The following is a 60,948-nucleotide window of genomic DNA, read 5'->3' as shown; positions in this document are numbered from 1 at the left end:
CACTACAGGAAGGAAAATAATAAGTTGGTCATAGCATCACCATCTGAGTTCGATGAAAATATCTTTGCATCTTTCACTGACCTCAGAATAGAATGAGTATTTTGTCTTTCAAAATTGCAGTTTCATTTATTTAAGTAATATGCTAAATGAATACTAATTTACTCAGATTCAATTTTCAAACTTGCACACACTAATTTATAACAGAAAGTTTGGTAACTATTAATTACAAAACATCATAAACATTTAATTCACATAATTACATTTACCAAGTAACTACAGCAATTGTAAAACATCACTTAATTTAAAAAATTTAACGTATAGATGTGTCAAAACAAGTTGAGACCCTCCTTGCTTTAATCATTGTATTATGATCTTCATAGCAATCAAACAAGTATCATATTTGAGCATCCATATGATATTGCAAACTTATGATAGAATACTGGCACAAAGAAGTTATAGACCATGCTAAAAAAGTAGTACATTATAATGCCAAACTTTAAAAAAAAATTAAACATTTTTTGGGGCTAAATAATAAATTTTTCAATGTTTCAGTTTTTCTTGTTTTCTAGCTCATTCTATGATGGTGAGATTTGGATTTGCCTTAGGTTAGGCCTAATTTTGTTTTTGCTACTTGCTTATTTGGCATTTTCCAAAATATAAATTCAGCATATCCTTTGTACAGGATCAAAAACATTGGAAATCTGAGCCTGGAGAAACAACAGTGGTGACTTTGAGAAGGTGATAACCTCCCCTTATTCTCACCTATTCCATCACGTCTCACCCTACACTGCCACTGGGAAATGTGAGAAGAGAAGGGTGGCAAAGAAAGTAAGTAAGCCAAGGCACTTATAAACTATATCCTTCTCTCTCTCTCTCTCTCTCTCTCTCTCACACACACACACACACACACACACACACACACACACACGCACACACAGCTTTAACCAGCAAAGAAAATCCACACATCATTACAAACACCTAGATACGTTACTTGGAAGAGGGAAATTTTGTTTTGGACTTAGGGAGATCAGTTCATCTGAGGAAAGACAAGTATAAGTTATGTGAACATGCTAATCGAATATAGTCAAGGGCAATTGGCTCTTTTACACCCCTACCGGTCTATTTCTCTTCATCAGATTTCCGTATACTCTGTTAGTCTTATTTAACCCCAGATCAACACTATATGTGGTCCACTTTTCAATTTAATAAGTAGTAACAACAAAATATATCAATCAATGAGTGTATAGGGTAGTCTGAGCATTACCTTTCTTTAACAGAACGAACTCAAAATATATCTGCTGATATGATTGATGGCAAAACTGAGCCTGTGAGAATACCACTTATTTTTTGTGCTGTGTAAAAGTGTACTGTATGAAAGTAGATCTTAAGTGTAATACACACACACGTTAAGTACACACATACGTACAACTGGTGTGATGGTACTAAAGCTTTCGGCACATTACAGTCATCATAGTTTACATACACGTTCTGTCTCCTGGGTAGGTGCTAGTTAGGCATTTGTCAATCGGGAGGAGGAGAAGGCCTCTGAAAGAAGGAGGGAGATGAAGCGGGAGAGGTAGACACATCAGAATGCGTTGCCGCTGAGTATATGCGCTGTTTCTCACCAAACAATTATCGAAAAGATTTTATGAGCAAAAAGAGTTCTCATTCTTTATTGATCGTCTCTCCATCTTATTTTCCTTATCCCACCTCTCCTTTGACATTTTCTAATGACTTATTCCTTTTTTCCCCAAAATAAAAATTTAATATCAAACTACCAACCAGTACACACTCTAAAACTCACTGTTCAATTCAATATGCTAAGATTTTTTTCAATAGTAAATGCTCAACTACTTTTTGAGCTCTAAGGCTCTAAACATTTTACATGCAGTGTCTACGTACTTAATCCTCATCAAGGTCAACTAAAATATGTTTTCTTTCAAACAACAAAAAACTACTCTTTGCTGAGTTTCTCAATCTTTGTCTTAGTTATGAAACTTGGCAAGCTATTTACAATGTATTGAAATTCTCCATTCAAAAATTTGCAAGAATATCAGAACTAGAATGATAACTCTTGAGGTTGCTATAGAAAATTGTGGAACTTTAGGTTTGGCATTTATTGATCCAAACCTGCTTATTTATAGACAGTAAACTGAGGGTCAGAATGGTTTGCCCAAGGCTGCACCATTAGCTAATTGGATGATCTTGAACTAGAATCCATTTTGTGCTAATTCTATCACTACCACAACCTCTTTAGCAAATGCTGATTAATATCTTCATAAACTTTTCTAAAACATACATTTCTACACATAGGAAAATAATCTATTGATTATTTTTGCCTTTATTTCACCTATCAAAATTGGTTAATAATTGGTTAATAATTGGTTAATAATTGGTTAATAATTGGTTAATAATTGGTTAATAATTATGTGGTCGGGCTTCCCTGGTGGTGCAGTGGTTAAGAATCTGCCTGCCAATGCAGGGGACATGGGTTCGAGCCCTGGTCCGGGAAGATCCCACATGCCGTGGAGTAACTAAGCCCGTGTGCCACAACTACTGAGCCTGTGCTCTAGAGCCCGCGAGCCACAACTACTGAGCCCGTGTGCCACAACTACTGAAGTCCACGCGCCTAGAGCCCATGCTCTGCAACAAGAGAAGCCACCGCCATGAGAAGCCCACGCACCGCAACAAAGAGTAGCCCCCACTCGCTGCAACTAGAGAAAGCCCGCGCGCAGCAATGAAGACCCAACACAGCCATAAATAAATAAAATAATTAAAATAATAATAATTATTGTTATGTGGTCATAACATATATGATTTCTAAAACGAAAATTTATTTTTAAACTACCTTAACTATACAAGATAGTCTTACTCCTCTTTTATTCAGTTTATGCTTTTAGTAAATTCCTCAAATCACTGTCATTTGACACTCCAAAGTTAAGTAGAAATCATCCATATGTGCATAAATATTTTAGGATCATTAGGAGTTCACACAGGAAAGGTACAGTGATGAAAGTTCCAGGTAACTAGATGCAAAGCATAAGTCTGAAATGAATAAAACTATATCATTGACTATACCTTCTTTTACATTAGTAACCAGTTTGAGGAGCTAATTAGAACATCTACAATAGATACAAAAATAAACATTCAATAGGATTAAAGATTATTTTGAAGGAAACCATATTTAGAGATGGAAAATTTTTCTAAAGTAACAGAAGGCAAAATTTTTTTTTAAAAAGCTGCTAATTTAACTTATGCCTAGCGTTACTCCATCTAATTTGTTTGATCTTCCAATACTGTAAGTTATGCATCAACATATGATCCGCAGAGCTATTAGGCTTACTGCTCACCGTGGTCTTCAGTAGGATTAGGCCAAAGGATTTTACAAGAGTCACCTCCGCTTTTATTTACTTATTCATTCATCAAATGTTATGTTGAATGCCCACTATGACTCAGACACTACTGCATATGCTAGAGATAAATGGTGAGTTAAAACAATTTCTCAACAGTTGGTTTAGTTGAGAGACAGATACTATCAAATTAACTCTCAAAGAAATGTAAAATTAGAACTGTGATAAGTGTTGGGAAGCAAGGTTTATGATGCTAAGAAAAATTAAGTACAGGATTCCATGATTCTCTACTGTCCCCTCTCAGAATCTCACGCACAGCAATCATCAGTGCTGTTCAACCAAGGAGGATGAATAGGCTTAAAGCAAGTTTAAGGAATTTCTGAAAAATTGAGCCACTAACATGAGTTTCTAAAAATGGATAAAAATATAAAGAGAAATGGGACACAATTCTAAACATTTGTTAGACTGTTTCTAGTATCTAATTCTCCGCCGCTGCTAATCTCTTCTGAAGGCCTTTTCGGATTGAATTCACAATTTTCCCTCTGTGTTTTTCTTTGTTGATATCTTTATAGAGAGGATTCACATAGCCCACACCTTTAGGTGAAGATAGAAAGCCTGAGCATTTACTTTCATGTAACAGATGGATTCTTAACATCAAAACACTTCAAAAGAGCAAAAATGGTGTTTGCTGGAAAACCCCGAGCCTCAGACCAGCAGTGTGTACCTATTAAACTAGTACTTTTCCTGAAGCAGATTTCAGAGCTAATTGTTTCTTCTTCTGAGAAATATGGTACCTGTGTGGTCTCTTCACTTTTCAGCTTTGTTATGGGCTAAGCTTTAAAAAACAAAGAAAAGTCTGTGAATTGTATGTATGTGCATGTGTTATTGTGTTTGTGTAATTAGACATTTGAAAAATATCCCTCCTTTTAATATCAAAAATTTGTACAGTTGGAGTAAATTAACCTTTGTTCAATGATTTATCAAAGACAACATTTTTGATTTTAAAACTTCAGCTTTGTTAACAAGATTTTCTTCCAAAATCTAATTTATACATTTGTATTATTACTTTCAAAACATTCACTATTTATTATTTGTTCTTAGGTATTTTTCATTTCCATTCAATTTATATCAAATTTATACCATGTGATTGCATTTCAGGCAAAATATCTGTTAAATGAAACTTCATGAAGTAATGGTATGTACAGTGTATTAGGCAGAATCATGACTTGCCTAAATTTTGCCCATAAGAAAGCTTATTTTGTGAACTATTGAAAGAACTGTTTTCTATTCTTGAAAATTTATCCTAGAAGTTATAAATTATCAGTTTATAGCAAAACATATTAGAATACATTTAGAATACATTTACATAGTGTGCTTAATTTATAAACACACACGTAAATAATTTAAAAAGTGTTTTTGTTAGCAATAGTAGCATGGGAAAAGACTTTACAGACTTTTGAATAATTTCTACAAATACTGAAAGTAACCAAAGAGATACTAAGCTTTAACAGTTGAAATTCCTTTGAAAGTATAGTCTGCTAAATTCCAATATGACATTTTTCACCTCACTTATATGCTATCAGCTGACCTAAATATTAATTGCAAGAAAAAAATTACTTTCCAATAAGTTTCAGGTAAGGTTTTTTATTTTACTTCCAGAGCATGTGTTTGTTTTTTAAACAGTAACCCTTTAAATTCTGTATCTCTAGGGAACTATTTTCTAATTATTCAATGTATTCAGGCTCCCCTGCATCCGCCACAGTCTGTATTTCTTCACAGATGAATAAAGAATGTTCTTGCCTTTAGTGCTGTGTAATCTTTTAAGAAGGCCAGAGAGGACAGTATTCTGGGGCATTAAACAGAAGATGTTCTCCCTTCAATCATTTAGTATAAGCACATGATGTCTATCACCTTTTGACCCATAGTACTTGATTAGTACTAAAACTGCATCCGATACATATGTTTTATTTTTAATTTTCATTTTGTTTTGCACAACATTATGCTCAACTTAATTTAGTTTACATCAGCAGCATTTCTAGATGTGGCTCTCTTTGGCTGCCTTTCAGTCTCATGGGCTATATAAAAAAATACATAAATTATTAAGTTTAGCATCATTGAAAACATGTGCATCCATGTAAAAATGTCATACATTCAGTGGCTACCATCTGTGGCTGTGGTAATATAAACCCATAAACGTGCATAATCCTGTATATTGATTCAAATAAACAAAACTTTGTTGGATACGTAACCCTGATATTGTGGTTTGGGTAGGTACCATTTTATTTTGTCAAACATCAAATGGGAAGAGTAATAGAATACACACATTGTTTCGGTTAGTTGGCACTTTCTTCCTCTAACAAACATGATCAGCTCTTTACAGTAAAATCACTGATTTAGCATTGTGGATTGATAGCAACGGGACATTTTTCACATTCCAACATTGGTCATCATTGGAAAATATGCTTTAGTTGTATACATTTTATCATAAAATGTTTGTACTGTTTTGTTAATTGTACCTAGGGTGACTTCTCTAGTATCATTTGTTAGGGATGGGAAGAAACAAATGACAAATAAAGAGAAAGATGTTATTTAATTTTAGTCTGGTGAGAATAAGATGATTGTTCCTTTGTTAAATTCTTTCAATTTAACATGTATTTTTTAATAATCATGATTTAAATAGTTATTTCTGCATATAACCCCAAATACAGCATTCTAAGAACTGGTCAGACAATGCACATATACACATTTTCCTATCATTCTTTTTTTTATATATATTTATTTATTTTGGCTGCACCGGGTCTTAGCTGTGGCACGCGGGCTTCTTAGTTTTGGCATGTGGAGTCTTAGTTGCAGCAGGCTTGCAGGATCTAGTTCCCTGACCAGGGATTGAACCCGGGCCCCCTGCATTATAAGCGTGGAGTCTTACCCACTGGACCACCAGGGAAGTCCCTTCTTATGATTCTTTTTTGGCCTGTTCATATGACAATAATTTTGTAATTTTTTCCATGGAAAGAATTAAAAAAATCAGTCTTTTCTCTATCGAGGTTATTAAAATTTGTATGTTATTGATAATTTAGGAAAGATCCTTTTAGCTTTCTAACTTGTTATAGCCAAGGTCATATAAACATTTCGGATTATTGCAGGAAATTCTACGACATGTTTTTTCATATAAAAGCTGTAAGGTTTTAGGACATTTCAGGTTTTCTTTAACAGTGAATAGTAACTATTCTCAATTGTCCTACACTCATTAACTAGAGCTTGAAATGTACCTGTGCAAATCATAGGCCTTGAAGCATAAGCTTCATTAATTTCATATTACATCTACCTCTGTGAAGATCCCATGAAAGAGATGTTATTGTTATTCACATATTAGAAATAAAGGCACTGAAGTTTAGAAGCATCAAGAAATTCCCTGCTACTGTCACAGATCAAGTAATATGGAGCATCTTGGATTCAGGGCCAATTTGTTTAATCTGATATGTATCTTTTTATTCTCCCCCAGTTATCTATACTCTTTAGCCATAGTGCTGTGTCTTCTAGTTACTTAGAGGCCTTTAAAACTTAGGCCAAACTAGTATTTATTTTTACTCTGTCTAGATACCACTAGGTGATAGTTGCATATGACTGTTATCAAGCCAGACTAATATATTCAGTCATTCGTTCATCAAATATATTTGATACTTACTATATGTTTACATACTCCTAGGCTGTGGAAAGATAAAAATGAGTGAGAGAGATATGGTCCTTGTTCTCACAGATCTTATAACCTAGTGAAAATAATGTTTGGAGATTACAGACAAATAATTAAATGAGAAATTAAGATATGTGTTCTGGGACACTGAGTTCAACAGAGAATTCAGTACACAAGGAAGTCTGATAAGTGGAGAAAAGTTAATATCATAAAGAAGAGTAAGACCGAGCCAGTAAAATAGAGGATGGCTGAATGAGAGTGTTCTGACTCCCAGGAACTAATATGTGAGGACTCTTCTGTTGTGGTGGTACTTTGCCCAGAAATGTCCTTTGCCAAGAGGTGCCTAAGCAAATACCCATTTATTTGCCAAGGACCAGTAAAAATATTATCTCTTACGAAGTCTTTTATAACTCTGCCAAGCAATTAGTTACCTTGATATAGGTGTTTCCTCATTTATACACGGAGGAAATGACTGCCTTTGATGAACTTTTAGCACAATGCTTGCCATAAAGCTGTCATTAATTTTTTTTTTTTTTTTTTTGCGGTACGGGGGCCTCTCACTGCTGTGGCCTCTCCCGTTGCGGAGCACAGGCTCCGGACGCGTAGGCTCAGCGGCCATGGCTCACGGGCCCAGCCGCTCCGCGGCATGCGGGATCCTCCCGGACCAGGGCACGAGCCCGCGTCCCCCACATCGGCAGGCGGACCCTCAACCACTGCGCCACCAGGGAAGCCCTGTCATTAATTATTGTTGTTATCATTTACTACTACTAATCTGTGGTCTCACCATTTTCAGCAGTCAGCGGTATCATTCATAGCATTGTATGCTTTAATAATAATCGTCAGTTAGCTAATTATTTTGCCATTTACAGATTTGTCCACGAAAAAAGAAGCCATTCCTGGGCATGGCTGAGTGCCCAAATAGTGCCACCTGGGTAGGAGTCCCAAAGAAAGACAAATTTTTCACTTACTGTAAAAGGGCATTCAGAGATTCTCCTTTGATTGACTTTCCTGCATGAAAAGTGGAGACTTTGTGAAAAAAAAAAAATCCTTTAATTGGATAAAAGAAGAGGTCTATAGATTTGGTCTCTAGACTTTTCTGACTGCACACTTTTTTTTTTAATTGAAACGTAAGGTATTTAATTTTTATTGGAGTGTAGTTTATTTACAGTGTAGTGTTAGTTTCTGCTGTACAGCAAAGTGAATCAGTTATACATATACATATATCCACTTTTTAAAATTCTTTTCCCATATAGATCATTACAGAGTATTGAGTAGAATTCCCTGTGCTATACAATATGTCCTTATTAGTTATCTATTTTATATATAGTAGTGTGTATATGTCAATCCCAGTCTCCCAATTTATCCCTTCTCCCTTTGTCCCCCCTGATAAACACAAGTTTGCTTTCTACATCTGTGACTCTACTTCTGTTTTCTAAATAAGTACATTGTACCATTTTTTTAGATTCTATAAGTGATATCATATGATATTTGCCTTTCCCTACCTTACTTCACTTCACTTAGTATGATAATCCCTAGGTCCATCCATGTTGCTGCAAATGTCATTATTTCATTTCTTTTTATGGCTGAGTAATATTCCATTGTATTTATGTATGTACCACATCTTCTTTATCCATTCCTCTGTCAATGGACATTTAGGTGGCTTCCATGTCTTGGCTATTGTAAACAGTGCTGCAATGAACATTGGGGTACCTGTATCCTTTTGGATTATGGTTTTTCAGATTATATACCCAGGAGTGAGATTGCTGGATTGTAGTTCTATTTTTAGTTTTTTAAGGACCCTCCATATTGTTCTCCATAGTGGTTGTATCAATTTACATTCCCACCAACAGTATAGAAGTGTTAACTTTTCTCCACACCCTCTCCAGCATTTATTGTTTGCAGACTTTTTGATGATGAGACTGCATACTTCTGAGTAAAAACAATCTGAAAATATCCCAACACATATATATTAATAAATGATATACATTTACTACTGTATTAATACACTAAGAAGTATGAATAAAACATTCATAAAATAGGAATTAGGAATAAAATAATTATTAAACATTTTAATGTACTTTTTACTTTTTCATTGGAAGCATACCAGTAACTCTCTATGATTTGACTCCATATTTCACATAGTCTTGAAAATTTTGGATACTTTTATGATTCCTTGACATATCTGATGAGATCATCATTGGTTTTACTTCATGATTTGCAGTTCAAAGGGTTTACACTTGGTGAAGTTATGTCAGCTCTGCTACCTTTTTTGTATTTCATTTGTGTTTGTAGTAGTGCTATAATCTTCAAAATCAGCTTTAAGGAAATAATTTAATGGTCAATTTACTTTAGATATACATAAAAGTTGGAATACTCTATTTCTGTCATGAACAAGTAGGGTTTAAGGACCCTACTATAAAGACCAATGTCCTATAATTTTATTTACCATCTGCAGTTAGAGACTATATTATGAGATTTTAAAGATTTTATCCCTCAGGAGACTTGTTTAAAATATGGGAATTCCCAGGTCCTCAGTACATAGATTTGATTCAGTAGGTCCTGGGTGGACCCCATGATGTGCATTTTTAAAATACTCATGAAGTGATTCTGAAATACACTTGAAATAGAGAAGTAGAATATATGGATTCTAGAACTGTCTATGCACTTACTTTGGAAATTCTCCTCTATACTTCTTAATCATGATTAATTGTATAACTGTAAGTAGAATAGGGTCCACCTTCACATCTCAAGGGGTATACAGCTTAGAAGGCCACATCCTCTGTAGATCCAGGCTTTCATGGTGAACAGCCCTAGGGGAAAGAGGATGTAGTAATAGCTGCCAGAGGAAAAGAAGGTAGCTTGCTTTATAGAGCCCAGAGAGAAAAAGAAAAGGAGCCCTTTGGGGCATGAAGAGGTTTCTACTACTGAATAGCAGAATGCGTTATGAGGGCTTCTTGGCCAATGACCTCAATGAATTAGAGCTCAGAATGGACACTGGTCATATTTTATTCATGCTTGTATTTCAAGTAGTTTATCCATACCTAGTACACGTTAGTTCATGAATACAGGATGACGGATATTCTTATTTGCTCAGCAATATATTACCAATTCTATAGTTATTCTCTATCATATAATAATTATATGGAAGTTCAGTTAATTTCATAGATCCAGTATATCTAGTAAAAGTAATTAGATAGTTAGATGAAAATATCTATTTTTAAATAAGATTCCTAATAGAAGTATACAGAGTCATAATACATGCATCCACACATAGGTATGCACTTGCAGGAAAGCTATTCCAGATGGTAGAAGTCTTTCAATGATGTGAGTAGGAAAAAAATATATCCTTATCATTGGAGAGATAGTAATACTGGTGGGATATTTGCATAATTCTGTAATTAGGCATGCAAAGTATTTCCTATTATACCTAGCGTGGGGTTTAACCATCTCAAAGGAAATTTGTAAAAGAAAAGTAATTATTGTAAAATACTTTGAATTATAAATTATTAATACAGAAATAAAAAACACACTTAAAGTCTCCCACAACTGGCTCATAGGATTTTTTCATCACTATTATCTCAATTTTGTCAATAGGAAATTTTCAAGTCATCAAAACTTAAATATGTTATCTGCTATGTCATTAGCAAGTTATCAGTAATCTCCCTCTCAAATATATTTGTATCTAAATTTAAAGATAAAAACAGTACTTATAAAAAAAATTACTTAATGTCATCTTATTCTTTCAGGTGCTATATTCTTTACATTAACAACTAGTAATATACCCTAGATGTTCTGAGTCAGATCTGGACACCATGTGTTGTGGCCATGTACCTAAACAATTCACTCTTTTAGTAACACTTTGGTTTCTTGGCTATATCAACAAGTCAGCTTAGAAACATTTCAATAAAAATTACATGTGGGTGGCAGAGTTTCAGGGTCAATTTTTTTTTCTCTCCGGTCAAAGTTCTATTCATAAATTTACATTCAATTTATCATTATGTTATTTCTGGCCACACGTCTCCCAAAGAGAAACAAAAAAAATGTTTATTGGCACCTAGTCTTTCCTCATTTTGATTCACGCTTGTTGAATGGCTCAAGTCAGTCATGTATTATGGGAAGGAAAAAAATGGCTTCTGATTCAAAAAGCCTGAGATTTTATCTCAGCTCTGCACACTGGTTACTGTGTAACTTGGAGCAACTCATTTAACCTCTCTGGGTTTTAGCTTTCTTGTGTGTGAAATTAAGATAACAATAATACCTGCCTTATCTGCATTGTCTTATACTTAGAAGGAATTAAAAAGATAGTAGAGATATATATGGGCTTTGTAACATTTAAAGGAGACTACAAATTTAAAATTAATGTTTTACTCTTGCCTGATAAAGAGACAGTGCTGTTTGAAAGACAACTATTGAGATGGTGTTGACACAGAATGAAAGGAGCTCTTTCCTTCTTTGATCCAAGTAGAGCGATCACTTAAACTCAGGGTACAATCAGTTGGTTCAGGTCAGAGGGGCCAAGACCCGATTATGGAGAATCATGTTGCACAAACTGTAGGACAAAGATTTCAACAGAAAACTGGGTCAGAGTGGTGAATAAGTCAGAGCAGCAAACTACACTTCTTTTTTTAAATAAAGGTCAGGGTCAGGCAGAAAAGTGATGGGAGAGTCCAGAGGGCCTTTGGCCTCAGATCTTTTCAGGAAGACCTACACTTCAATATCATGACCCCAGCAGGGAAACAGTCAAAACTAGCACGGGTCCCATTTAACCATCATTTAGAAGAAATGATGAGTCCTTGTCTAAACTGTCCATTAATTAACCAGGCAGTTTCATCTTGGACAAAAGATGCCCATGTTAGGAAGAGAAGAAAATATTAGTAAAAAGCAACTCAATAAAGAATATGAATAAAATGCAAATTAAATGAAAAAGGAGGTAAAATAGAAATGCAGATAACACTCTGTTGCTTGAAGTAGAAACTGCATCATTTTAATAGTTAAGACTCCAACGTACCCTCACATTACAGCTGAGAAAAACAAGCCTTGAGAGGAATAGATCATATGCTAAAGTCCACATACTGACCAGGATTTGAAAACTTTTATCTGTTGTCAGACCTTGTGTTCTTGAATTCTACATCATACTATCCAAGCTGGTTGTCAAGATGCTCTCATTTGGTGATCACCAATGATAGTTTATGATGTTTGGTGTTCTCAAAATATAAGTAAATATAAAACAGATAGTGCTCACTTCGGCAGCACATATACTAAAATTGGAACGATAACAGAGAAGATTAGCATGGCCCCTGCGCAAGGATGACACGCAAATTCATGAAACGTTCCATGATTTTTTCTCTAATAATTAGTGACAAAAAAAAAACCAGATAGCTAAGTGTGTAACAGCTCAATTCCTCATATTATATCACATGAAACGTATACACAACACATACAAATGTCTCATGTAATATGTCAAATAATGCTATAGGTATCTTCGGAAAAAGCAGGAGGGAAAATCTATATTAAAATAAACTTAGAAATCAGTGTTATGAATAACACACAAAAAAAGTAAAGAAATAATAGCGCTGACTTAAATGTCAAATTCCCTTTTTACAAAAACCATATTCTATAATTATAGAGTTTCAACCTGGATTTTTTTTTATGCCTCTCAAATTCATCGCATGTAGGTTAATAGCCATCAAGCAAGTCTTTCCTGAAGGCATGAAACAGAGGCAAACAAATATAATCATTGCAGATAATAAAACTGCTAAGGTTGCAGTGAGGTTTAGAAATCCCCAATCAAATTTAGCTGTATATTCTCAAGATGTGTACATTTCTAGTCCAATTATCCTAATGTGTGTTCTCATTTATAGACTACACACCCTTAAAACTAAAAAAAACTGAACGTCTTTATCTCTCAAATTTATTTTGCTACCACTTTCACCCACTGAGAAGCTAAACATTTTCTTGTGTTTATCCTTTCTACAGTGAGTTGACCTTTCATTGAAACTAAGCTCTTTTCTAAGTAGCTAGAGATAAAATTGGAATTTTGTATTTAAATTTCAAATTACTTTAATGGAAAAAATTACCTAAGGTGGGTGTTTGGAGATAGGTAGAAATTAACCATTCCAATGCAATGCCTGTATTAATAAATAGTCTCTCCTCGCCCCCCTTTCTCCTTTGCTACACACACACACACACACGCCGACTAATAACTAAAGTTAAATTGACCTGTCATTTCCCTTTTTTTCTTTTCCACTGACTTTTTTTGAAAGATAAATTCAGTTGATTCACTTTTCTGTGTATGGAGCAACTGAGCTGTTGTAAAGACATGGGTAGAATTAATTGATGCTTTCAAGGCTGAATTTGAGAAAATGTTTATTTTCCCACCCTTGACCAGTCATGACATAAGTAGCCCTCCTCTCTGCTTCACAGAAGGGAAGGACTTGCCTTGCATTGCATTTTGGTCTCCAGAGGAGCTCCTGCACTGGGAGAACACCATCGGTGAGGAATGTGACCCTTGCCTAGGGGCCTGGAGCTAACTATAAATTTGTACTTCTGCTGCCTCTGCCATGCTGTTCAGGGAAAATTTCCTAATACTACAGTGATAAGTGAGGAAAGGGCTGGTGCAAATGTCATAGTCTCTTAAAAATTATTTATGGGTCAACAGATTTTGGCCTAACTTCTTGATAGCACTCGATAGGGGAAGCTATGCCTTTTACTTCAGAAGCACACTAATGGCCTGGCTTTTCATTTCCATAAAAACCACACAAATTGGACTGTTTAGAAATTACTGAATATTAGAGCGTAAAGGGATAACTTTACCTTTATTTTTACTTTATAGGTGAAGGAACTGAAGTCCAGAAAATTTAAGTAACTTGTCTAAATACCTGCAGTCATCCAGAGGTAGGGGAAACCCTGGAATCCTGGTAGGTGATTGGTGCCGTGTTCTTTACTCTATAGCACAATTCTTCTTCTCAGAGAAATGCTAGGTCACTTTGTAACAGAGTACACGGCTTCATGTTTTAGTGGAAACATGGAGTGGGAATGTTATAGCTGAAAGAATCTATAAGTATACAGTTCATCTAGTGGAATTTCTTCTTTTGCAGTTAAGAAAACTGAGGCACAGAAAACTTGCATAAAGCAGCAGCAAAGTTGCCTAAAGTGATGGATGTAGAAGGAGAATATGCACATTTTAACTAATCCCCTATTAGCTATATCATTGTTTAGTAGGTTATTTTATTCACACATTAGCAAAAACTCAGCCATACCTATGCTCATCCCTTCTCCTCTTTGTTCCAGTACTCTATCTTCTTCCCTGCCTCAAATCATTATTTGAGTATTATGGAGAACAGTATTTGTTAGTGTAATGATGATTTCTTAAATAACCCCCAAATTCCCATGTCTTAGCACAATTAATTATGCCTCACATATCAGTCAGCTGGATACAGCTGTTCCCAGTCAGTGGGCAATTTCATTCTGTGTGGATATTTGGGGAATCAGCCTTCTTCTCTCTTGTGGCTCCTTCATCCCCTAAAGTGTGGAATCCTGTGCATCCAGCTGGTAGAAAAGAAAGGGAAAGTGGAGAAGACACACCTCTTTTAAATGCTTTGGTCCATAATAAGCACACATCAATTCTTTTGTGTTTCATTAGGACAAACTAACATACATCCCCTTCCATGTGCAAGGAGGACGGGACTGAAATTTTCAGTGATAACTCTGCATGTTTAATGGAAGGACACAGATTTCTATAGACAGCTATCCATTTCTAGCAAAATAGTACATAAGTAAAGTGCTTCAATATTCTTGAGTTTTAGCTTTGCCTACTAATGAGTCATTCCAAATATCACTTCCTAAAGGACACATAGTAGACTTTGGGCTCATATTCAGGCTTTGGACCTTATAATGTAAATTTTCTAAAACAGTTCTGCTTGCTATGGTTTTTGTTTCAGTATAACAGGAACATGTATGAAATGAAATTCATTATTTTATGTTAAAACAATTCACATGATGGGCCTCTCATTATACCACAGACAACTGTTATATTTGACTAGTTTCCATACAGACTCAGTCATGTCTTACTAAATACACAAATTCACATTTTCACTAGAGCATAATAAAAAGGATCCCTCCAACTAATAAATGTAGAACATGAGTTTTTATATTTCCTCAACCTGAAGAGCAAATGACCTTTATGCAAGGCATCTGTCTCCTTTTTAAACATCATAGAAATGATGAAATCGGGCTGATTTTGTTTATTGCCACTTTCATATGTAATGCTGCACCAGGGGTAGGTTGGTCATCATCAGTAGCAGAAGCAGAAATACCTGCATTTGTGTCTGAATCTGCATAAGTCAAACTACTGTCGGTAATAGAGAAGGGAAGTTGAAAAAGCCTCTTGTAACTTCTGCAGATGGGGGTGGGGTAGGTCGTAAAAGCTTGCAGTAGTTGAACTGTAGTATCACAGATAGTGGAGCAATCTCATCCCAACATTACTGTAGGGGTAAGGGTAACACTTCACAAGTAGACCTCATGGCTCTGTGCTAGAGAGCTGCACAGCATCCTACCAGAAAATTTTGTGAGTGTAGTCCATGATATGAAGAAGTGTTTGCAAAACTGACCTTATCATAATCCAAAAGTAGTAATTCAGGAGAATGTTTATTTCCGTAAAAATCCAAAGAGATACAGTATACTTTAGAGAAAATAACTCTTTAAATCGCGGCTGATGTTTATTGACTGTTTTCCAAATGTAGAGCAAAAGAAGAATGTAAACAGTACTAATATTGCCTTCCTCTGTTTAGGCAGCTTAGTACTCTGGATCAACATAAAGAGGATATAGCTTCTTCTCATGAAATCACACTCCTTGGTTTGTAAGCTACCGCAGCATCCTTAACTCTTCTTAATAATATGTTACTGTTTATAACACAAACACCTACACCAGTTTATAGAAATGAAATGGTACAGTAGCTACTAGTCTTGAAATTCTCTGTGCTTACAAGGAACATTAAAGTAAAAGACTATTTTCCTATAATTTGTAATCACCTTCCTACTTAGTAATCATTACATTAATTTTTCAAATTAATCTACTTGATCACACAAAGTAAATTTAGAAATAAATGTAGTTAGTCTAATTCACTGTGTTTCATATTGAACTAGCTAGGTAGAATAACATTTTTCTAGCAATCAGAATTTTTTTATGCTAGAAATCAGGACATAATTTTATTTCCTTGGTTTTAATACAATGGCTAAAGAGAGATACTGATTTTCTAAATCATCCACTGTGTATCTACAGGTCAAGCTAATACACTCCACAGTTTCTGGGGCAGAGAATTTTCATATGTGCTCAGAGATAAAGTTTCTCCCTTTATTAACTGAATTTTCTTATTTTTAAAGGTCAAATTCAAAGAGTTGCTTTGTGCAAAGTTTAATGTTTTCCAAGGCTTAAATCACTCAGGTTATAACTTAAGGTATTCCACGATGTTTTTTCAGGTGCCTTTTGGATAATTATTAATAAGAAGAGATGGGACATATGTACTCAGCTAGCAAGGATATTAAGGTATTGATATACTATCTTTATTTCAAGGGAAGAAATGAAATTAGCTCTTTGAGCCTCGAACAAGATAGAGTTAATAAATATTTGTTGAAGGAATGGAGAAAAAAATGGACAGAAGAATAATTTTGGGGAAAACAATAAAAATAAAACCAGTTTGAAACTCCAGTACATAATGGTATTTTAATCTATAACCAATCAGGCCTTTCTCTATGTGCAAATGCACATAAATATATTAATTTTTTATATAAAAATGAATACTGCTATATACTAGGTTTTCACTCAAAAACATATAAAACAATTATTTCCTAATATCTACTTCAAATTGTTTTAAAAATTATATGATATTCCACTTTATGACTGTAAAATAATTATTCTTCCAATTCTGTATTGTAGGACAACAGGTGGTTTCCATTTTTAAATTCATATATAGCATAGTTACCTTTATTACTATAGTTAAAAATTGTATGTGTTCTGATTTTTTTAGGAAATTTTCCTTAAGGTAAATTCTTGAAATTGATGATTCAGAACACATCTTGTAGCTCTCAAAGGCTTTTTCAATTATTTCTCTTTTTTTTTCCAATTATTTCTTAATTGAAGAAGAACATTATGATGTGGCCCTCTGTTATAGTTTTTCATATGTGGAAATAGCCATGTTCAAGTGGCCCAAAAGGAGGAACGACGTCACTAACTAATATATGGAATTAATCCCCCATCAGGTTACTCCATCAATAATACCCACTTTACTAATGGGGACACTATAGTTTCCCACTCTGTTAATTTCTGATTTGTTTGAATATTTAATATTCATTAAAAAAATAAGGGCTTCCCTGGTGGCACAGTGGTTAAGAATCCTCCTGCCTATGCAGGGGACACAGGTTTGAGCCCTGGTTCGGGAAGATTCCACATGCCTCAGAGCAACTAAGTCCGTGCGCCACAACTACTGAGCCTGTGCTCTAGAGCCTGTGAGCCACAACTACTGAAGCCCGTGTGCCTTGAACCTGTGCTCTGCAACAAGAGAAGCCACAGCAATGAGAAGCACGAGCACCGCAAAGAAGAGTAACCCTTGCTCGCTGCAACTAGAGAAAGCCCGCACACAGCAACGAAGACTCAACGCAGCCAAAAATTTTTAAAAGTAAATAAATTAAAAAAAAAAAAACAGTAATAAGAAAATGATTTTCTAATTAGCAAATCATAGATTTTCATGCAAATGCCCTAATACTACTTCACTGTAAAGGAAGTTTTATAATATTAAACATTCTATATATAATGATATTAACCATTATATATAATGATATTAAACATCATATATAAAGATATTAAATATCATATATAATGATATTAAATATTATATACAACAATATTAAACAGTATATATATTTTTTGAATTAGAATTTAAGGGAATTGAGGATTTCCTGGTGTTGAATTATTTAAGGGTCCTCTAACAGTCTTTCACCCTGCAATGCTAATAAATATTGACTGGAATAAAGCCAGCAAAACCGGTATTTCCTAAACACCAAGATGCCTATCCTCTATGGCAATATTTTTAAACTCATGCTTCATTTTGATAAATATGAAATCTTACTTCCTTTCTCCCTCACCACAAGATCCTATCCTTATCCACAAACGTTTTGTCCAGCTTCATTTTGAGTAGTTCATATCGTGAAACAATACATTTGTTTCCTATTCCAAATAACAAAATTATATATTGGCTATGCATTTCAAACCACAGAATCTGTAGTGTTTCCTTTTTGAGAATCACTGCTCTTGATTTTCCAGTGGAAAAAGAGCAAGTTGTGTTCTTATGATTTGTGACCCTCTTTCCTTTTCTCCTTTCCCTTCCCCTTCCTCTTTCTCTTCCTGAATGGTTCATTCCTATAGCCTTTGGGGAAGAGTGGGGCGGGAGGGTAGTACAGTGAACAAGGTATGAGCTCACCTGGAGGTGCAGCCTGGTGAGGGATGTTGAGAGCCAAAGCAGAATGAGGCAGTCAACCTGCGAAGGGGTACGACATCCCCTGTGTAGGGAAGGCTTGCTGTGGGGTTTCAGAGCCCAAGTAGGCTGAGATGTTTATACATGGGGTGAATTAGTATGGGATATTAAAACCTGAATAAGGTGAAGATAGGATTTATCCTAGTGCAAGAGTTGATAAACAAGGTGTCAACATAGGGGCTGGGTAGCTATGGTAATGAGAGGTTGGTTAGTATGCAGGATGAGTCGAATATGTTAATCAGTTAAGAATAATGAGACTTCAGTTTCCCACTGTCAGAGAAGGAAGTTACAAATACGGAAAGAGAGAAAACTAGAATAAACCCTGTGATGTGATTGTAAGTGGGGAGTGAACTCATGGACCTCAGTAAGTATGGATTTAGAAATGATTTCAAATGTAAATATATAATATGTGTATATATAAATATAGTTATAGATATGGAAATTTATATAAGTGTAAGTATGTCAATATTAATGTAGTCAATATATGGGTACAAGTATTTATCTATATACATAAATTCTCATGGGGAGCGCCTTGGAGAAGTAAGCTGTCCAACATTTTCATATCATTGGAAATTGAAGTCTGATAAGGACTGTTTTAGATTTCTCATTTTCTTGTTTATCTGGGTAATTCTCATGGCTCCTTTAAAAGCAGTCCAAGCATCACCCTTTCTGGAAGACTTCTTTGGTATTCTCCAGACTGTCAGCTGTCTATTACCACGCTCCCTGGGCCTACTTCTATCAGAGCATTTCCTGCCCTACCTACTGCGTCCATGTACTCCTTTGATTCCACACCACTGTGTTCCTCCCTCAGTTACTTGCTCACACTGTGCTAACATAGAACGGACAAGCATTAATGTTTGTTCAACACATATATGAAGGTGTATGGAAGAAAGAATAGAGTGCATTGCAGGGGAAAGAACACAAGCTTAGATACTCATGAAATCTTGGTTCACATCTTTATGCTAATTTCCCTGACCTTGAGTTTCCTCATCTTTAAAGTTTCAATAATAATACTTCTCTCATCTTACTCCCAGTATGTGATTTTTATTGGGGGAAATGATGTGGAAGTGTAGGGATATAATGAATAAGTACATGAAATTTACTTCTAAAATGCTAAGTGTTGTGTGAGTAATGAGCTCTATTCTATATGGATGCTGGAATAATAGCTTTCTTATCAAGAGACAGTCAATGAAATAGTGTTCATTTGACTATAGATATATATTCATTCGAGGATTCTTCCTTTCTCCCATTTCTTAGTTTTTAATAAACACTTTTAAAAACTTTATTTATTTATTTTATTTGTTCTGGCTGCGTTGGGTCTTTGTTGCTACGTGCGGGCTTTCTCTAGTTGCAGTGAGCAGGGGCTACTCTTCGGTGTGGTGTGCGGGCTTCTCACTGCAGTGGCTTCTCTTGTTGCAGAGCATGGGCTCTAGGTGTGCGGGCTTCAGTAGTTGTGGCACGTGGGCTCAGTAGTTGTGGCTCGCGGGCTCTAGAGTGCAGGCTCAGTAGTTGTGGTGCACGGGCTTAGTTGCTTCGCAGCATGTGGGATCTTCCCAGACTAGGGCTCGAACCCGTGTCCCCTGCATTGGCAGGTGGATTCTTAACCACTGCACCACCAGAGAAGCCCTAAACACTTTTGAGTATGAAGATTTTTATAAAAAGACAAACGTCTTCCGAGAAAGAAAATGAAACATATGTAGTGAATTACATGTCCTGAAACATGGATTTGTTTTTCTACAATTTATGTTATCCTTATGTGTGTGTGTGTGTGTATATATATATATGTACATATATATATTATATCTCCTTCTATATATGTATATCATATATATAGTTTTTACTGAATTTGGCTATTAACAAATCATATATAGCCATACTGAAAGGGTTTTTTTTTGTTTTGTTTTGTTTTTTGTGGTACGCGGGCCTCTCACTGTTGTGGCCTCTTCTGTTGCGAAGCACAGGCTCCGGACGTGCAGGCTCAGCAGCTATGGCTCACGGGCCCAGCTGCTCCGCGGCACGTGGGATCCTCCCAGACCGGGGCATGAACCCGTGTCCCCTGCATCGGCGGGCAGATTCTCAACCACTGTGCCACCAGGGAAGCCCCAGACTGAAAGTTTAAAAGTTTTTCTGGATAACCATGAGCAAGTTTGATTTAGGTAATTATTTAATCTAATTGACAGAAAAATTGTGACAACAACTTTAATTGTCTTCATCTCCTTGGGCTGCCATAGCAAAATACCACTTACTGGGTGGCTTAAACAACAGAAGGATATTTTCTCACAGTCCTGGAGGCTAGAAGTCTGAGATCAAGGTGTTAGCTAGTTGGTGTCTGGTGAAGGCACTCTTTCTGACTTGTAGACAGCCACCTTCTTGCTATGTCCTTACGTGCCCTTTCCTTGCTGTGTGCATGAGGAGAGAGAGCAAGTGAGCTCTCTGGTGTCTCTTCTTAAAAGGATGCTAATCCTACTGGAACAGGGCCACACCCTTATGACCTCATTTAACCTTAATTACTTCCTTAGCAGCCCATCTCCAAATGTAGCCACACTGTTATTTGGATCTTTGATATAGAAGTTTTGGTGCGGGACACAAACATTCAGTCCATAATAACAATATTAATAGGAACTCATTTCTTCTTTAGTTGTGTTTATTTTGTTAAGTCTATCAGTTGCATAAATTTGCAGATATTGGATTGAGGAAATCTGATTTGCTGATACCTTTAATGAAATTTATTCTTTACAATCAATATTTATTAACAATTTTCTTTCTAAAAAAATATCTTATATACTCCAATAAGTTGCAATGATATATAAGTTCAAGACTTTTCATTTCATCATTAAAATAATAAGAAAACACTAGAAGCAAGTGAAAGGCCCATTTCAATGTGAATAATTATGTAAATTTTAATGTATGAATATAGTGGAAAAATACATAAGGAATGTAAGAGATCTGCATTACTGATATGGACATATGGTTAATCTATATTTTTATTGCAGACAATATAGTTGAGGAGAGTTATTTGTATAAAGCATAGGATTATGTATATATAGCGGCAATACTAATATATACAAGGAAATGTATGTAAATATAATATATGTCTTAGAAAGAGACTCTAGAATAAAGGAGGAGTTCAGTGGGAGATATTTTGCACTTTAGGCTATACTCTTTTTTAATTTTTAAATTATGTTTACCATGAGTATACATCATCTTTTGAATAATTTTTCAAAATATTTTCTATAACTGGTTAGGATCATTTCGTAGAAGGTGGTGGAAGCCAGTGGGTCCCACAAAGGTTACTGTATTCAGCAGCTTATTTAGCTCTAACACAGAGACCTTGTGTTAAACACATGTTTAATAGCTACAGTTTTTTTCAGGATTTTATGCTGACTTTGTCTGAAAGATATAACTGTGAAGTTATCCTAAGCAATGTGAACTAAAAAATTGTTAAAAAAAAAAAGAGTGCTATTAAAGACAAAGAGAAACATCAGCAATTAATACATTTATGCCACATCAACATTTATTTTGCAGCCAGGTATATCTTGAATTTTACCAGAGGATGGTGCATCTGCATATTTTAAGCTTTTGATACTAGTATGCATTTCTAAACAAGCAAAAGTGGATTTATGATTTTATCTTGAACACATAATTTCTTAAGATATTAACTGTATTGCCTGGAAAGTTTCACTTGCTATACTCTATAAATACAATACAAATACAAAAGTATACAAATAAGACTATAAAACTTCCACATTGTCCTAATCTTGATTTAAAAGCAGTAGAAATTTTTCTTGAATCACACTTATGGTTTTTCTTTCACCAGTTTATCATTAAATTGTCAGAATCTTTGTTTAGCTCCTCCCAATCAAATTTCCATATTTTTCTACAAGTGCATAATTAATACATTTCTCTACAGTATTAAGTCTGTTTAAAATTTCATGGCTTTCATAGGCTTCATTCATTCTCTCTGCTGTAAATATTCTTTACCAGCTTGGATTTATATGACAGTCTATTAAACATAATTTTTTTAAGAGCTGGGATCAAGAGTTCAGTTTCAAAAAATCCTAAGATATAGGCATTCCATCCTTTTTTTTTTTTAGGTTTGACAAATTAAAATGGCAACTTCATATTGCACTTTGAATGATAATCACTTGGAGTTTTTTCAGCTTCAATCCAGAGATAATTCAGTATCCTTATTTTTATAAAACTAGTTCACATTCTTATTAAATGACACACATTTTATACTTGGTGACCTCTTTCTTTACTTAAATATAGAGTTAAACTATAAATGATATCAAATATTCTTTCAGTTTCTGTGGTTGTGGAAGGACCCCAGATAGCATATTTGCAGGTTTTGTGGTAGTTGTGGTAGCAAAAATGATTTTGAACTCCTAGTTTGCTTTGATGAAACGGTTACATGAAGGGAAAGGCAGTTTTCCAGTTTCAACACTGACAGCCTAAGATACTGATTTTTTTCCCTGTTCATATCCAAGAAAAGTCCTTGAATCATAAGCCAAAGATTTGCATCAAAGTAATTGCATTGTTTAAAGTGAAGGTTAAATATGGTCTCCTTTGTGGTATAGAAATTCTATAGATGGCAAGGGCAGATGTTTTCAAAGTACATGCCATGTGGCCTTTTATTGAGTTTATATTGTGGAAATTTATGGTACTGTAAAGATTTATCTAGACATCAGTGGATAAATGATGGCAAATGAAAAAACCTTGTGGTTCCTTATAAGGCATGTGCATTAAGCACAGTGACCTTTGTGCTCTTTCAAATTATAATAAAATACAATCATAAAAACAGTAATTGAGATACTTTGCTACAGCTTAGCTTTTTGAAAAATGATATTGAGTTAATTGACTCTTTTTATCCTTTGTATTTCACTTTTTACTGCAAAGCATTTATCCTCTTGGAAAATATTTTAAAATTGTAAACGTTCTGTCTAGAAAGTATAGGAATTAGGGCTGAAACTGTTTGAACACAGTAAAAATATCCATATCATTATTGTTTGAAACACTGTCAATTTGTATGACATTTAATTTGAAACATATGTAATATATGTAACGAATATATATAATGTAAAGCCTACAGATAAAAACTTGGTATTCTTTTAGTAGAAAACAAATATATGATGAATTTCATAAATTAAGGCTCTGTTTACCACCTTGCTGTGAAGAAGCTTTTAAAGTAAGACCTCATTATTTATAAGTGCAATTTCTCTCAGGTTCTTTGTGCAATAATACAAAAGTCTTTTATTCGCTTGTGATCAACAATATATTTTTCCAAGGCAAATTACATTAGAAACAAATATTAGCATTGGCAATAGATATATGAATCAAATAATTTATAAATTAAGATATTGTTCTTGCCTTCCTTTTCATACTAATCCAGTTGCCACAGAGACATAGGAAAACATGCATTTCTAATATTTGTTATTATAATATATGTAATTGGTCATAGACACAATGTTGTACTATACTTTTTATAAATTCTATACAGGAAAGCAACACGGATTTTCACTTAAAATTGTGACTTATTTCTATGTACCTTTGAGTTTTTCTGGTCAAACATTTGTCATGAAAAGTTAGTATGTATCCTGCATATTACAAATTTGTGTCTAATTAATTTCAGTATGTCCAGGGAAAACGAAGAAATACAATTATCCAGATATTTTTCTACACTAAATGTCAGTTTTCTGAATGATGACTTTATTTTCATTTTTTAATCATATGACTGTCATCAACTAAGCAGTGCGTATATTCAAAAATGGAACAAACCAGAGATATCTATATCCATATCTATATCTATATATACATATACATGTATAGACAGAGAGCAATGGAGAGAGAAGTTGGGGAGAGGGAGAAGAAGGGAGAGAAAGAGAAAAAGAGAGAGCCAGAGACAGACAGACATGTAAGATTTAACAAAAAACTACTGGTATACATCAGTATTTGCTTCCAGTGTAGGATCTGGAAATCTCATCAGATAACTGGTGTTGATGCCTTCCAGGCTGCAGAGTTGAAATTCTGTTCTTTCTTCATGCAATCTTTGGATTCTGTTATTTGCTTTGACCACCCACATGTCTTGGAAAATTGTTTTTCAAAAGGCCCTAGTGATAGTTTATTCTTCTTATCTTTAATTTTACCTCCTCTATTCTCCTTATTAGTTTTTTGGTTTTTTGTTTTTGCCATTTTTGTGATTCCATTGTCTATGAGCATGGAGATGAGAGAATTATGAGAAGCGTGAAGAGAGAGGAAGTCATATACCTACTTTGCAACTCATTGCTCTAGGTTAAGAGGCAAATGACAACAAACTAAACCTAGTAAGTGCCTTGTGCCCTATTTGTTTACATCACTGTTAATCCTAGAGGACAACTGAGTTGTCCACTTTATACAAAGCCTTACCTGGCACAGTGCATTGGCCCCAACATACTCTGTAGTGATTCCATAAAGTAAAAACAAAGGAACCCCAGGAATCCCTGGAGGTTTCAATGTTTTTTCATTCAGTTTACTTCCTAAATCAAATAAAATCGCAATTTATCAACTTTTCTCCAAAAACTGCATTTCCTATTTCCATTGTATTTATTTCTTTTTGAATCCAAGCACTATTCACTATAAGAAAGAGGAAAGTTCAGTCATAAAATTGAGCCCTTCCATGTTTAACAAAAAGAAAATATATGTCACCATAGTTTAGAAATCTTAAAATCACATATAATCGGAAGCCTTCAGAAGATAAACATCTTTTAAAAAATATTGGGTTATGAGATAATCCTTTTGTCTTAGAATGATTTTGCCAACTATTATTTCACTGTCAGAGCACGTGAAATACTTAAAAATATATACCTAAAATGCTGCATTATTAAACAAGTGTCTTGATCCATCGCTAATTTTTAAAATGTCCTCCAGTAACTATTTGACTCAATAAAATCACATAAAAATATTTTCCATATTCAAGAACATTCAGTGGGAGTAGGATTTCTACCCCATTGGACCTTATCCACAGAAAGTTATTTTTAATAAAATAATTATTTTTAATAAAAGCATTATTGCTAATCTCTAAATAGCACATTTATTGTTTGGTAACATGTGTCCAACTTTAATGTGAGTATATCTTTAAGTGCCTTTGATAAAAGATCAAAATAAAGTGAGAAAAATTTTATAGTCCTATTTTATCATGCTAGCATTCCAAATGGAACACTGGAAATGATTAAATATAAAATCTCTTCCAATAACCGATTACATATTTATCATATTTAGAATTTTCCCCTCTCCTTAACCAGCATTTCTGATCTAACCTAATTCTACATCATTTGCTTCCTTTATTCCTGCTGATCATTCTTTTCCAACTACCCACTTTGCCAGCATACTTCTTACTTTCTACCCCATCCTTTGGAACCTGGTTTTAAACATAAGCAAGCTTCAGTGTACATTTGCTTTTCAAGAAAAATCTCATCTTAACTGTTTTAAGTAAAACCTAGTTATCTTGAATGGCAAAACTCAAGACATCTTCTGTTTCTGTGGTATTGACACACAATCAGTATACTTTGCTCTTCCCGCTAGTACTTCCAGATCACTGCACAACAAAACAGCTTTGACTATCCATCTGTATCTCTGCCTGTTAATCAATGGCCTCCTTTTCCTACTCACTGTCTCCAATTCTTCAGTCTGTTTTTTGCCACCATAAGGTTCCTCTGTGTCTCATTCTGCCTTTCTTCACTTAGCTTTTTAGAGCCTTTCCAGAATCACGTGACTCTATGATGATCAGCCATTTCAGCAATGGCATTGCTTGAACCCTAAGAATCTCTTATTTCCTTCACTGACTTTACCAAAATCAGAACCTTGGGCATCTCTGCACTATATTTTCTGTGTTGTTAATTTGGGGCTGCCCTTTGGATTCAGTACATATGCATGGAGTCAATCCTCCACGGATCCTCAATGTTGACAATCGATTGAATGACCAACAGTGTTTCAGATCACTTTTATCTTCTGTCATTATGCCCTACCCTTACTAAAGCAATCAACATATCATTTTTCTACACTGTAGAAACTGAGGTCATCTAATGTGAGATGCTTTAATATCTCTCTTCTTCTCTCGGTATCCATCTTCTAGTTTTTCTTTGAAGATTAAAGCTCCTATTAATGTGCTGAGTCTCTCTGCTGTTTTAATTTGAATTTGAATTTGGCAGGTCTCCTCTCTTCCTTGGCTGTTTGCTCACCAATGCATGCTTAATTCACCTCTACATCAAAATGCCTTCCCTCAAACCTTCTACTTTCTCATGTAGTCGTTAAAGGACTCTCCTTCCTCTCAATGTCAAAGGGCACAAAGGAGTAATCTCTACTCGCCTCTTGAATTTTCTTATCCCAGCTCGGCTTTCCTTTCATGTCCTGTTGCAACAAACTCGACAAGAACAACTTCCTCCTAATAGTGTGCTTTGGTTCCAGCCCTCGAACACTTTGAGCTCAGTTCCTGTGATATTTTACACCTTTTCTTTCCTCTTTGAGGAGTGCTCCTTCCTTGATATATTGGTAGTTGTTCTTATAAATCTTTTTCTAGTTCTCTCACTGTGCCTTTTCTTCATTTGTGGCTTCATAGGTTTTTTTCCCCCTTTCTCTGCCCTAACTGTAGACATTCTCAGAATTCTACTTTTTCTTCTTTTTTCTCCAACTCCTTTATTATGTTGTAATATTTACTCCATTTTCTATATCCATCACTTTTGTGTAGATTTGTTCCAGAAAGATTTCCAGGCCAACGGCCCTCCTAAACTCCAGAAACATATTTCAAAGGGCTGCTAGATTTATCCATCCTGGTATGTTTTGAGCATTCAGAGCTCAACCCCAGCAATTCCAAATTAATCATTAACTTTTATGAAGCGGACACTCCATTTTTGTTTTTAAAAGATACTATAAGCTTCTTACATCCCCTTGTGCAGTCTTCACCCTCACCAACTTTGTTCAGGTATTGATATTGAAGTGTAGAGGGAAGAAGGGAAAGTTTGTCTGTAATCTTTTTGGATGCGACCTGGTGGGGGAGGCTAGTTTTACCAGTGCAGACGGCTGATATAGAGGAAGATATAAAACAACAACAAGAATAAAGATAACAATAAAAGCTCTTACTTCTACAAAACAGCAGGCCGGTACTTCAAAAATATCATGGTTGTGAAAAGACAAGAGACATTGCAGAACTCTTCCAGACTAAAGGAGACTGAAATGACATGCAACCGAAGGCAATGCAAGAGTCTGAACACGATCCAGATCAGGGGAAAATGCTATAAATGACATTATTGGGACATCTGTGAACAAAAAAATGAATGAAGAAAGTATATTAGATAATAGTATTTCATCAGTTTCCTTAATTTGAGAATTGTATATTGGTAAATGTTAGAGAATGTTGTTCTTAGTTATAACGAGCTGAAGTTTCTAGAGGTAAAAAGGAATGCTGTCTACAACTTTTCTCTTAAGTGTTTCAGGAAAAAAGTAAAAGCTTCAGCTGACACTTTTCAGGCTTCTGGAAGTAGAGAGGATGTGGTCCAGAGCCCAGTAGGGCCACCTGCCAAGATGAAGGACTTAGTATCTAACACTTATCTGTTATCTTTGTAATGATCCTGGACATGCCCTGTGGATTGTGATAAAGATGACAAAGCTGGAAGCTTTAGAAAAGTGTTGGAAAAGGGCAAAGAAATATAAACCCAAATCTTCCCTGGGAGGAGCCAGAGTAGATTCATATCATGCTATCACTGGAATATTCTCCTTCATCTCTGCTGAGGAAGCAACTGTGAAGCAGAAACTGGAGGATAAGTAAAAGATTGTGCAGAGATGAGTGGTCCTCTTGCAAATGACCACAGCACTGGAACTGATCACTGGCAAACATTTGAGCTATCTCAAATGACAGTTGCTTGAAGGCTGCATCTATGTGACTTAGGCACAGAAAAACCCAGAAAAAGTCTCGAAAGGCTTATAAAGTTAACACTTCTTCCTCTTAATCATGGATAGAGAGAAATAACTATTGAGCATAAAATTTATTTTCAGAGAAATCGTGTTAAAAGATCACAAAATAGTTTTTTTTTAAAGACTAAAATTATTAGTAGTTTGTAATTAACATATACACACTACTATATATAAAATAGATAACGAACAAGTACCTACCATATAGCACAGGGGGCTATACTCAATATTTTGTAATAACCTATAAGGGAAAAGAATCTGAAAAATAATATATATGTGTGTGTGTATTCATATATATATATGAATCACTGTGCTGTACACCTGAAACTAACACAACACTGTAAATCAATTTTGTCAATTAGAAAATTAATAAATAACTAAAATGATTTTGACAGTTCTAAGAAATAATGAGGTAAATAGCATTTTTACTTTAATTTTTCCTCTAGAATTTGTAGCTTGGCAAAACAAAATAAGGAGTCTGAAAAAGAAGGAGTTGGGGGAGAGTCCCTTTGTATCACTGCCCGGTGGTTCTCTACCATAGATCTGATCTAGCAGAGACACCCTCTGTTCGAGCAGCCCTCAGGGGCTCAGATAAACACTGATGCCTAAGGAATTTCTCAGCTGCTTAGGGAGTGAGCTAAGCTTAATAGGCACTGGCACAGGTGTGTATGTCATTAACTTCAGCAAGGTCTTTAGACAGACCGCCCATAACTGCCCCAGGCCGGCTCAGCAGCACCTTTGGGCATAGTAAGGAAGACGAAAATAATAGTGGTGGTCAGCGGTGTTATTTTCCCTTCTCTAGAAAAATTCCCTGTCTGGGATCACTGCAATTCTCTTACTATTGGGATAAAATATATATATATATATACTTTATATTAACATATATATATGTTATTTCTCTTCCAAATGTGTTAATTATTGTGAGTTATTTGGTATGTATGAAAATCATTCTTGTCTAGCAGAATTTGAGTGTCCTACTAAATGTGTTAGAATTAAGGTATTTTATAAACCAAAGACTGAGTGCTCCTATCTTATTCATCACTTAAAAATTCATTTTTTCCTGAAAACAAATCTAAGTAATAATGAGTGGATATTATTTTTAAAAGATGATTAAGTCTGCTCATTTTGCCATATACCTATGACATCTTAATTTTATGGCTATTTCTCAGAGAAGGAAGGTAATGTTTAGAAGAGGATATATATTCAAAGGAAGGATTTGTTTTGTTTTTCTGATGGAAGCCATCTGAGCAGCTATCAGCTGAGGACGAAGAATCAATTGAAAGGCTTACATGCATGATATGGGTGAAAGAGAAAATAATTTATACCGATAGAAAATTTTTCAGAAGAAAGAGAGCCCATGAATTTGAAGCGCAATTGGAGGAGTTAGCCCAGAATCAGGAAAGACACTTAATAGTGTTCCAGAAGGTGGAAATGGTGACTATGTAGGCACAAATCTATGTGAGACATCTGTTTTCTCTGTGAGTAGCAGGGAGTGCTGTCAGGAACAGTGCAGTCAGTATGAGGAGAGGGGCAGAGAGCAGGTGAGGGAAATGGGAGAGGTGGCTGGTCAATTTCTCCTTATTAGAAACATCTTAGATTATGAGTTTCTTTTGTACAACTAAGATTTTGTAAGGTTGCCCCACCCCTTTAGACTTCATGTCATTCCACAATGCTTACCCCAGATTTTCATACATGGCTTCCGACATCCCAGTTTTTATTTGCAGTCGCACGGCGACACCTCTAATTGGCTTTTACATATCAAATTCAAACTGCTATGACCAGATTCATTCATAATATTTCACAAGCTATTTTCTGCTGACACTGTCAGCAACTCAAGAACTCCTTTTTACAGTGTCATCAACTCTATCAGAACACTGTGCTTTTGTTGGTTTAATGATTTAACTATTTTACATTTTTAATGCTCTGTTTTGAGTTTTTATAAAAGAAATGTGATGTCACTAGCGTTAAAGACAGTAAGTCTCATTAAATGAATACAATTAAATAAAGTGTAAATAATTAGGTATTTTAAAAGGAGTGAACCTTTGACTGTCAATTGCATTCTAATTTGACTTAAGCCTATCAACTTAGCAGTTTTGTGTAAAGTACCTCAGATAAAGAGCAGGCACAAAATACTTGAGGTACATAATTAAAAATTGTCTGAAGAAAGAGGTAGGGTTAATGGAGTTTTATTTTTGACATAATTTTATATTAACATGCAGTTGCAAAAAATAGCACATAGAAATCCAATGTATTCTTCACCCAGTTTCCCAGAGGTAACATTTTGCAATACTCTACTTCAAAATTAAACCAAGAAATGGACATTGGTTTAGTCCACGGGCAATATTCAAATTTCACCAGTTTTACCTGCACTTATAGCTAGTGGATTTTATAATCCTTTTCTTTAACTAACTAAAAATGGAATCTTCTAAATGAAACTTGTCTATAGAAAGTTTTAAATATTTGACTTGTAGCTCTTTTCAGGAATGCATTATGTATAAAAGAGTATGAAATGGCTGTATTTTGAATTTATTCTAACATCCTCCCACTGAAGACTTTGCCATTGCTGAATTTCTTATTTTGTAAATCATATCTGAGCAATCTGCTATTGGCAGTAATAGTCAACAACATTAATGTTCTGTATAGATATTGCTTTCAAGAAAATAGTGTACTAATAAGCTATGGGGATATGATAAGTTTAGAGTATATATCTTATTTAATTATTGAATGTAATACTTGATGTATATTTTCTCCATTTTTAATGATAATTTTATGCTTATATATTTATGTTTATAAAACATTCTTTATTTTGATGCAAGCCATCTGTAAGTAATGAAATAAACTGCAAAACTCTAGTTTGGAATAGTCCAGGGAGCTATTTGCCAGTCTGAAATAGGAAGTAACAAATGGTGGAGGGTGGAGGGATACAGTTCAGGTAACATTCAAACCTAAATTATTCTTTTCCCAGGCAAAAGCCTGGGTGATCTATACTATCTCTTACATTACTGAAGTGAAGCACTGAGCGGCAAGCCTTCCTTTTTAAGGAATGTAGCAGCAATTTACAGAGTATGTTGAAAATGCTTTTATGGCAGATGGAGACACTGAACCAAAAGTGTGAACTTTGGAAAAATATAAAACCCTGATACAAAAGCATTATGATGCAAAAGCACAATGTTGCAATATGGAATGGTATAAAGTTTAAAAAAGTGTATCATTGGCCAATGTAGAACCAGAATGACAAGAACAAGCAGATCTGCTGAGACAGAATAGAGATTCAGTGCCTACATTGTGACATACAAAAAAAGAAAAATCCCATAAAGAACAGTGCCCTAAATAAGGACTGGTGGAAATTTAAATATAGCTTTCCAAGCATAGCATCGAATTGTCCATTCAGATATCTATACGCCTATTTTCAAGAAATAGCATCAAGAAAGAAAATATCCTAAAAGCTTTAATAGTTATAATTCTTGGCTTTCTCCAAAAAAGTCTTTTCTCAATACTAGTAGAATACCTTCTTTACTTGTGGTTACTTCTCATTAAGCAAATTGAAATTAATGTAACCTTTGGTTTCACATCTTCAGTACACAAATGAAACTTAAACATTTGTCTTACTTAGGACACAGTTAAGCCTTAAATGAACTAGAACTTAAAAAGATGGACTGATTAAATAGGTGAGTAATTATCTTTCTTTCATATAGCATGTTTTTCTTTTATAAGAGATAAATGAGTAAAACAAAAATACTATTTTAAAAGCTATAGATTATTTCTCATTATGTCTTCTCTTAGAAAGATTTCTTTACTAAAGTTATAATTAAAATATTTCTCACAGAATAACAAAACATGTATATGCTGTCTAGACTTGTTAACTTGCCTTTGGCTATGTCATAATTTGAAACAACCAGGTGAAATTAGAAGACTAAAAGGTAAAGCAGTAAATCTGCTAGAAACTGGGGTTTGGTAACATAATAGAAAAATGACATAAAAATCTAAGATGAGAACATATGGATAAAAAAACAGTAAAATTGGATTAAGTCTTAATAAATATATCCATTATTTGTCTCCATAACAACATGCAAGATTCAGTGTCAACTTTATCCATGTCATAAATACATTTATTTTTGCTGCACCATTTTTATTTTGGTCATCAAAACTTTATGTAAGAGCCTTCTTCACTTTTACAATTTGTGGTATCTGGTTGGGGAAAGCTTTGCCAATACCATATTTTTAAACACAACAAAGTTAAGATTATTCATGGCAGATTGAATTACACTTCATTCAGATGAGATATCATGTTCAACAAGTGAAAGCAGGAGTGCATTTGGAAATATTTCACACATCAGAGCTGCTCATAAATGTACAGAAGTTTAAAGGGGCCTCCGGGCACTTCGTCGTCCTTCAGTTTTTCTCACAGGAGAATGTGAACCATTTTCTTCAAATGATTATGTACAGGTACCACTGTAATAAGTGCTCTCCTCATTGTTGAAAAATAAATGGCACACAAATACAGGAAAATCTGTTAAACCTCATTAGTAACTAGGGAAATAAAAATTAAAACTACAAGGAGATACATTTTAGTAGATACATAGGTGCCAGTTGGTAAAACTTACAGTCTGAAAATACAAAGTGTGGTGATGATATGTAATAACGGGAATGCTTATAAAATGAAGATGGGCAAGTATGTTGTTACAAGCACTAGAGAAAACAGATAATGCCTAGTATATTTGCAGATAAGTGTTCCCTATGGTCTTAAATTCTACTCTTAGGTAGACATCCTAGAGAGACTTGTATCTAGGAACCAGGAAACATAACAGTAAAAGTAAAAGAACTACAGCTACCTGCAACAAAATATATGAATCTAAAAAACAAACTAGGGCTTCCCTGGTGGCACAGTGGTTGAGAGTCCGCCTGCCAATGCAGGGGACACGGGTTCGTGCCCCGGTCCGGGGAGATCCCACATGCCGTGGAGCGGCTGGACCTGTGAGCCATGGCCGCTGAGCCTGCGTGTCCGGAGCCTGTGCTCCGCAACGGGAAAGGCCACAACAGTGAGAGGCCCGCGTACCGCCAAAACAAAAAACAAAAAACAAAACAAAAAAACCCTATTGATGATGTGATGAGAATGACACTTCACCTCTGTGTTCTTTCTCCCCAAAACACATAACCTAAGCCTAATCATGAGAAAAATATCAGGCACATATCAACTGAGGGACATTCTATAAAATATCTGACCAGTAACTCTGACGACTGTCAAGATCATTAAAAAACGAGGAAAAGATGAGAGACTACTATAGCCAAAAGGACCTAAGGAGACGTGATGACTAAACATAATGTGGTATCATAGATGGGTCCTGGAATTGAAAAGAACATTAGGTTAAAACTAATGAAATCTGAATAAAGTATGGCCTTTAGCTAATAATAATGTATCATATAGGCTCATTCATTATTTATTATATAGACTCATTCATTTGAAACAAATTAAACAAATGAACATAGGTCAGACGTTAATAATAGGCTTCTTCTAAATCCCTGCTCCAAACCACTTTCAACCTTGTCCCTTGAAAACATCACACCTTCTTTAACTGGCGATTTTGAAGAGCAATTGTGGATTTACCAATTTTCCATTTAAAATGATCCCATGTACTCAATGAGTGAATATATGTTAGTATGTGGTTTTAGGGAGATCCCAGAAATAACTTCATAACTGAAAGAAACCAAAGTCAAAAATATAATTTTCTTTATTAGGTTCTTAAGAGTCAAGACTCACTTCTCGTGTCCAGAAAAATTCTCTGAAATAACATCCAGAAGAAATTATGGCTTTAGTAAGTTAAATAAAAATTGAATTATCCAAGGGATTGTATAAAGAAAAAAAAGATTAATTCAGTTGGTTTGAAGGCCTAGTGAACTTGGTTAACTCTCTCAGAGTTATAACTTTTTAACATAATTTTTATAATTGAATACAAAGCCAGAGGCGAAAGTAATTTCAAAGGATTATTAACTTGTGATTTAATGACTTAATGCTGTCATGTGTACCTGTTTCTTATAGGCGACGCAGAGGCCCATGTGGGCTTTCATATCAGGGAAGTGGTGAACTCCTTTAGCTTAGGTTTAAGTATAGAGTAGGAATGGAACTAGTTTTGATCTGAGGCTGCTTAGCTTTAGGTAGTATTGTGTTGTGGCTGAGATTACAGGAGTTTTAAATTAGTAGTTGGAGTCAAAATCAATTTACATTATCTTGTCTCTCCTGCTTTGTGGTTATATCTTTTTTTTTTTTTTTGCGGTACGCGGGCCTTTCACTGTTATGGCTTCTCCCGTTGTGGAGAACAGGCTCCGGACGCACAGGCTCAGTGGCCACCTCTCACCGGCCCAGCCGCTCCGCAGCACGTGGGATCCTCCCAGACCGGGGCACGAACCCATGTCCTCTTCATCGGCAGGCAGACTCTCAACCACTGCGCCACCAGGGAAGCCCGGTTATACCTTTAATACGTAAAAAGCTAAAGGTAGCTAGGAAAACCAGGTTTCAGATATTGCTGAGTGTCTCACCAAACCACTTCACCTTTTAATAAAATATGCATAACTTCTAAGAAATGTATAATCCAATTGAAACTTGAGTAGGCCAAGTATTAATTTTTAAAAATTAATAAACTCTATTTTCTGAGGAGTTTTAGGTTCACAGCAAAATTAAGCAGAAAGTACAGAGAATTCCTCTATATCCCCTGTCCCCAACACATGCCCACACATTCTTTACCACTCATTATCAGCCTTCCCCATGAGAGTGGTACATTTGTTACAAATGATGAATCTACACTGACACATCATTATCAACCAAAGTTCATAATTTACATTGGTGGTTCATAGAGGCAGGACGATCCGATTTATATGTTAGCGGATGTTCTAACTGCTGTGTGTGGAATGAATGGGAGGAGAGAAAACAGAAATGAGAAATCAGTTTGAAAGTGATTAAAAGTAGTCCAAGCAATACTATATATAGAATGGATAAACAACAAGGTCCTACTGTTTAGCACTATATTCAATATCCTGTGATAAACCAGAATGGAAAATAATATAAAAAAGAATGTATATATGTATAACTGAATCAGTTTGCTGTACAGTAGAAATTAACACAGTGTAAATTAAGTCTACTTCAATAAAATAAATTAAAAAATAAATAAAAGTAGTCCAAGCAAGAGATGGAAATAGTTGGAGCTGAGCTATTAGCAGCAAAGATAGAAATGTATAGATACAAAATATATTACAAAGAAAGGTAGATGCTAAAACTCCTTAAGGTGCTATAAATGTAGGAAATAAAGAAAGTGTGAGGTGGTAAAAGAAGAAATAAATCAAAAATCACTCTCAGTTGGGGGATTCTGTAAATATGTGAACTATAACAGCATTTACTAAGATGAGGAGGAACAGAGAAGAATCAGATTGATGCCTAATCAAGAGTTTTGTTTTGGATGATTTAACTTTGAGTTTCCCTTAAGGTATCCCACTCAGCGTATCAAAGGGACTGTTAGTTATATTAATTTTCCTCTCTCAAGTGAGGTCTTCATCAAAGAAGAAAAATTGTAAGTTACCAACATGTAGCTATTATTTAAAGCTATGGGAATAGAATCATTGCCCAGGTAGAGAATTGTCAATAGACATGAGAGGAAGTCAAGACTGTACTTTGAGGAACTCCAACATGTATAATTTGAGAAAAAGAGATTGAGACAGCAAATGAATATCCTGCAAAGTTGGAGGCAAATTCAAAGAGCTTGATATGACACAGAAGAGAATTTCAAGAAGGAGCAAAAGGTCAAACTGTTACATATATTCCCAAGAGTCAAGTATGATGATAATCAAATAATGTCCTTTGAATCTGGCAATCTGTTATAGAAATCATTGGAGACTGTGACCCCAGTGGAGTTATAAAGACTGACGCTAGACAGGGCTGTGGTAAAGAACAAATGAAAGAAGTTGTTAAATGTGTTAAAGAATGAATGAGAAGTTGTTAGAGTCAAGATGTACAGTGTTTTTTTAAACTATAGTCACCATGCTGTACATTACATCCCCTTGACTTATTTATTTTATACCTGGAACTTTGAAACTTTTGAACCCAATTTTTAAGAGTTTTCTGAGAAAGAGAACAGAAAAATTAAGCAGTATCTGGAGGATGATACAGATAGAAAGGAAGACATTTAGTTTGTACTAGAGCTGATAGAGTATGCTGATGGGAGTACACCATTAGAAAGGATGAATTTGAAGATTCTGGGAAATGTCTGAACATATCTCCCGAGAAGTTTGCAAGGGGTGGAGTTTAGAGTAAAAGTGCATGGTCTGGACTTTCTTTGATAGATGGAGAGCTGCTTTCTCTTTGGAAAAACTTGGTACCTGTAGGTTGACTTCTAAATTTCATTTAGGACTTCCCTGGCGGTTCAGTGGTTAAGATTCTGCGTTTCCAATGCTGGGGTCACAGGTTCGATCCCTGGTTGGGGAACTAAGACCCCACATCTTGTGTGGTGCGGGGAAATTAAAAAAGTAAAAAGTAAAACCAATTAAAAAAAATAAATTTTTTTTAGAATAAAATCCCAGAATTCATGTTTGAAGTTTGAGGCCATTCGCCACAAGCTTGGGTAAGGAAAGGGAGTGTTCAAGGTTGAACATCATTTTCATTGTGAATTCAGGGTGGTGCCCCTGAGGGTGCAAGAGGCTTTCGGGGAGAGGAAGTATCACCTATTTACCTTAGAGCATGGGAATGTACAAGTTTACAAAGACAATATAGTAGGATATCTGTCTGGTATTGTTTGTCTACATGAAATTTATGATAATGAATATAAAGTGAAGTCAATCATCTATGTTTCTTAATTTTTCTCTAGTAATGTTTAAAGGCTAAGATATAGACCCAGAGGAGATGGATAAATGGGGACAATCACAGTTGGACTTATGTAATTATGATACAATTAGAAGAAGACAAGGGAACTAAGATTATTTTCAATGTTGTGATTACATTATCATATCATAGAATTCTAAGCTGGCCAAAGAAAAGAGAAGAGGAAGCCGCTGGTAGTGAAAAAAAATAATGGAGCTCAAGGTCACAGATAATCTGAAGAATTGTAGTAGCGAGGAATACTAGAGCAAGTGAACTGCAAGAATAAAATTACTGGGTCAGAGAATAGGATGAAAAATTTGAGTTCACAGATGTGATATAATTTCTGATAATCATGGTTCTGTTGGGTATGATGATGATGGGATTAAATGATTATGGCAGAGAAGGTGATATAACTCTCTATTATCTATTCTTCCTTCATTCCTTTTGATAATATAACTCACATGATTCTTCAGAACACATGGCAGCCCAGCTAGAAATCTGTTTCTCGTCCTCCCTTTTATCTTATTTTTGTCTTGAGAATAAATTTGTGCAAAGGACTATGAGTAGAATTTATGTGGACAACTTCAGGGTAATATCTTTTAGAAAGAAAATTGCCCTCAACTTTCTATCTTCCCCCTCTCTGTGCATTAGTATGGGGACAAAGTGCTAGTGAGTATGCTTTGACCACGCTGAGTAGGGCAAGACCTAGGGGAAGAGAGAACAAAAGTGAGCAGAATTGAAATCCACATCTGATACTGTGGAATTGAGCCATTGTGTCAACTGTAACTGATAATGTAAGAAAAAAATAGGCTTACGTCTTCTTTCAGCAGCTATGGGTTATGGAGGAGTGAGGTAGCTTACTCATTTAGGCTTTGCATTTTACAGCAAAAGTGGCATCTTGAAAGCAGCAGCCATACACGGCTTTGCACAGTAAACTCATCTCAGAAAATCCCTACCCACTCCCTCCTTCTGCAAGATCGATTCAATAGCTACTTCCTTGCTTTTGTAGCCCCTTCAATATTACAGGTATGAAGAGGTAATTATGTGTTTGTCTGCTCCCACAGTGATGCAGTGGGCGTTTGAGGGCAGGGACTATGCCTATTTTTCACCTTTGTAACCTCAATGTCTCACAAATGGAAAGAGTGATTTAATTTATTTTGAGTGCCAAAAAGAACATGAAGTTGTGCTAATTATTAGAAGAAGCATGAATAAGACACTGTTTCTATCCTCAGAGACGTTACAGTATAACCACAAAACCATAAGGAGAAGGGGAGCCAGGAAAATAGTGACAAGGACCAGCTTAGAAAAAAAGGTGTATAATTCTGCAGTATGGAAGAAAGAAGCAGGTATTAATAGTAAGGAATCCTGAGATCCAGATTCACAAAACCCATTGCCTAATGTTATCGGTACTTGGAGTTCCCGTGACATCTCACATGCAACATGTCACTTCTAGTCTAGTATCCCCTGTTTTGGATGGTGTTTTCACCATTCATTTGGCAATCACCTGAATTCCTCCAACTCTCTCAACTGTTGTCACCCAATTGGTTACAGAGTGAATCATACCTTAACACACATTTTGTAAATCTGTCCCTTCACTCTCTGTACCCAAAAGCACATGATTAGTTCAGGCCCCTAATCTTTCTCCTGCGGATTTTTTTCATACCTTTATTTTCCCAGCCTCTGTTCTTTCCCCTCCAAGGACCTCCCCAAATTAATTTCTCACACTATCCCAGGGTATCACATCTAAAATGTAAAGAAGACCATGTGGTTCCTTTGCTCCATAACTATTACTAGTACATGGTCAAGGTGGCATAGTGACAATTAACACCTGAATTCAGCTTCATCTACCCCAAGTATACCTGTTCAATTTTTACATTTCAACAATACTGAACACCCTCGAATTACCCATCATTATGTCCTGGGGATTGTCCCTTTTGTTCTATCTCTACCTGAAACTCTTTACAGTCCACAACTGGCTTACTCATCACTCCCATTCTTGGCTCGCCCTCATTCTAACTAAGTATCTCATCTTCTTAGAAGACTTCTATGTGCTTCATAGTATTCTATGCATCTCAGTACTTATGAAAATGTACGTGAAATTATTTGATTACCTGCATGTCTCCTCTTCTGGGTAAGCTCTTCAAAGCATGTGCCAAGCCTATTCACTGTTTAAATATACCAAATAAGAATAATCATGAGTGTTCAAATATTTTCCATATTGCCTCACAATAGTACAAAGGGTCATCAGTGAGAAAGAGAAGAAGAGATCTGATAATCAAAAAAAATTTCCTTTCAGGAATCTTGATGAAATTTAACATTGATTAATAGTGAGGTATTTACTTGTTATTTAAAATATTTAATGTTTACATTTTAAAAATGTATACCTTAGTCACAACTGTTAAATCTAGTTGGTTATTGGTAATATATGGCATTAGGCACAAGGACACTACAATTCTACCTACAAATTCAAATTCAAATGTTATTTTCTGTAGACTTAATGGTGCCCTCTTTATTCATGAAGAATAGCATTTTACGTTTACTACATGAAGATACCTCTTCAGATTACCTGCAGGATTATGGTAGAATTGAAGAGAAGAGCATAGAGTTATCTATCTGCATAGCAAACTTTGGAAAAATATGAAATAAGCTGACTTTTTCTTGGTCCCATTTTATCTTTGCATCACCCCCTCCTCTTCACCACGGTGATCAATGACCTTGTGCTACCTTTAGCTCTCCAGTTATCCTTAGCTCATGAATGTCTCTTAGCATGATATGGGGTCCCATGATTCTTTCGTCATGTCTTCCCAATTAAAAGTATTTTCCCCAATTCCCCAGGGTTTTGGGAAGTAAGCTGCAGAGTTAGTCTTTGATAAACTACTATCTTAATGCCTTAAAAAGCATAAAACTTAAAGGTATTACATTTTAAAAGTAGGCCTTTAATTGTAAAACTATCTCGATAAATAGTGGAAGTTTTATTTTCAGGGTGTGAGGCTAGATGCAGGGAAATTTGGAAGAGTATTCAAATCAAATCACTTAGTTGATACTTTCCTATACTTCTAATACTTATAAAAAGCTTATAGCTTATAATGGATGATTAAATCAATTATCTGCTTAATTTTCAAAAACCAGAAAAGAAAAACAGGGTCAAAATATTCAACCATAAAATAAAATATGGAGAAAAAAGAGTATTAAGAGGGTAAACTAGGAAAAGCTGTAATTCTTATGTTTGAAAATGATTTCTACTTTCCAGGAATTGAATGAAAGTATTTTAACGGTCTTCATATGAAAATGTAAGCTTCTGCAATTGTTAATTACAACATTAGGTGTGAATCTGTGCAGGCTAATTAAATCTCAGTGAAAATTTCTTTATAAGGCATTATCTAATTAGACATTAGAATATCCTGTTAGGGATGTTCCTAGACATGTTCTTTTAAGTTCAATATTAGGTCAGAATTTGTTTAGATTGTTTAAATTGTATAATTCTCTAGAACTAGAAGGAAAGAATATTAAACTGATTTGTAACATGAAAACTCCCAAAGAACTTCTGTTACTATTCTGGGAAATTTTGTTGAAAATATTTGTGTCTGGGTATCCTGGATGGATAAAGTAGCCAATGCAATTACTGAGCACAGGTAAAAGTATTTATCAGAATATTAAATAAAGCAAGACTATCCATACATAAGAGAGCATAAACAGATTTCCTCCCATGCATATCATTGGGGCAGGTGTAGATAAACAAAGACTTGCAGAATATGGAATCAGCTCAGGGCCACACCTTGCATGCCATAAATGTTTTACAACTCACTATTCATGCTTCATCCTTAACAATATAAAAGCCTTCTGCACTTGTATGACACCATTAAGCCTTCTCAGAGCCAGTATGACACCATTAAAAACACATTAGTGAAACAAGTTGTTGCCTGTTATGCTGGTAAAATAACAACTTAGAGTGATGACTAAATGTTTCATTTTTCTTTCAGATACCTTGCCACCTAACACACCCTTTTCTGAACAATGTTACAACATAACCAGCACTCCCTAGTAACAACCACACACTTATGTCTCTTAAAGGGGAGTGTAAGTCCTCATCCTCAACAGCAGAGAATCAACAGTGTTTCTCTTCCTTATCGTGGCAGACCCACGTTTCCTCTTACTAACCTATCTCCTTTGAAACCAACTATAACAATAGATACACACCCTTCTGCCTAATATCTCACGTTCCTGTTGTGTGACATTTTCTTCATTTGAAACATTACAATATGAGACCAAATGTAAAGAACTAATACTCACATGTGTGATCCATATTTGTGTATATATTTATTAATTCCCAGTGATTAAAATTGAAATGGAATTATCATTTATATCCCACACTGCATATTTAGGACAAGGTAAACCTATATAAATTTTTACGGAGACTGATGATACCACTGGGATTGTCATATAATGATTTGAGACCACTGTTTTACCTCATGGATCTTTAAGTGCTCCCAGGTTAGGAAAAAGACTCCTTAGATAAATGGGAAGTGGTAATAAAGCAGTAATAAATCCCAAAATAGAACCGTTAGTAACGAATAGTGAAAATTGTGGGACAAAGGGTTTCTCAGAAATAGCCAAAACACTGCTAATGAAGTACCAATGTTTTCATCAATTAGATTGTCAGAGGAAAAATGAAGTTCCATATTGTTGGTGGGAGTGTAATCAGACAGCCTTTTCAGAAAGCACTTTGCTAACGGAAACAGGAGATCTAAAAATATTTGTATTCTTTACCAAATGAATCCAACAGTGTTATAACTATCCTAAGCAAACACGGAAGAAAATATACTGAGGTAATTTTCATTGCAATATTAATTCTTATACAAAGAAAATGGAAATTGGCTTTAAAGCCCAAGATTGGTGGTGGTTTAATAAATTTTGGGAGATCTGATACATGACAGAATATTATATTGCCACTAAATATTATGGGTATGCTCTCTATTCTTATAATTTGAAAATGTTTATTTATGTGTTAAGAGAGAGTAATAGCTTTCCAAAAATTCACATGCCAAATTATGAGCTACATACACATACTAAGGACAAGCCAGAGGAAAGTAAACTAATACAGAATTAAAGGATAATATAGTGATGGATTTCAATTTATTTTCCTTCTCTATTTTCCCAAAGTTATGACAAGTGGTTATGGTACCTATATAATAATAAAAAATAATTAAATACCAGAACATAGAAGTATAGTAAGTAGACTCCACATTTAAGAAAGAGTTCACTAATGCAGTGTTGAATAACAGTGTCAAATTGAAGTTACCTAATAATAAATGAATAATGACTGATGGGTTAAAACGTCTCCATGCTGACTTGACAGCATTTAATCATCAGTTATTTGGTTTAACACATTCTACTTTCTTTCATCACATACTGTAAATAGCTGATTTAAAAATGCATTCATTTTCTTTGGATTGAATTGAGAGACTACAATTAAGTAAACTTAGCCACTGACTCTTAAATGATATGCTTTTATTTTTTTTGTCACTGTACTCTACCTTTCAATTTCCCTCTTCTCCTCCCCCACCCTTTCCTTCTCTGCAGTCCTTACCATGCTTTTGAAAGTTTGTAAACTTCAGACTACAGAGGCCAAAGAAATTGGTAGTAGACTTCTGGTAAGAATGCCACCAAATATCGCCAATAAAATATTACTTAAAATTTTATTATAAAGTGTATTTCTATTTTTGTTGCTGTTTTAAAACACTTTCTTTGTCTTGGAGGTTAGCCAGAAATTGTGGCTTCCTTACAAGTGTTGGAATAATAGAAACCAAAGACATCCTCTATTAAAATATGTATTCTAAACCATAATTATCATGTATTAAATTCTCTATTATATTTTTATTCATAGGACCTGACATCATACAAACACACATGAGGAACTGTTTTTATCAAAAATGTTTGTTTGTTTTATATCTGCTGACAAATATATATCTCTATTGTTAATGCCTATATTTTATGTCAATCAGATTCATATTTTTTTGTTCATACTTTAAAATAAGGAATAGGGAACTCTAGGAAGAGGGAAAATAGCAGCTAAAGTCAGATAATATCAATTGTTGGTTTTTTATTCACTAATTTCAAGATATGTAAGAGTACTTACTCCAGAAAGTTCATAACTTTGTTCTTATATGAACTGTAGCAGGCTGTTCAGTTAATAAGGACCCAGGATAGACATCAGAGGTTTACTCCTAATTTCAGGGAAAACAGTTCATATCATGACCTATTTCCCTAAACCCAGCCACTTTGGGTCATAGGCCAAAATATCAAAGTGTGAGTTTTAATTTCTACACATCTCTGAAAACTATTTTAATCGAGACTGTTTTGCAGTGGGTCATTACCTTCATAGATTTAAAGAATGTAGGAGTTGGAGATTATCTAGTCCCAATCTCTCAGTTCACAGACAAGGAAATTAAAACTCAGAAGGAGTGACACTTGCTATTTTGTTTTGTTTTGTTTTTAAATAAATTTATTTTTATTCTTGGCTGCATTGGGTCTTCATTGCTGTGTGCGGGCTTTCTCTAGTTGCAGCAAGCAGGAGCTACTCTTTGTTGCGGTGTGCGGGCTTCTCATTGCGGTGGCTTCTCTTGTCACGGAGCATGGGCTCTATGCACGTGGACTTCAGTAGTTGTGGCACGCGGGCTCAGTAGTTGTGGCTCATGGGCTCTAGAGTGCAGGCTCAGTAGTTGTAGCGCACGGGTTTAGTTGTTCCGTGGCATGTGGGATCTTCCTGGACCAGGGCTCAAACCCGTGTCCCCTGCTTTGGCAGGCGGATTCTTAACCACGGCGCCACCAGGGAAGACCAAAGCTTGCTGTTTTTTATTAAAAGCTATAAATTTGTATTTGAAAGTGGACAACTTTTTATTATACCAATGAGTGCATCAATATTGTTCTTTGAATAATTTTTTCCCCAAAAAAATATATATGTATCTAAAGAAATGGTAAAATAAGCTTGAGAGATTAAAGTTTTCCACATTAAAAAAAATTTTAATGTAGCACTAGGATCAATTATCTATTTTCTGTGTTCTCTAGGTAAATGACTTATACACTTATAGCTGCCCGCAGTATTTTTTCTTTTTTCTTTTTTTTTTTTTTTGGTCTATTCATTATCTATGCCCAAACTCTTTCATCATAGTTAGATTTAGTCTTGGGACTATGAACCAAAGCACCCCTGTTTTTCCTGGCCAAGGGTTTGTCATTTGTCAAAAGCTAAGTCAATTAGACTCTGGAATTTGATTCTTGAGCAGAATGGCTCAAGGAAAGAAAATACTTGGGGAGGATTTATTCAGAGGGTGGTGGCCTGATGACATTGCCTTTTAAATCACAGGATTTTCCCTGGTTTTGATGTTTAGGAAGCTTGTTGTTCAGCTTGTTTACAACCTGGTAAATTCTTGTGTTGCTTAAGTTAGCAGGAATTAGTTTCTGTTACTTGCAACCGAAGAATTTTTTATGTCATTTTCCTTCACCCTTCTCAGTTTCTCAGGACTATTTGAAATATGGGACAGGCATGGCTATCAAAACTCTCTTGCTCTTACCTGAGATAATCAGAAAAGAAGTATAAATAAAGGAAAATATATAGCAACCATAATGTAAGTGCTACAGACTGAACGTTTGTGTCCCCTGCCTCCCCTAAATTCATATGTTAAAGCCTAACTCCCAAAATGATGGTATTTGGAGGTGGAGGTTTTGGATATTGATTAGGTCGGGAGGGTAGAGTCCTCATAGTTGGGATTAGTGCTCTAATAAAGGAGGGTCCAGAGAGAGTCCTCAGTTCTTCTGCCATGTGAGGACACAGCTAAAAGATGACCAGCTATGAACCAGGAAGGTGTCCTCACCAGATGTTGAACTGCTGGTGTCTTGATCTTGGACTTCCCAGCCTCCAGAGCTGTTAGAAATAAATGTTTGTTGTTTACTAGCAGCCCAGTGTATGGTATTTTGTTATAGTCGCCCAAATGGATCAAAACAGTAAGTATTAAGTGGTATATGATAAGTAAAAGACACCCCAAATTCCACATTTTCTAATGTCCTTTTTCTAACTCATAGTGACTGAAGAGGTGCAAAGATTTTGCTCACTGACTCTGTTGCCTACTATTTATTATCATCTTCTTTAGGTCTTAGCTGTGAATATTCTTCTGTTGGACAAAACAGGAATCCTTTGCTTCATACATGGTGTGTGAATTATTTGAAACTACTTTTCACAAAGGAAAATTTCCTTAAATATCTTGGTAAAATACCATCATTTTTTCCTCCTCAAGCACCAATTTCTTTCCCTGCTCACGGCCTTTTATTCAGTAATGCCACTGCTTACTTCCTGTGTGGTGTCACATTCCAATTCACCAGCATGTCTTTCTTCTCTATGGTACTGTCAACATCACACTTCATCCCCAGCTATTGACGGTTAACTGCTAAGCTGTAATCATTGTAATGCTGATTTCTTTATATTTCCACTTGAGTCAATGCAAATTTTCACTCAATAATAGCAGTACATTTATGCTAATACATTTTAATGCATAGGTTATTTCCATTTGCAAAAGTGCTTTCTCCAGGACTTCCCTGGTGGTCCCGTGGGTAAGACTCTGCGCTCCCAATGCAGGGGGCCCGGGTTCAATCCCTGGTTGGGAAACTAGATCCAGCATGCTGCAACATACATGCCACAACTAAGGGTCTACATGCTGCAACTAAGACCTGGCACAGCCAAAATAAATAAATAATAATTTTTTTTTTAAAGTGCTTTCTCTAATTTGAGGTTTAAATATTAACTTCAGGTGTGAATTTACTAACAACCACTTATGGTGTTTACTTTGAGTTAATTTAGAAAATATGAACAATTCATAAGATAGAATAATTTAAAATTATTATAAAGTATTGGTTCAAATATTCTCAAGTATCTGAATCTTTATCCCCTTCAAAAAATAAAAAATCAGGCTTCCCTGGTGGTGCAGTGGTTGAGAGTCCGCCTGCCGATGCAGGGGACATGGGTTCGTACCCCGGTCCGGGAAGATCCCACATGCCGCGGAGCGGATGGGCCCGTGAGCCATGGCCGCTGAGCCTGCGCATCCAGAGCCTGTGCTCCTCAACGGGAGAGGCCACAACAGTGAGAGGCCCGCGTACCGCCAGAAAACCCCCCAAAAAACCAAAAAACACAAAAAAACTTGGTCCACTTAGAGAGTTTTTAATATAGGGACACAATAAAGGAATTCCTGATAATAAAAATAGTTATAAAAATATTTAGCTTTTTTTTATGGTTTACTGTACTTCAGGTTCTTTGAAAACCATTTTACATATGTGTGTGTTTATCTTCATGCCCTTAAAAAAAGAGGGATTGAACAAACTAATCTCTATAAATTCCTATCAAGGTAATTGCAATGTCAGGATTTGCATGAATGTATTTAGTTAATCCTAAAGATTCTTTTTTTTGAGACAATGTGAGGAAAGAAAAAGAGGTAGTTAGCCATAGGTAAGAAAAAGAAATCCTGAGGGGACAGAAATTAGCAATGTCTAAAGGTTATACGATGTCCAGGTCAAGGATACAACTCTAGAGAGGAGTATCAAGACACTTTTTACTTTAGTTTGACTTTGCGTGTAGCAAGATGAAAAAATACAATGGTCAGATAAGGCAAGCATTCTGGACTGCTAGCTAGGACTCCTTCTGTTACAAATGACTGAAATGTCATTGAAATTGGCTAAGGGAAAAAAGGAATTGATGGATTCTTGGAACCAAAAAAATCTAGGCAGGTAGAATCGCTATTTACAGTGAATGTATCACTCAGAAGTCATCAGGACTCATCCCTCTACCCCCAGGCTCTGCTCTTATCTATATTGGCCTCATCTCAGGCAACTTTCCCCTTGTGGTGGCGGAAATTGTCACTTCAGCTTAATTTAGACTCTGCTGATCAGGGTGTGGATTTGATCCCAAACAGTCTGAAACTACAAATTATCCTTTTAGGGAATTCCCTGGCAGTCCAGTGGTTAGGACTCAGAGCTTTCACTGCCGGGTCCAGGTTCAATCCCTGGTCGGGGAAATAAGATCACGCAAGACGCATGGCATGGCCAAAAAAATCATTTTAATTAAAAAAAAGTTTTTAATTTTAACTAAAAAATATCCTTTTAATATAATTCTACACTGTCATGTAGATCCATTTTAAGCAGTTGAAAAGAGCTGAAAACTTCCCAAAACAAGAGTATAGCACTATACCAAAATCAGGAATGTGGTTGCCAAGGTTAGAGTTCAGAAGGTTGATTATACAGGTGGATCCAAAGGTCTGTTTAAGGGAGTAACCTAAGCTATGCTGGGTGAGATAAGACTGAAACCAAAATAGGGAGGATACTGGATGCCAGTCAAAAAATTTTAGTTAGGTGTTAATGTGAAGGTATTAAAGTTGTTTGTTCAAGCAAAGGAAAAGTAGGTATTATGAAATTATTGAACCTATTTTTGTGTGAGACAGGATTCTAGAGTGTCTGGGGAAGACTCATTAGGCTTTAGTGTATACTAGCCCAAAGAAGGTGAGAGTGGAGGCCAGGGGGTCAATGAGGGAGTCTACGAATGAAGTCTGAAATATGGTCCCAGTAATGGCAATAGAACTATTTCGAGAGGAAAAAGATCTCACTTTTCTACTAAGTAACTATGGGAGAAGATAGGAAGCCAGGAATTATAGATGACTCAGGAGTTACATCTTAGAAGTAAGTGAAGGGTAGTATGATTACAAAAATCAGAAACCCAGAAGGAAGATAAGATGGTATTAAAAAGGAAATGTCTTGAACCTTTTCAGTTGACCTTCAGGACAAAAGTCAAGACTAGAAATACAGAATGGTTATTCTTTGGTTATTCTTTGGAGTGCCTGGCTTCTGTGAGTCATGTATAAATGTTATTTGAATGAGTGTACAAAGAATAAATCAAATCAAGTATGTAACTTCTTCAAGGGGAGGACAATTTTCTCCCCATAAACTCTAAAGGTATGAAATGTAGTGTATCGTTAATTGTTAATCAGAAATGATTAAGGGTACATGACCTGCTCATGTCTGTCTAATTCCTAATCTCAGGCTAACAGGTAGCATAGGTCTAAATCATTGAAAATGAGGGACTTGCCTGGTGGTCCAGTGGTTAAAACTTTGCCTTCCAATGCAGGGGTTGCGGGTTCGATCCCTTGTCAGGGAACTAAGATCCCCACATTCCTCACAGCCAGAACACCAAAACATAAAACAGAAGCAATATTGTAACAAATTCAAATAAAGACTTTAAAAATGGTCCACATCAAAAAAAAAAAATCTTAAGAAAAAGTAAATAAATAATTGAAAATAAGAAATTAATACTACCTAAAAATATAAGAATACTTTGTATTAATAACTGTGTCTTAATTATATAAATATCATAGCTATATTGTTTATTTTGCATTGAAACGCCATTTGCCTCTTCAGATAGTATGAAAGGAAAGAATTCTGTTTACACTTAACTCCTTTTGTAGTTGGAGTCAGTCTTAAAAGGCCAAAAGTTATAATAGTGAAAAGGGATAGGATGGCTCAGAATGTCAGTGTCATTGTACCAGAAGTAGGGGAGTGTCATTAAAACAAGATCTCTTGTTGGCAACCGTCAACTGAGGCTCAACCTATGCTCCTTTGTTTTTCCATTGTTCTACCAGTGGCCGGAGACCTTACCTCATTAATCAAATGCGTTACACAAGTCTGGAGACAGCCTTCATAGATCTCTCCAGGCACCTTTCACATTTGTCCTCAAAGCAAAAAAAAAATAATTATGCTTTGCTCCTCTCCAAACAGGTACCCATTAACCTTTGCTGGAAAACAGCAATTTGCAATCAGATGCATACAGAGATCTTAGATAAGCATCTTTAAACAAGATTTCTGGCATCCTTGGTAAAAACATCATCTACTGGCTATTCTATACTCTAAACAGGTGCTTACTTCAGTAGTCATTTTAAAAAGGTTAGGGATAGAGGAAATGAAATGAAGTTGCATTTTTTTTTTGACTCAAAATAATAGATGTTTATTTCTCTCTCATAACATTTGAAGACAATTCTAGGGTAGGATCATGAGTAATGCACACGGGTACCTGTCATTAAAACTTCCTAATCAAATTCTATTCACCCTTCAGATCTTAGCTCAGGTTATACTATTTCATGAAAGTCCTTTCTGAACTCAAGTCCCCCTATTATAGGTGTGTCTCTCCATGTACTTTTCCTTCATAGATCTTGTGATGACTGTAAATTTATATTTGTTTTTTTGTTGTTGTTTTGTTTTTTTAATAGATCTTTATTGGAGTATAATTGCTTCACAATACTGTGTTAGTTTCTGTTGCACAACAAAGCGAATCAGCCATATGCAGACACATGTACCCATATCCCCTCCCTCTTGAGCCTCCTTCCCATGCTCCCTACCCCACCCCTCTAGGTCATCACAAAGTGCTGAGCCCATCTCCCTGTGCTATGCTGCTGCTTCCCACCAGCCAACTATTTTACATTCGGTAGTGTACATATGTCGATGCTACTCTCACTTCGCCCCAGCTTCGCCCTCCCACCCCATGTCCTCAAGTCCATTTTCTATGTCTACTTATTTATGCCTGCCCTGCAACTAGGTTCATCAGTACCATTTTTTTAAAAAAATTTTAGAGTCCATATATATACGTTAACATCCATAGATGAGTGGATAAAGATGTGGCACATTTATACAATGGAATATTACTCAGCCATAAAAAGAAACGAAATTGAGTTATTTGTAAAGAGAAGTTGCATTTTATAAAAATGAAACAGTTGCAATGTTGTGAAATTATCCAATTGTATCTGAAAGGGTACCTCCTGCTATGTCTCACTGACACCTTAACCAAGCCATTTAAAATCATGTCATGTCTCTGGGAGCGAATTTCTTCACTTGAAAACTCTGAGGTTTATATTCAGTGATCACAGATATTTCTTCTTATTTTAAGGGCCAAAGATTATTTTAGATTATTGTTTTTTGTCAATTTTTAAAATTTGGGATGCATTTTTGAGTCCCAGTTCAAGGTGCAAATTCTTAAATAAAGGATATAAAATGGAAAAAATAAAACTAGCAAATTCTAGAGTTACAAAAGGGAACTAGTTTCTTAAATAGCTATGTGAAGAAAAAGATGATTTCAGTAGGCCTTACTAAACATTTCACAAATACGGTAATATTTACCCGCAACAGAGAAACAAACAAAATCAGGGAAATTATCTGAAGTTCTCTTGCACTAGTGATGATAAAAGCGACCCATTAGCAAGCACAAAATTAGTCTTTTGTAGGAAAAAAGGAGAGATGTTTGTCAGACCTAGTTGCATGTGTGATATTTGATGGGTTTTTTACTAAGCTAAACCACAGGCAGAAAAAAGAAAGTATGAAAGAAATGAATTCACTACCTACTCTATCCACCTAGTGTTTCCATTTATGTAGACAAATCTACTGTGAAATGTAGAACAGAATGTATTTCCAAGTTTAATGCAGAATTTTAGATAGAAATACAAAATTTGATAGCAATGAAAAGTTAATGTAAACATTTTCAGAAGAGTCTGATTTGCTATGATAGTCAGGGTACCACTCAGTGAGGTTTACCTTATTAAAATTCTGCATTTTCCATTTGAATTTTGACATGTTCCTAAAAATATCATGATTCTATTATGACTACAATTCTCATCACTTCTGGGTATTTTAACCTTGTATTTCACTGTTTCTAATGACATGGGTGGTTATGTAAACCAGAAACATATGAGAGCTGTGAGCTCCAAAAGAAACTACAAACCTTAACACAGAGTTAATGTACTTCTATTGGGACTAAGTTGTAAGCAAATTCTAGCTTGGTGGTCTGCAAAAGAAGGGTTTTGGAGCCATGCATTTCTTTTGTAGAGCTCATATAGAACGTCAGCCAAAATTACCAAACTGAAATCTTAAAATCTCTAAGCGGAATTTAGAGTTCCAGAAGGCTAATTTGGAAATTAGGGTCTAATGGGACTGATTATATAGTGAGGTCTTTTTTCCCTAGTTACTAAGGCTCAGAGAAAAGGTACTCACCAGTGTATCTAAGCGCAGAGACCAATCAAGCTACAATAAAATATTCTTTCTTGGATGGTACATTATAGCTTATACATTGCAGAATAAAATATCTAGGGAAAGACCTTTATCCAATAAATATACAGAGATTGTAGGCTTACTAGAAGAAGTTTCTTCAGTGGGTCACCCTAATAAAAATGACATATTAACGAACATTGTACACTTTTTAACATTGTGGAACTACTCATAAGATGGAACTCAGTTTAAAAGCAGTTATAGTTCAGTTATGGTTCAATTTTAAAAAGTAAATTAATGCTAGAATAGCATCCACATACTATGGTAAAATTGTACAGGAAAAATTGTTCAAATTATAGAGCAGGAACTCAAAAGTAACAGTATGACCGCCCATATAATTTTACCATGACTCTCAACAGCACTGATATCTGAATTTTTTTATTCCAGTCAAATTTTTTTAACATGGCTGAACAATGGATAGAAATATGCCACTGTTTTCTAGATGGTTATACTACTATTAATGTTACCATAACTTCAACGATAAAATGCCTATCATAACTATGATATTTATAGACAAAGGCAAGTACAATGAAACGAAGCATGACTACTTCGTCATGCCAGTGGATTTTTTAATCTTCATGCATTATTATTCATTCAATAAATATTCATTGAATACCTCCTATGTGTCAGCCACTGTACCAGGCTCTGAGGATATGCTCGTGGACAAAATAGAATGGCCTTTATTTGCCCATTTTGAATTTACAATTTATTGATAACTGGTTCTTTCAGAAAAGCACCAGCATTTATAAGAAGATCCTAATCTCTCTACACATGTAGGAGGAGTGGTCTGACATAAAGGCACTAGTCATAAGAGCACAGTTTGTTGTAAGGCATCAACATACCCTATAAAGTGTCAGATAATATTCCCCGAATGGTAACAGTATTAGGTGGTTCTCCTATCTATGAACACTGACACTACCTAATTTTTAAGTTCCAGTCCTGTAGCAAGTTGGAAAGTAATACAACAATGGCTCTGGGTGAACGAATATTGCAGACAAGCATTGTGTTATTGATCTCAGTGATGTACAGCCATTGTCAATCTAAATTTGCTTTGCTTTTTGTCAATGAAAATGAGAATGAACAGGAGGAGAGGGATAGACAGTGAAAGAAAACAGAAGAATATAAGAAAGCTTATCCCGGCTCTACAACAAAAGTGAAATACTTGGTTCTAAATTAACTTTAAATACATTATATGCTTATCATTGCATTATATATACACACACGTGTGTATGCTATGTATATATATATATATATATTTGTATGGATTTTTTCAACTTGTGAAATTGATATCAATTTTATTTTCAAAACACTGAAAAAATTACACTACTCTTTCTTTTCCATGTAAAGACTACAAACTGATGGTTTATTTATTTTTGAATATTTTTTGAACTTTATTTTTTATACAGCAGGTTCTTATCAGTTATATATTTTATACATATTAGTGTATATATGTCAATCCCAATCTCCCAATACATCCCACTAACATCCACCCCCACCCCCACCCTGCTTTCCCCCCTTGGTATCCATACGTTTGTTCTCTACATCTGTGTCTCTATTTCTGCCTTGCAAACTGGTTCTTCTGTACCATTTTTCTAGATTCCACATATATGCATTAATATATGATATTTGTCTTTCTCTTTCTGACTTAACTTCACTCTCTATGACAGTCTCTAGGTCCATCCACGTCTCTACAAATTACCCAATTTCATTCCTTTTCATGGCTGAGTAACATTCCATTGCATATATGAACCACATCTTTTTTATACATTCATCTGTCGATGGAAAACTGATGGTTTATTGACACGATTTTATCAGGTCTACTTTCTTTCTAGATTTCTATAGATGTATAAAGAAGACGTAAGTAGAAAAAGTCCTGAACCAAATAAAACAGTAAGTAGGAAATCTTTCCTGCAGGAAGTCACAACTATGGTTTGTTTCCCTGAAACCTTTACTACTGAGAGTATATTTTCTTTAAATCAAAATTCTTGGCTTACTGATAACAATGTCTTTTATACCTATTTTTTTCCTTGCTATGTCAGTTCTAATGCTTTGTTATGGTCATGGGCCATTCAAGCACGTGCTGGGTTGTGAAATATACTGAATAACATGTTTTTTTGGGTTTTGTTTTGTTTTTTTTAATGTTGAAGACTCTTGTGTTGTTATAAAGAAAACTGATCCCTTTCAAAGGTCAATTCTATACCCCATCTCCTGTCACTGCAATACTCTAAAGAACTGAATGGAAATAGTTTTAAAAGCACTGGAAGTTTTTTCTTTCTTTCTTTTTTAATTTTAGTAGAAATTTGGTCTTTGGTGGGTAGAACAAATACTCATTGCAAGTCAAATGTTTTTATAATGGAGGAATGAAAAAGTGATTATTTTACTGGGTGTTTTATTTGATTGCCAGAAAGAACCCTTGATATTTATTTTATTCTAGTAGCCAAATTCACTGAAGTTGAGGTTCTTGTTTAAAAGCTCACTGCTATTACTGAGACCAAAACATAAATAATGAGGAGAAAGTATAGCCTATCAGAAATTTCATGTTCTGTTCTTGCAATATACTCTTTTGTCACTATTTCTGTATGTAGGAAATGAAATACTTAATGGTAAAAAATTTTATAGCCTAAATGATAGGGACTGAAATGCAGAGGAACTTATTGTAGAGCCCAGATTTCTAAATGCATTATTTCTCTTGGTCATTTATGCTGTGCTGATCTATCTAAGGTTAAAGAATAATCTGGCTCTCCAAAGAAACACATTATCTAATACAAATGATAGGAAATGAACATTGGCAAAATCTGCTCTTCCTCCAACTCTCCCAAGAAACCACCATAAAGTCTTACTCTTCTGTCTTATAAATTCAGAAAGATTCATGTTGGAAAAAAAAAAAACTTTATAAAGAAGACTTGTCACATGTTTCATGTGGAAAACCCTGTAATATGTCCTGGGGAAAGGCTGGAGCTGAAGTTTAGTGTCTGGATGGGATATTTATACACGACTGAAATTCTAAGTCTGAATTTCTAAGAAAACATTCTAGATAAGTTGACTCCTTCCTTAAAAAACTTTTTTAACAATATTCTCTTTTGCCTCTGGTCAAGGGTATCAAAGAGAATGGAAAATTTGACCTTCTCTCTTGTTCCTTGCTCTGAATTCTAACGGTAAAATGAAAGAGGAATACCTATATTTTAGTAGGGTGGAGGAAATATACAATTTTGTTAATGGTATCCAAAGGACCTGATTCACTGCAAACATACAAAAATTACCTTATTTCAGAGTAGGAAAAAAGAAAAGCTAAGTCTGGCATACTATAAGGGTAAACAACTTGAATAGGACATGGTACCAAGAGCAATGGTTTAAATTGGTGTGATTGAATTCACTTATAAAGACATTGGTGTTTAAAGCTTATTTGTGAACTTAAAATATACTGATTGATTTATAAACCCAATTTTGACACTGATATATATATTAGTGTTATTAGAATATATTGTCTATTCTGTGTATAATATATATGATACTGTGCATAATATATATTTATAATATGTATTATGTGTATTAGTGTTATTAGAATATATAATGGTGTTATATATATATCTCAGTTTTCATTAAAACTAAACACTAGTAATAACTTACAATGTCTAAATAAAGGCAAAAAAGATAATTAAATGATCCTTTTTAATGAACATAGGGAAAATCTCATGATTTTTTTTTAATTAATTAATTTATTTGTTTATTTTTGGCCGTGTTGGGTCTTTGTTGCTGCACGCAGGCTTTCTCCAGTTGCGGCGAGCAGGGACTACTCTGTTGTGGTGCGCGGGCTTCTCATTGCGGTGGCTTCTCTTGCTGCAGAGCACAGGCTCTAGGCGCACAGTCTTCAGTAGTTGCAGCACGTGGGCTCAGTAGTTATGGCTCACGGGCTGTAGAGTGCAGGCTCAGTAGTTGTGGCACACAGACTTAGTTGCTCCACAACATGTAGGATCTTCCTGGACAAGGGCTTGAACCCGTGTCCCACGCATTGGCAGGCGGACTCCCAACCACTGCACCACCAGGGAAGCCCCAGGATTTTTGACCATTCTTTGCAGGAAAGATGAACATACTTTAAAATAACATCTTTAAATTTCTGTATATTATAATATTGCACAAGGAAGACTAATAGCACACTTTAAAATTTTAATTCAATATCTGATATATTAATTACAGCTAAACATGCATTAGCTATTATATAATTACAGAAAAATTCCCAATGAATTATGACAGTAGACCTAATCCAATATTGTTTGAAAGAGAAAGCTAAATGTTTAGTATCTATTTTAAATTTTATTATAGTCCAAAACTGTCTTTTTCAGGAAGATTCTATCACGTAAAATCGTTGAGAAAATTGCACTACTCATCCAAAAGGAATTAAGGTAAATTTCTTCAAGTACAACTTTTAAAAATAAGAAAATTTAATGTAAACTTTTTTTGACATGTAAATTCAGTAAAAAATAATTTTTGTGTACTAATAAAACTTTTATATGTGGATGACAAACTTCTAGTTCTTGGTAACTGCCTTTATAAGATTTGTGAAAGCAGTTATTCATAGATGAAAATCTTAATATATAAGCGATATGGGAAATACTTTTTTTTTTTTTTTTTTTTTGCGGTACGCGGGCCTCTCACTGTTGTGGCCTCTGCCGTTGCAGAGCACAGGCTCCAGACGTGCAGGCTCAGCGGCCATGGCTCACGGGGGGCCCAGCCGCTCCGCAGCATGTGGGATCCTCCCAGACCAGGGCACAAACCCGTGTCCCCTGCATCGGCAGGCGAACTCTCAACCACTGCGCTACCAGGGAAGCCCCTGGGAAATACTTTTTTTATCATGGAAATCCTTTCCTATCTCCACAGTCCTCCCATTAAAAAAAAAGACAAATAATTCCATCAGATATAAAAACTGTTGTTGTTTCAGGCTGAAGGAGAGCCTGATCTGTGTTAATTGGATACTGTTAGTTGCTTTATGGCTCTTATCTTCAGGTCCCTCTATCTGAGCATATAATACATGAGGTAACTAGTCAATTAGTCTTTCCTCTCTAGAGACCTGGCTTTGGCCATGCACACAATAAAAGGACTTTATTAACTTAATTCTATCTGCAATCTGTGTACATGACCCAAATCACCTCGGAGTAAATTATGATTAGTTGTCTGAACCCATAAAGAGCTAGGACTAGAATCCGACTTAAGGCCTACAGGGGGTTGCTAGAACTGTGGGGGAATTGTGTGCAGCACCTGCCCACACTGTGCCCTGTTTAATCAACTGCATCTCCATGGGGTATTGGAAAGAAGACTGGAAGATCACCAAGAGTTGTTTACACAACTGGAACCATTCCATCTCAACTCAAGTGAAGCAAACAACAATGAAAGAGTCCTCTATTCCAATCATCCAGCAAAAACAATATGAAGTGGACATCTCGGGAAGTAAATCACCAGGAACATTAAGACATCAGGGGCAGAAGAAAAAAAAATGTAAGTAGTTTGATTAAATAGATTTTACTAAGTTTATCTGTAGTGTTTGCTGTGGCATCCATTGCTTTCCCTGACTATGTTAAAGCAAGGCAAGTAAGGGATGTTAATGTGCTATGAACAAGAAAATGAGAAAAAAGTCATCCATGAGTTTTAACAAAGTAAAATCTTTTCCTTTTCCCATTACATGCTTCACTGAGCAGATTCTTCTTTAATTATTCTCAAAGCTTTTTTCAGCCCTGTGTATCTAAAATTTTCAAGTACATAAGCTCCTTGACCTATTTCCTACAAAGACTTCACATAAAACCTGGCATGAATATCTATTCTAATAAAAATTTAGTTAAAATGAAGATATTGGATTTTTTTCCAACTCTACTCATAACTTTAAAATGCATGATATTTTTCTCCTTTGCATCTTTATAATTCTTATTATAAGCACACATTTTGTTATTAATGTTATTTTTTATGCTGTGCTGAGAATAAGTGAAAGATTTTACGCTCAAGGTAATCTACTTGGCAGACCTGTAGACTCACAAACAGAAAACAAAGGCAAATAAATTCTGTATTTAACATCAAACTTTATATCCTTCACTCAAAAGTGGAAGTAGGGCTTCCCTGGTGGCTCAGTGGTTGAGAGTCCGCCTGCCGATGCAGGGGACACGGGTTCGTGCCCCGGTCTGGGAAGATCCCACATGCTGCGGAGCGGCTGGGCCCGTGAGCCATGGCCGCTGAGCCTGCGCATCCGGAGCCTGTGCTCCGCAATGGGAGAGGCCACAACAGTGAGAGGCCCGCGTACTGAAAAAAAAAAAAAAAAAAAAGTGGAAGTAGTTGCAGTTCACTTTCTCTGTGCCAGGTGCTGAGCCAAGTTGTTCTATATGCATTATCTCATTTAAATCTCATATCTCATTTAAAGATGCATATGCATTATGCATTATCTCATTTAAATCTCATATCATCATGAGATAAAAATGCAAATATTAATATTAATAATGTACTATTCATAGTTCTGATTTGGCAGGTGAAGAGTAAGGGCTTAGAAATTAAGTAATAGCAACAACTTTGCCTGAGATTCTACTACCACTGAGTATTGGACTGGAGATTTGAAAATGGTGTTTTGAAATTCCAAATTCAGTCTCTAACCATGACTCCATATTGCCAATTCTACAAAATTTTGGATATGCTTTCTAATTTCGAGAATAAGTGTGATTAAACTGTAAAAGGAAAAAATCTAGGGGAAAAAAATCGTCATAGAAGAAAGCACTGTGAAAGTTAAGGAAGTATAAGGCCAATGTATTTTCGTTTACATTTATTTACCTGATAAATGTAAAATGATAGTATAAAAGCTTCTCATGATGAAAAGGTGACTCTTTTCCACTTGAGAACTTTTCCAGAATTCTTATTTAAAAAGATATAAATCAATATTTATGTGAGAACATCAGCTATTATTATATTTTCAGGTCATATTGGAAAGGTAATATAACTTAGTGGTGAAGATTTTAGTTTCTGGAGTCAGACTGCCTGGGTTCAAAATCCATCTCTTGTACCTGTTAGTTTTGTCATCTTTGAGTAATTAAGTAACCCCTTTAGGCCTCAATTTCTTCATTAGTTAAGTGAGGGAAATAATTGCAACATACTTCTTGGGTTGTGATGAGAATTAAATGAGTCAATTCATATAAAGCACATAGAACATTTCTGGCATATATTAAACACTAAATGAATGTTAACCATTTACTTATTTAGCTTTCGGAAAAGTATTCTTTTCTTTCTATTTTTTTCTTTTTGTTTCTTTTCCTTTTTCTCTAGTTCATGTACCACACAGCGTGGGCAGAGCAATGAGTGGTCTGAATGAATGCAACCTGATTAATATGGGGTTCTTGATCTTCTTGGGATACCTGCATATTGTTGTGTCCCTTAAGTGTTTGGAGAGTTCCTCGCTGTTTTGAATACTCTGATTTCAATATTAATGATGCAATAATAACTGTTGATTAGAATGAAACTCCGCTGTGATAATGATGTAAGCTCATGACCTAGATAGAAGAATAAACTAATTCTGACAGTAAAAAATAGCTGAAATGAGCAAGCTTGGGGTACCAATTTGTGAGGCTTGAGATAAAATTTGTTCACGACTATCAGTGCCATATTCTTTTTTTTTTTCCACACTAATATTTATGTGACATGAATTGAGTTCTTAAAATATTATAGTGATACTTTTTAGGTGTATTGAAAGAGGGCAGTTGAATAAATACTAGGCAGATTAGCCAAGGATGAAGAAATCACAGTTGGAAACAGTGAAACATTGAAACACTGTTATGATTAGCAGGAAAACACGGTAACAAAATGCTTACATCAGCATTCAATAATCAGTGACTCAGAAAAAGCACATGATGTTGACAGTCAGATTAACATATTTCCACAGGCAGATCCAGTAAAGAGAAAAGACTGAAACTATGCAAAGACAGACTATAAATTGCTGCATATGGCATCAAGTTATTTAATTCTCTGTGCTTGTTAGATTGCTCCAGATTTATCTTTCCTTATTAGGAGAAGCTGTAAATGATACCTTTCTGAAATATACATGAGTTGTTTGAAAACTTGCAAAGGTAATCTGTGATACCCTTTCACCAGGAGAAAAAGCATGTATTTTAAACAGATGGAAACAAAGATTTTCAGTTGTCTATGAAATTTTTACCCAAGCATTGACCTTTTTTCTCCCATATTCCTCTCTATACACACAGAAATAACAGCATCAAGATTCTTTTTTAGTGACAGACCTATACCCTATGATTGTTTTAATAACTTACTCTGCAAAGCACGCTTTTCACTATCATGTGATTCCTCAAGCAGCCTCCTATGAAACAATACAAGGAGGGATATTAGGAAATCTTAGCATAACATAGATTGCTGCCAAATTGTCAGCTGTTGCTCGATGAATTGTGAGACCAAGATACATTTTTACCCTCCCGGGCTAACTATTTTAGATGACACATCTGTATACAGTTGGCCAGTTAAGATTAGTATAGGTCTTCACTGTGGACACAAATAATATAACTTTCTAAACTAAGGGTTCAGTGATGACTTCCCTCTGGAATGTAACGTGAGGATTATAACCAAGACAGTTACCCCTGTTGATCAGTCACAAGGGCCTAAGCTAGTCCATGGGGACTGTTGAAAGCATTGCTAATGTTTCATGCCTTAAGTATGTAATCACATCCTAGAGGCTTGAGTTACATACTGATATCAATTGCTTCTCTTCTAGAAGACAAACCATGTCAACCATAGAAGAAGAGAATTAAAATATCTCTCCGTAAATTTCACGTGGACACACACAACAACGTCTGTATTGAGGGTTGTCATCTGCTGGCATTGTCAATGGTCTCCTCATCCAGAAACAACTGCTGGCTCTTGCATCCCAGAGGCCTTTAAACTTTTAAGTTTATGATTTCACACTTGAGACAAGTCTGCTGTCATTTACAGAGACAAGTCTGTTGTCATTTTCAAAGACAAATGCAGATTCCAGAGAATTAATTTCCCATTAAATACAGCTCAAGATGCACCTCATTATACTTTGTAGTCTTTTAAAGAGGCTCTCCCAAGATTAGCAGAAAACTGTAAGTAAATGTGACAATAGAACACATTAAAAATTCTACTCTTCTGTGAAATAAATTAAATGCAGAACATATGGTTTTATATATTTTGTAATGCCTATTTGCAAATGCCACTGTGTGATATTTTCGTTCATGTACTTTCTTTTTAAACAAAATTGGGAGTGTAGCCCTTAGTACCCAATTAAAGTGAAAATTTAAGCCTATTATCAGGATAGCTAGTTAGCTAAGTAGTTTAGGTAATTGTGGTTTGATTCTGGATGATTTCTATAATGGTCTCGTTTTGTTTTTTAAATTAAAAATTCTAGGATAAACAGTTACTATTAAAAAAACAGGTGTTTGGGGTAACATAATTTACAATAAAAACAAATTACCGTATTTTCCTGTGGAG

The 60,948-nt window shown here is 35.3% G+C and overlaps 1 long non-coding RNA gene and 2 other non-coding genes across 3 annotated transcripts; 2 read left to right on the top strand and 1 right to left on the bottom strand.

The window, feature by feature from the left end:
• The first annotated feature begins 685 nt into the window (after positions 1–685).
• LOC125965397 (uncharacterized) lies at positions 686–16,855 on the top strand. Its single transcript, XR_007479217.1, has 3 exons — positions 686–828; positions 13,874–13,958; positions 16,519–16,855. It is a non-coding gene; the product is annotated as an uncharacterized LOC125965397 (long non-coding RNA).
• On the bottom strand, positions 6,222–6,294 carry TRNAY-AUA (transfer RNA tyrosine (anticodon AUA)). The gene has a single exon. It is a non-coding gene; the product is annotated as a tRNA-Tyr (tRNA).
• On the top strand, positions 12,276–12,383 carry LOC117195490 (U6 spliceosomal RNA). Its single transcript, XR_004475209.1, has one exon. It is a non-coding gene; the product is annotated as a U6 spliceosomal RNA (small nuclear RNA).
• Positions 16,856–60,948: the final 44,093 nt, after the last annotated feature.

The sequence above is a fragment of the Orcinus orca genome, chromosome 9 (genome assembly GCF_937001465.1).
Source record: "Orcinus orca chromosome 9, mOrcOrc1.1, whole genome shotgun sequence".
In the NCBI taxonomy this organism is placed as follows: Eukaryota; Metazoa; Chordata; class Mammalia; order Artiodactyla; family Delphinidae; genus Orcinus; species Orcinus orca.
This window is presented reverse-complemented; position numbering and strand designations above follow the sequence as displayed.